The sequence below is a fragment of the Ceratina calcarata genome, unplaced genomic scaffold, assembly GCF_001652005.2.
Source record: "Ceratina calcarata isolate Rehan_Ccalc_2016 unplaced genomic scaffold, ASM165200v1 scaffold53, whole genome shotgun sequence".
In the NCBI taxonomy this organism is placed as follows: domain Eukaryota; kingdom Metazoa; phylum Arthropoda; class Insecta; order Hymenoptera; family Apidae; genus Ceratina; species Ceratina calcarata.
In genome coordinates this window covers 66016-138104 of record NW_017176451.1, presented here as the reverse complement: position 1 = coordinate 138104, position 72089 = coordinate 66016, and the positions used below count along the sequence as shown (strand labels likewise).

Here is a 72089-nt window from a genome sequence, read left to right as displayed (position 1 = left end):
AATAAAATTTAATTTTACCAAACGTATGCCTATGTAATTGAAATTCACCTTCTTTTATTCAAAACATTTCTATCCTTGATTTTCTTGTTTAAAATGAAAGTACACAAGTTATTTAACGGGTAAGTCTTTATTGAGATGTCTTCGATACAAGATTCAATACCAAAATCATTTAAAATTTAAACGAAGTAGCATGTTGCTATACCGATTTTAATAAAACACCTACAAGTACTACAATATAATTGAGTTGTCATTCTTGATTTACCAATTGCGTCATGATTGAACTACTTACGATTAGACGTTAGGTAGAAGATAATCAGTAAAGGCAGAAATTGTATCGTAAAAAGATAATCTCGTATGTGAGCAATTTTTTTTAATGCAGTATTCAATTGCGCATTTTATATACAGATTAAGCTCAGCTTTCTACTACTTAATTCCTCTTTAATTTCAATTTCAAATCGACTACACCGATACTTCCTTTTCCGTTCGCTGAAGATTACCATTTTTTGGTTGAAATTAGTCGCTTCATCTCATGGCATCCACGTGTCTATCGAAACTACGCACTTCGAAAAAAAAGTAGCTGTCGAGAATCGCTCAATATGGAGATTAATTCAAGGATAAGACTATGACGATCAATCACGTTCAATCGCCTTGTTTGATTGCGCGACGCCCAAGTGGGATGTTAATGACAGATTACTGTTTCTCATTCAAGAGACAATTTGATGACACACGCTTGCAAATCATTTGTCCGTCAGTTTGGTCCAGTCTAAAGGCAAGACTACTATGGCGAGTCTCGTGCATTGTGGTTCGTAGAAGTATTTCAGAAATAAAGTTGCCAGTCAACAGTCAATCAAAGAGTAGACAAATTTATATCGTACATTCCGTTCGACTTTTCCGGCCTGAGTCACTGTAATTAGGTAGGGCCTAGTTGTAGATTCAGTCTTCGTAAAATAGAAGTCTATTTTTACGGATTGATGTATTGCGGCATGGCAGGACTGCTCTTTCTTCTAATCTTCTCGTTCTGTTGCAATCCGTTCAATTGGCTAACAGGCTTTCTGTTCGCGTCGTTATTTTTGCTAAATTTCTCCATCGCTCTACTGTATGATCCGGTACAGACTCTACCCCAAAGCCTTTTGTCTTCTGTATATTGTTTGTGTCTTCCCTCGCTCGAAGTTCGTTGAACTTCGTTTTTTCTTCGAGTTTTGCTTGAGTCTTCTTTCTCCAAAGACGCGCTCGAGGTAGTGTTCTGTACATCCTCCCAGGAAGTATTCGCGTCCGAATGCACACTGGATGGTGTGGGGCAGCTGCTTTCACTAGACAAGGAGGAAGACCTCACGAAAGAAGGTGGAACTATTAATTTCATTTTATGATCTTCTTCCTCTTTGGGATTGATCGCGAGTGTAGAAGGTGGCTCGCTTCGGGCCCGTTCGTTCTTCTCATGATTATCGTATGGCAAACTGTCGTTTAAAATTATTTTGGTAATGGATGTCCTCTTCCTCAAATTTTCCAAGTTTTCCTTTGGAGTGTTCTGAAAACTGTCTACCCTTTGCAAAATATCCTTTAAATTTACATTGGCACATTCTGTATTATACGTTGGCTTGGGTCGATCTGTCTTCTGCATTTTCGAGTTCGCTTTACCATTCACAATCATAGAAGCGGTTTTCTTAATTGAGTCTTGAGAGTCGTCTTTAATATGGCACGCAGGTTCAGAATATATATAGTTTGGCAGTCTTTCTTTCTGGCGAGTAGAAGTCATCATTGTGTTCGATATCGTTTTTGCAAGCTCGTCATTCGTTGCCTCCACTGCATTCATCTTAGCTTCTTTGACGCATCGCTTATATTTTTCATCTATTGTCGTATCAATATTATTTTGAACCACGTTTTCCTCAAAAACAGGATCTCCATTAATTTCGATGGGTGGTAAACTCGACCACTGATCAGAAGATTGCTGTACCTGCTGTTCCTCCTTTTCTTCCTTCGCAATTTCACTGTTTTTCTCTTCGTCATTCGCAGTGACGTCGTTAAACTCATCCTCATCTTCGTTACCGGAGTCGACAAAGTTTTTCAAGATCCCTTCATTTTTCTCATTTTTCTTTCTCAATTTTTCCCAGTTCTTTCGCGGCTTGTAGCTTGTCTTCCGCCTGACGATTTTGCTCTCAGTGATGTTAATATCCGGTATGAAGAGCCGCAAAGCCTTCGTTCCCGTCGGGAAAGTGACTTCATTGACTCTCTTCTCGGTCATAATCGCCTCCAAACTGGTCTTAGAGGCGACCTCCTGGTGCTTATTAAACGCGGACACAAGCTGTGCGACTGTATATTTTGGCTCCTCGTTTTCGGATTCCGTTGATCGGTCCTCTTTGTCATCAGACGTCCCTGAGTTATTTGAATGGCTTGAAGCATCGGAGTGCTGTCGTTCGCAGGGTCGTTTCCCAGATATGAGATTCAGTTCCGTCTCACGATTTATCGGTGTTTCATCTGAGTCCTCAGTCAACGTGTCCGATTCGATTGATTTTAGTGAATCTAAATTCTCTTCTGATTCGGAAGCTCGTGTCCTCGACACTTCCAAATTGTTTGTAATTTCGTTCCTCAACTGTACATCGAATGTTTGATTATTAACTTCGTTCGCGTTTATCTCCAACTGTGGCACTTTTGCCTCGGTGTTGCATTTATCTTCTTCGACGTTCCTTTTAGTTTCGATTGAACTTGTAATATCATCGTAAGATACGCGATCATTGATATCACACGTGACTGCAACCGATGCATTCGGTTCGCTCGACGCATCGATTTCAGCACCTAATCGCTTGAAAATGGGTAGCATATCCTCGGTTTTTGCTCGTTGGTAGCTGTTCTTTCTACGTCTAAGGCACTCGAGGCTTCTGTATATGTTCAAAACCCCTTGGGACTTTGACAACGATCTCAGCCCGTACAGTTTCTCGCGCGACTTGCTAATTACAGGATTTATTGTCATACGCGGTTGCAACGAAATCGAGGTTGCCGAGGAGTTTCCGTTGAGCAAACAAGCCTGTGACTGAATTCGATTCAGGCTTCGTATTCTAGACAGGAGTCCTCGGCTGAGGCCATGATTCAAATTTGCCTGCGATCTACTCTGTGCCCGACTCAGCAAGCCCTGCGTCTGTTCTTTGTTCAGCAAACAACTCTGACTCGCGCAGCTCAAGTTGGTCCTGGACGAGTTCAAGCTCGTCCGAGAATTGGCCGGACTTGGAAAGTCTTCGCTACCCTCGAGGCTGGATCGGCTTCTAGTGAGACGGTGACTCAGGCACATCTCGCTTTGACTCAGCGAACAATCTTGCAAGCTGTGATCGCTATGATTCGATTCGTGTACGTCGCTCGAGAGATTCGCTTGGCTGCTAGCCTGACTTAAAAGCGCCGCTCTTCTTAGATTCTCCCGGCTGACAACCCTCTCAAGTAGTACTTCCCTCGATTTCGATAGGTATCTTCTGAGATGCGGCGACGCTTGTGTAGGTGCGCCGCGTAGCCAATCGTGACGCAGGCATTGTTTCGCGGTCATTCGTGCACTGGAACATAAATGCGGCCTTTCTTGTATCGAACATATTTAACGAAAACCAACATTTCATCATTATACGAATGCTTTTGTAGCGCACCTTGGGTCCAGCACCAAAAGCTTGGCAACGAAATCCTTTGCCTGCGCCGAAATATCGCCGAATAATTCCTCGGGAAAATCTACTTCGCCTAAGGATATGTTCTGAAAGGTTTCTTGATCGGTTTCGCCACCGAAAGGAGAGAATCCCGTTAAAAGAACATACGTGGTTACGCCCAGAGACCTATAACGATTAAATCACTCTTACCTCGAATCGTTTACTTCAAACAAGTTCATAACTTTCTTCTTTACGTACCACATATCAGCGGCCAATGTGATAGGATCATAGTGGAGAATTTCTGGTGCTGAAACAAACAAAAATCATCGAATTCGCGGATGTTATTTGACTGAATGTTTTCATTTTAATTCGTGATGTCATCTAGCAGTATCGTTTACTACGTGTATAAACGAAAATTAGTTGCGGCACCGTGCCGTGGGCGTTGATGATGAAAGGTGTGTCTACGTTCTAAACTCTAAACGATAATCAAATTACCAGTAGCCAGAGATTTTGCTGTACGACGTCATTAAAAATTTTTATCACGATTATTACAGTCATTTTTTAAGGTACCGCGAGGTTTGCGAAGTTCCCGTAGAGAGATTTTATTAGCCGACTTCTCTCCCGCGGGTAATGCGCCGAGATACGATCACGGCGGACCGTCCCTGTTCATTTCAAGAAACGTCAAGCTCGATTAAGATATTCAAAACGATACGGGCTAGTTTTATTATTCGACGAATCGATACGATCAACGGGATTAATAGCGCACATCAATTATGTCGTTAACTATGCAGCCTACGACCGAGAGCGTCTCGTTGAATAAATTCCATGCGCTCTATTCTGCGACATAACATTGTACTCGAGCGAAGCTTATGCATAGAGCGGCGCGACGGTGAGAACAAAGAGACCGAGTTATGCTTCGGTTCTAATTAAAAATGCATGTGCATTTTAATAATTCATGACGGTCCAAGACGAAGCTCGATTCAAATGTGACCAACTGTAAATTGCATGAGCAATTAAAATTTATGATAATAATCTCTAACGTCCATTCGTTCGTAAGGGTTCCTATAAAAGTTCACGCCGATGCAGACCGCGTCGTGCCGACTGATGAAATAGGATTCGAATAACTGTTCTTTCTCGATCTCACGCAGAAACGTCAATGCCGATCATCAATGCCTGAAAATAACCAGGCTCGAAGCACCGACCGCAATTAGCCGTAGCGTTTCCGCGCGTCCCACACCGATCGTCGTTGATACGCGTTTATTAAAAAAAAAACAACACCGACAACCTCGATCGCTAACGTGTCAATTAATAACGATTATATTTGCGATCTTACTCCGATCGTCAATTAGCATGAGGCCAGGATATTGATTGGCAGCAATTAACCAGTAACCGAGAGCAAAGTGCCGACGCATCTGTTTACCTGTGCAGGCTCGCGGCGAACTTGCGACATAAAGTAACAAGCGTGATGCATTATGCAGAAACTGATAAACACGGTCATTTATACTTTCCAACAGGTTGAAAATTCGGTAAGATGCGAAAAATGAATGGGACCTCGTTTATCCGTAAGTATCCTAATGTTTTCTTATTGGCATACCGAGAGATCGTCCGCGATAAAACCATATAAACGGGAGGAAGCCGTTCGAAGAAAAACGATTGCTTACCCACGTAATCCGGTGTCCCGAGAATCTCACGAACCTCCGTCCCTTCTAAGATCACTCTCGAGATCTCGAAGTCGCACAGTTTCACGTCGCACTGTGGGAAACTGCCCATCATTACCAAATTCTGGGGCTGTAACATAAAGCATCAATAACGAATGTATCATTCAGATTCACTCGTATACCTAAAGGGTATCAATTAGTGATCATTAATTGAGTCGTTAATCTCGACCAAGGCTCTTCTTTCCGCGTTTAATTGAATTTCGGTCGTAAATTATTCGTAAATGACGCAAACACGGCGGATCGGTGTACTTGTAAATGTCGGCAGCGAACGAAAGATAGGCTCGTTAATACTTTTTTATGTTACCGGTTGTCGCGTAATGACATTCAATTATAAACAAGTTTGAGCATTGTTCCACCGATGTTTGACATGTTATCGACGCGTCTGACCTCATTCGGATCGGGAAAACTGCATGTATTATATGTATGTTCATTTTGTGCATACTAATGGCAACATGCGGCACAGCTTTATTTAAGTTCATCGATTAAAGATGAGCGATTGTTTATTCTGGTTTCAAATTGCCCTATGAATTCATTAGGAAAATGGTTTGCTCATTGGCGTATCTATCAGCTATGCCCATTCCCGTATTTCCGCCACGGATTTTGCAAATTCTCGATGATTTACGTGATTGATAAAGGCTCTCGAGAGACTTTGGTTCATGCAAATGAGATTGCTTTAAAAATCACCGCCAATTAATCTTGAGATGATCGTGTTGTCGAATATCGTTTCAATCCATGTTATGTGTTGTCGTGTTCAATCCTGTTCCGGCAATGACTTCCTTTTGGCAGAACATTTCATGTTTGCATTCCGTTACAATGAATAAAAAAACGGCTGTCATATCGATACTATTTTATTTTAATCATTCCTTCCTCGCTTACTTATGAAAGGTCTCTTCGCTCCACATGAATCGTAGAAGTCTAGAAAAGGAAAGGAAGAAACCGCGGTAGAGAAAGCCACGTGCGACTACATACAGTGTGGCTCGTGAGTCGCGCTTCATCGAGGAGAACATCGTGATCATTTACATAAACATGGTAGATGCTGTTACGATAAATTCAAGAGCGCACACGGGGAATAGAATGGAATATTAAGTTTCCCGGTGAACAAGCGCGATCTAGAGTGCGATCTTCGCTGCGTAGCCTGCAACGCGGACGTGATTTTTTTCAAACCGGCGAGGAGCGGAGAGGAGGGGCTTTTGTACGCGTTTTATTTTCGCGCTGCGAGAACCACGTAAGAACGCAGCAGCCCATATTCGATCGAGAGTCATCCCGTGGAGCCCAGATTTCTTAACGGCTGGTTCTTCGCGTTTCCTTATACATGTGTGTCACCTGTTGCGAATTTCCAGTCTAACAAGTACATGATCGTTACGCTGCTCACGCCCGATGATCGATCCACACTCGAATCTCTCTGTTCGTTGTGCGATCTACAAAATATGGATTACGTAAGCGGTTCTCACAGGGACACCGCTGTAGAATCTTCCTGGCTTAAACGTCTAGGTCCTTGGAAACGTGATCGCGTGGGCGAATTTGAATATTCAAAGTTCCTCTCGGTAGTCCCGATACATGCGGCTGATAAATAATGACAAAAGACGTAAAATTATCTTCGAACTGTATTATACGCAATTGTGAGAACATTAGCTAGTTTATATTTTGTGCTTTAGGTGTAATGTAGAAGGAGCAATTTTGTTTTTAATCAATTTTACCTAATCTCTTTTCTTTCTCCTTAGCTCTACCTCAATATGAAAAATTGGAAAAAATTTTATGAGACATCTTTAGTAGAGACTGTAGCATTTACACAAATGATCAGTACAATAACATTAATCTGAAGGCTCCTGTAGACTGAAGATTATAAAAAGTTGTTTGTAATGTACGTTATGTTCCGAAATTCAAGGGGATCAAGACGTTACTAGTCAGACACGACTCGCGAGTGAAATCATCCAGTAGCAATAAATCTAATCATGTCCTCGAAACCTTTGAGCCAACCTCTCGTTGATCGACCTCTCTCTTATTTTGGACGACAAAATCGGACGAAGCACGTTTCAGATGGATGTCACCAAATCCTACGTGAATCTCTCATGATTCGTCTTTTACCGATTCAAGTAATTTCGACGTGGGATGATATTATGCGTGTAGAGAACAGTTTGGATTTTGGCCCCCATATAAACATAGACAAATACATATAAGATGAGCGATGTGCACGTGAATCCACAATCCAATGAGTTAAACGTAGGCACACAAGATATTGGTCATGGTAAATAAATATTTATTCAATGCCGATTTGTTCGAAGAGTTTCACTTTACGCTGTTAATTCGGTTTTTCTCTCTGGTCTTGAGCTCTGTTAATTAAATTAGAAACGTGAATGATGCGTGGCCTAATTAAACATCCAGGATTGCCCTTTTCAGCGTGATCGAAACGAGCCAAGGCGTTTGATTAAATTTTCTCTCCTCCTCCGTTCTTTCTTGCAAGTGTCGCGAGACACCCAGAGGTGCTCTAGTTACGGTGAACAGGTTACCAGCACGCTCGTATCTACGCGTGAACAGAGCCAGTGATTCATCGAGTGCAAACTACTCTGAGCTAACCAGAATGCGATTATTCATTTAAGCTGGGAACGTGGGAGCTGGGAACGCGATTCATTGCTTGTCCGCGGTTTCTCTCGAAAATCGACTGACTCGCTCTAACTTTCCTGATCGTAGACAAGTTATCTTTCTGGGTAAACGAGATCCAGGAAACTCTGCCGCCTGCTGTAACGCAACTGTCCCCTATCCAGCGTCACGCGATTCCTTCCTTTCTCTTTCACGAGAATTTCGCGAGTTATCAGCAGTTACTCCAGTTATGGCGCCCAGACATAGATATCGAGCGAAATAGGAACCAGGTGTGATTCACCGACGCAGCCAGGGCGTGGTCGCTGCTCCGCGAAGAGCGTGGGGTCTTACTGCGCTCTGTTTTTCCTCCTGAATTGTATCACGACAAGATTCACATTGTATAAGTTACAGGCTTCTTCCTTGCAGATTGGGTCGGATGCTGATTATGAAATTGATTTCGAATCAATTTTTTTCGTTTCGAGGTCTCCGGTCGATGAAGAGAAAAGCGATCGAGACCGATCGCTTTTTGCCAGACGGTGTATCGCCTACGGTGCAGTCTGCGTCGGGAGACAATGTAATTGCATCGATTCGGCGGTGCACACACAGAGGTGCACACTGCACAGCTGGTACGTACATACATGCACGCACATACACGTACAATTGCCGGCACGGCAACGGCAATGCAATACATCGGGCGTCCCGCGTCTCCTCTCCCTTTGATACGCGCCCTGCTATATCCAAATACGGTAGTCGGGTGTTTATGGAGCGCGGGAATAATGTAAGTATCGTGCGGCGCACGCAACAATACTTTCGGTTCGGCTCGCAAACTCGTGAATCGTGTATCACGGATCGCGCGAGATCACCAACGTGTTCGAGAATTTCCACTGGTCAAGGTTGTCCATCGCCGCGCCCTCCGTTTCTCCCATCGTGTCGTGATCATTATAATCTAAAGTTTCTCCGTTGGAAACGAATTTAATCGCGAAAATGCACCGCATTCGTTGAAGGACTCGAATTTTTAACTCTCTCGCTCTTGTCATACGGCACACGAACGAGATATTGCATTCTTGAAATTATTATGCAATCTATAATGCACTGCGACGTATATTTGTATTTTTGAGTATCTGGCGAACATCTTTTTCTCAAGTACAAAAGTTATTTTAACACGATCTGTTTGTTTTACCTTTAATAATAGAATTCGTTACTAAAAAATAATTCAGGAATAAAAGGGTTTAGTTGTGCGAATAGTTCCGACTATTTGTTACATTTCGTAATTTCATTATTCGTCACATAAATTTCAGAACATTAATTTAAATGGCGCAGAATGTTTTTAAAATTGTGTTACACCGTGTTCCCTCGAACCTGCAGGCCCGAGTATTGTATTTTGTCACGCGTAGGGCGTAAAAGTGCGAATCGCGTGATAATCGAATCGCGAAGGTTAACTGAATACATAACCAGCGTGATTCGAGGCGAAAGATCAGGATTTACGTCGCCGATAAAATTCGACACACGCTACGTCCGAATCCATACGTAAAACATCCAAGCCGGTACGGCACAGCGATGCGTCGCGCGACGCCTTGGTGGAGGATGTTGTTCCGTAGTAAAGGCTCGACGACCTTTCGCGAATTTCTCGCGAGGATAACGAGAAGAGATCCTTTTATCCATGGTGACCCCGTCGCGGATCGAGTCGTATTTTATTGCAACTACCGCCCCCCCCCTTCACCGTCCTCTCGCACTTTGTTCGTTGAAACAAAAGCTTGCGCGTTACACGGAGGGTGTTTCGCGGATGCAAGCCGACGAGCTTGCTGAGCGAATTTAGCATCGAACTCTTAATTACGCTGACGCGATTCTTTACGAGCTTTGTTGATTCGCGTAAAAATCATTGGAGCGAAGTTCGCGGAGGTATACAACGAGACCGGGTCGTTAAGAAAGACGATCGCCTCGGCCAGTGATTCCCGCGACAAGCTGAAAATACACGGCGCACGGGCTTTATTCGACGACATGCGGCGCGCTCTCGCCGTGTACAGAACATTTTTTCCGTACACGCCGGCTAAAAGGCGCTTACGTTTCCGCGATTGCTGAAATAAAACGTGCCCGTATGTATCGAGAGGACGCAATAAATTGCTCGGGAACGAGCCGGGAACAGGGCCGGCATTCGGGCTTTCGTTTTGCAGTCGTGTCCGAGTCCCAACGACTTTTTTCGTCTCGGGAGGAGCCTAACCAGCCCAGCGTGTGTGACTCTCCTTTGTTCATTGCGAACACATAAAAAGCAATTGCAATTTGTTTGCCGGCCGTTTATCACGGAATCGCCTTGCTCCCATCGCGACGCGACTCCGATCGCAATTAGAGCTGCCTTTCTGGTGGCCAAAGAACGATGCAAAAAATTCCCTTTTTCGCCGTGTCACGACGTCTAAATTGCATGTCCACCTGCGTGGATGTGGAAAACGTCCGGACACGTTGAAAATCGAGCAAATTGGATCTTGGCAAACGTTTCAGTCATTCGTCGGAAATTCTTTCGCGACACATCACGCTGTGGACTTTGATAAGCATGGAACGATTTTGGTTTTGACACGCGGCGCGAGCAATAGGAAATAGTCGGAACTATCCGGTGACGCGACGTCGACGCGACGGCGGCGCGAGCGAACTCGGTTCCGGGATCCGGATACACGAGAAGCGTGACAAGTTTGCTTCGACCTTTTATGGGTCGAACTTACCTTGATGTCCAAATGGGCGATATTTCTCTCGTGGAGGTAGGCAAGTCCTTCTACTAGCTGCCGCACAAAGTGTACCACGTCACCTTCGAGGGGCACCAAATCACCGTCAATAAGCGTTTGCAGATCTCCACCAGGAGCACTGAAAAGTTTCAAAGTTTATTGCTGCGACGACACCCATCACGAATGCGGTCGACGTTACTCACTATTCCATCACGAGAATAATTTCCTTCGGCGTCTCGTACACGTCGTGCAACCGAACGACCCGGTGCGATTGCGAGCAGAGGGACAGCAGAGCGATCTCGTGTCTCAGTTCAGCGCTACAGTCCGCGTTAAATCGGTTTCTCGAGGAGTACTTTGCGGCATAGAGGATGCCGGTCGACCGAGATCGGCACCGATACACTTTCGCCCATTGTCCGCTGTCGAAACAATGTCGGTTAATACCTAATCCTTTTTCTTTCATAATTTAACAATAAATCAGTAGTTCGGTGTGAGACGAAGGGAGCTGGACCGGAGATTCCAGCGTGCGTCGCTTATAGAGTTCACCAGTCATGTAAAATGCGAAAGCAGACGCGAAAATTTCGTTTGGCCATCAGGCGGATTTTTACGATCGTCGTGGAGGATTCCGAGCGTCTCTCTGTTCGACAAGGTCGACGCCGCGGCGCCTTGCAAGGCTGCGCGCGTATAGCTCGATGCAACGCGATGCTGCGAACCCGCGCGCTTTTACGCGTCTTTATATCGCGCGCGGTAAACTTATTGCGCAAACGTCCCACGCGAGTGGACCAACGTCTCCGTCGCCACTCGAAACTTTCCCACTGACCAATGTTCTCGAACAATCGAGTCAGGAAGGGGACACGACCTGCCATGATCGATTACCGCGCTAGGCAAAAGTTTTCACCGGCCGTCCCGGAAGCGTGCAACGCGACTCGTAAATTCGCGGGGGGAAAGTAGATGCCCTTGCGCGGCAATCGCCGAATCCTCGTTCCTCCGCCGGTCCCCAATTTCACCGCGACGTCCTTTAATCGGGACAGATAAGAGCGACAGTCGTAACGAGCATCTGATAGTGGGTGCAATTAACTTTAATCGTTTCCAATTTGAACGCGCCGTACTGGCAAGCCTCGATTTTCCAGGCCCCTCACCCTTGGTCCCGGTGCAATTTTTGCTCGCCGCTCGCCATGGTTTCAAGGCTCGTTTCTAAAAGTAATTACATACCAGGTGTGCGCAGCTTCTCGCGCTCTTTCGCGATACTGAATCGCAATCATGCTCACTGAATCACCGGGATACGAACGGATCGGGGCAGGATCGTGCTATATACGGTAGAAGCAGTCCGCGTTATTCCGACAGACGGGACGATCAAAGTGTCCACGATGATTAAAGACCGGAGTCTCGATAATCGTAGGAAGATTGGATTTTAGCACCATTCGACGTGACGTGAGGCGACTCGACGCGACGTCCCGTACGCGTGATGAGAACTCGATGGAGGAAGCTGTCGTCGCTGCTGATCGAACCGTTGAAATTCCGGCCTCGTCTCCGTCCGCGAGTTAATTTATGAAAATTTATTGCCGCCATTCTCCTGACCATTTTTTATTTCAACAGCAATTAACGTCGACGTCGAGTTGTCGTGGATTAACATTCGTTGTTTCGCGCGCCACACCATCCCGTAACCGAGTACTTGTTCTTTTTTGCAAGAGACATCCGCTTGCCTTTCGCGTCGCGATTGATTTAGCCGATGGACGTATTTAATTTCTAACGAGACTACCGAGAAGGAACTCGAGTATTTTATTATTTAAAAATTACGAATTCGAAACGAGATCGAGTCCGAGAATGCAACATTTCATCGAGTATACGCTCGGTATTGCGAAATCTGTTGCAGCCGTTGAGAGCGATCCGCTTCATTAAGAATGCAGAGTCACGGGGAGCGATTACTGCCGATATCGAGTAATCGAATGGATTATCGATGAACGTTGACAGTAGGTTACGTCGGTCGTTTAAGCTTTCATTAACATATCCGACAAATAAAGAACGTGGTAAAGTTCACCGCTCGTTTCTCGTGTCTCTTCAACGAAAACTAATACAAATTTGAATTAACGATCGGTAGGTGTCGATTGCGATGGAAAATTACGATCGTTGTTAACGATCCGGCCGACGCAATCTTATTTTTATGACGATTGCATCTGGAGCGAGTCGTTACGTCTCCAACGGAATTAACATATTATCGCTTTCGGTTGCTCCATTTCAAGCGCACACCATTTTGTCTCGAGCCGAGAGCTCGAGTATCACTGGCTACCGAATGATCTCCAGTTCAATTTGGTGACGATTACTCAGAAATTCTCTTATTATACGACCAGACGTTATTTAAAAAGGATCATTGAAAAGCCACGTATTTCCTGTTACTTTTGTTGTCAAGTCGCATTACTTGTTTTTCTACACTTACGATACAATCGTAGAATTAATTCAAGATCAGTGTATGCAATATCTGTATGAGTAGACAAACATTGTACGCGCGTAATAAGCTACGGATCCGTCACTGTCAAACGGTTAATTTATTCGTTTACGGAGATGTTACAGATAAGTACCATGAAGAAAGTCTTACTTGGCAAACGGCTTTGGATCGATCTCGTAATGTTCCGTGATGGGTCCTGTCTTAACCACTCTGGCCAGCTGTGTCTCTTGAACGAGAACCAACCCTTCCTTCACGTGTTTCTCGCTCCACTGCACTCTGCACCTTCCCCTGCATCGTTCCTCGTTCCCAGTCCTGTCGCCTCCTCGTTTCGCTTTCGCATTCGCGCATTTCCCCGACGATGCCTGCAAGCTTCGTCGTTGAGGCCGCGGTGACGTCTTCCTCGTGGACGACATCGTCGGTGACTGATGGTTTGGTTGATAGATCATACTGTTAGCGAAGCTGCACTTCGTATTCTCGAGACGTTGTTCAATGAACGCGATCGAGCATAACGATAGAACCCGTTCGTGGACTTATCAAAGATACTCTTCAGTTCGAGGGCATCGAGCAGAACTGGAACAGACCGGGTTCGCTAAAAACAAAATGGTCCAACGCACTGGTCGGAAATCTGATCAGATCGACCTTCCTGTACTCGACGTACCTGCGCTCAATTTCCCAATCACCGAAAACAGTCTCCGAACGATCCAACTTTTATGCTTTCAGTGTCACTGACAATTAAATGAGGAACAAGAACTCGCGGAAGTATACACACTGGCAGCGGGGCGTCAAAAGCTCAGCGAGCAGACGAGAGCATCGCTGGTCGAGAAGTTCGAATTCGATTCGACGGAAGACAACTGCGGCGATGTTCGCATCTCGAAGAAAGCGACAGTGTCGGCCGTTCCAACGAGAGATCGCGAGCTTGACGGTCGAGCGCCGCGGCTGAAACTGGCCACGAGTTGCCGAGAGACCACAAGCTTCGTTTCAGCTCATTTCTTTTTTACCGCGGACTCGCTGGACCATAGACTAACCGTTCCTCTCTTTCCCACGAACCGTCCTTCCTCCTTTGCTCGCTCGTCTCCAGCCTCTTCGTGCCGCCCGCTCCGATCCGATCCGACGAACAAACTTCGTCTCGCGGATCTTTTCTCTCCTGTCCCACTCCTTCCTCGAGTGGACACCAGCGTAGTTGTCGTTGCTACTGCTCCTGCTGCTTTTAGTGCTGTTTACGCTATGATGCCGCTGCTCCGGTATACGCCAGGTCTCCGACGGAGGTGGAATCCGGTACTGATGGTAGACATAACCAGCTGGTACATTATGTCTGGACCTAAGTTGTACTTCTTGAGAGCGAGAGAAAATTCTTTCTGAACATCTTCCCAAAATCCTTTCCTTCTCGGATATCTGACTGTAGCTTTTGTACACAATTATTCTTAGAAGTTAGAAGGTCGTTTTGTTTACGTTGATTATAAAATCCTTCTATTATTTCTGATTATCTTACATAATACTCGACGGCAAATGAAGATGCTAATTCATTTATTCATGACAAGAGATATACGTCGAACGATGAAAAGAGGAAGCTCGTTTTGCTCGCAGGTCGTTGAATCCTTTTACAAGATTGAACATTTGGCTGTTTACACAAGGGTCCGGTACAAAGCACGGTAGTGAAACGCGGTATAAGCATGATCGTAATAGCGTTAATATGTTAATGAACGCGTGGGGGTTTCGCCTTCGAGATTTCCATGTCCGATTATATCGCTTCTTGGAAACGAGTCGAGGTGTCGATCTCGATTCCAATAGAGTACAAAGCTCCATCATATTTCTCTTTACTTTAACGTCGTCGTACAATTAAACTTTCTGGTATTTGTCTGAGTAAGAACCAGAATTTTTTAATAACTGTTCGTAACAGGAGTTCCTTGTCGAGGCTTCTTGTTCATGGTAGAGGAAAGATTCAGCGTTTGATAGCTGCCGCTATTGAAAAAAAAAAGACAAGGATTCATGATCCCACACCGAAAGGGTGTACGCAAAGGTCTTTCCTGGTCGAGTCTTCGCTAAGGAGAAATCGATTAACGAGCCGGTCCAAGGAGTCTAATCAATCTATACTGTATACTGTCACGTTAGATATCTCAACCGAATAGTATTTCTCACTTTGTTCTTTGTTTGTTCTCCGTCAATTTTCCGTCACGTTTCTATTACGCAGCGGGACACGCGCTCGTCACGTCTACGTGGAACTTAATTCTACCTGCGAGTACTCCACAAGGAAAACGTACGTGCGAGTATCCACGAAAGTGGTGACAAGCAATTAGTACCGACAATTAGCAACGACGTGTTCGGTCGCGATCGTGTCAAGGATAATTGCTCGCTTATCCGTCGCTCGTCTACTTTCAATGACGAATTCGCATGCATTTTTTTTTTGCGGGCTCCCTCGGTGGCGTTCGCCTTCGACGCGAGAAAGAAAATGTTTTTTCACGCGCATCTGGATTCTCGCAGGATCTTCCTTCGAGCCTACCAAATATCTGATTGTGAATCAATAACGTAAATGAGAGAAGTAAAGCACATAGAATTAGGATCTCCAAATATTATAGTGTGAATATTTTTGCATATCACGTGCATTTTGTACTTTTTTGATTGTTTAATAAATGATCGTTAGACGAAATTCATTTTAATTGACGTGAATCCTGTTTCGTATCGCACAGGTGATCATTGCTCTCCTGTCAGCGTTGCAATAATATCGTCAGCGGTAGAGAGAATCGGCTCGCATGTTCGTGGCGTTACCCCTTGGCGAGTTGATAGGTCGCATCAATAGAATTATACATATTTCCAATTCGATAGCCGGCTTTCGATCGGCGATCTCGCTGAGAAGCTCCATTTATGGGCTAAGCCAGCAGGCGAGAGCGCGAACCCGAGGTCGTGTCTCTTCACGTTCGGATCGAACGAAATCAATTATCCGACGACGCGATTCGACGTGACGTTTGCCGGGGCTCAGCTTAATGATTTCTGTTTATAGGTTTACCGGCAGGTGCAATAAATTCAACCGACGCGTCATTGTCAGTAGCCTGATGGCTCGTTTATTCGCGGCAACGTCCTCGATTGCGCTGCATTTCGCGACAATCAAATCGGTACGTCTCACTCTTATACATACAGCGGAAAGATTAAAGGCAGCTTCTTCCATATCCCCTTCGAGAGAATGTTTCGTTCAATTGTATGCGCCTTCCCCGAATAGGGCGTCGAAATAATCTCGTCAATTAAAACTGTTATTTGTTATATTCAATGTGATTAATGCTCAATAATAACTTATTTAGCATTCGCATAAGAGGTGTAATTATTTTCAAAACCAGGTATACTTTTATTCAGTACAATATTCGAACTGATTGAAGCGTACAGTTTTTTCATATAGGACGATGTATCCTCCATTTACTATACCTACTATCTATTACGCAATACTTGGATTCTTATTAAAAAAATTATACTAGAGAAGCATTCGTTTTTAATCGATGCGTGAGAACAATGGTATGGTCGGCGCGGAGACAGAGTGTAGGACCGAGTCAAACTCGTTAGACTCCGCGAACGAAGCGGCCGCGAGTATTATTTACACAACGAAGGAGACATGCACCAGTATCCGCGGAGAATGCAAATTACCGACTACCATAAAGGACGGTATGATGCGTGCGCTGGTTGCTCGTAATGCACGACGTGCCCAGCATGCACGTGCAACTTCTCTACGATTTACGATCCAAGTATTAGACACAATAGGAATGACCGGCTCGTGTCTAATAACCGAGTTACGACCATACTCGGGACCCGATTAATGTCCTATGTCTTGGATACACCACCAGAATTTGCAAGTTCCCCGTTCGAAAAGGTCTGCGACATTTATCTCGTCGTATCGTCAAATCTTTTCCCCCCTGATGGTGAGTGTCTCGTTAGACTTTATTGTGTATATGTATCTACGCTGCTGTCCATAAATATAAGAACGGTTAATAGGAAGTGCCTATACTCAAATCCAAATGAGATCTAGTAAAAGTGTTGCTGAATCCAATCGAATTTCATAGCCATCTCATAGAAAGCTCTTCTGTCCAGTTTCAATTTTTTTTTCATTTAATGTATTTATAGGTATGCATTGATAAGTAGAAGATTCAATAAACACTTCACGAGAGTGAAGGATAATGGTACTGTGCATTCGCTTATTTGCGATCTTCAGCCAGCCGTGTGTTTGAAACGTTCCCGATGCGGTGGAATTAAGAAATTTTTACGAAGACATCGATTTATTAATCCTTTTTCATGAGATACAATCCATCTGACCTTGTTGGTAAATTTCATCGTGACTTCGGGCCGCTTCCGCTAATGGAAACTGCCTCGGGGGGTTGGAACGATTGCCCGCCGTCTCGTGGCGCCTAGGAATTGCTAAATCAACGCCCGATAAATGTTTACGACACTTGCCGAGGTCGAGTGAAGCTACGCGGTTCGCGCTTTCCAACGATGATTCGTTAATTAGGCGTGTAGGTCAGTTCGCGAATCATCAAGTCTTCAAGCGGTGGACAAAAAAGCGCGGCGGCGTCCGACAAAAGCGGCAAGCTACCGCTAATTACAAGCCGCTGCGACTCTTTTCGTCCACGCTATTTTTGAGGATTTATTGGTGCCAATTGTTCTTTAGCCTTGACCGACCAAAAGTCCAAACTGGTGCGCATTTTTGCGTGGAACGGAACGACATTCCAGATCTCCAAATGCAGGCCTCATTCGTTGCGCGATTTTGTACCAGCGTTGCGTATCTCAATCAATGATATGATACAATGTAACAGTTTATAATTTTTTTTACCCGTATCTCCGTATGAGAACAGGAGATACGTAGGCGACACACGGAAAAGACCTGTTTCTCGTATGACTGTATACAATGAGTTCATCGCTTCAAATTAGATAGTATTGTTTATTCTTATACTAGAAGCAGTTTCATTTTTAATTATTCTCATCTTTATAAAATTTATCAAAGAATCCGAGAGGAAAAGTATGTAGACAGACCTTGTATGTGACGAGAATCATTTTTCTTAAAACAGTCTTTGTACCACGTGTCTTGATTGCATTTTCATATTTAATTTTTATTTATATGTAACGCTGGCCAGTATACAGCGATATAACCGGTGAATACGCAACAAGTGGACAACCGACTTCACTTTTTCTCCAACAAAAAATATCTTGAAACGCCCGTAACCACAACCGTTCGCGAGGAAACTTTCTAAAAGAATCAATCATTCTGTCTGTATGGAGCCTCCGGATGTTGATCGAATTTTACAATTAGTCGCCATTCATTTTCGAAATTCTCGAGTGTGCGTAGACCACACGTAGGTGTAGTTTCAAGGCAACATTGTCGTGAGCACTTAATTCGTAAAAGTCTCTACAACTTTTACAGTTATGTAACGTATTATATCCGATCAATCGAATTTTTAAATCCTCTCATCTGCTATACATATTAAAAATTTTCAAATGATTGATATTCATGTTCAGGTTTAATCATAACTTTATCTAGTACAATAGTACAACAAGAATGTAGTACAAATAATCAGATTACGCTTGTCTCCGTTTACGAGACCGAATAACGAGAGCGTGTAAACGCAAAATTCCTCGACATCGGATTAGAATAGGATTAGCAGGGGCTTTTGTCCCGTCAAGAAATCTTACTAGTGAATCACTGCGTCACCTGGCTGCTATTAATGCTCGCCTATTTATAGCATTAAAAGAAAACCGACGTTCTTGAAGAAGTCGAATCCCCTTATGGAAAAATTCTGACTTGGTGAGCGTACTTTATCGATGATTTTCCGCGTGGTGTTTTCATCGTTCGCAGACTGTGAACGTTCAAATATACCGAAGAATGCAACGTACGACACATAACAGGTACGTGTATGTAACTTAAGAAATATGCTTTCAATATTTTTCATGAAACTACGCGTTTCCATAAACGCTATTGGGAGTCTAATATTACAGGTAAATCAGGCGATTACAATCTCGAATGATTTGCGGTATTTATTTCGCAAGTTATTAAAATTAATACAATGACAGAATTATTTACAGAAGGTCTTATAATGTCTACGTTTGCGATGCTTTCCATCGTAATTAACCTCGATATTATTAATAACATTATAGTAATAACATAATAATAATAATAATAATAATAATAATAATAATATAATAATAATAATAGTAATAATAATAATAATAATGATAACTGATTAGATCGGAGAACAGAACGTGCCCGAGTAAAAGTATACACGATGTGCTTTTTTCTACGAGGCCTAATGATGATTGAAAGCCATGGAAATTAAAACGCGACCTAAAATAATTAAATATCCGAGACCAAAAGTAAACGCGGGCAATAAATAACAACGAATCGACCTCGGGAAATATGCGCGCAGGCTTACTCGGACACACGCTCTACTCTCCCACGGTAGCAAAACTATATTCTCTATGATTTTCTTTGATTTTAAGAGGCAAATCATGAAATCACACATCACACTCATAAACGTTCACTCGTTTACTCTCGTTCGCTCGTTGTTTATATCCAACGACAGGATAATCGTATAAGGGGGTTGTCCATTTAGCACCACTGCGGACGAACGGTATTAAATCAACACCAACATGCTCATATTACTAGGTATATTAAATATGAAATTAATATAATTTTGATAAACGTATATTGAATATAATGTTGAAAAACAAAAATTTAATTCTTATTCTCATCAAATTAAATTACATTTAAGTGCTGCGAGAACCAAAAATAATAATGCTTTACACATAATTTTTTTAAAACGTTTATAAAAGTATGTGTTGCGTCACTGTAAAATATTAGAAAAGACGTAGAACCGCGGCTTAGAAAAATATTCAACGTGAGTCTGCCGATGCTAACTCAATATCGCTGACGTGTGCAGTGTTGTTGAATGGGTGAACCTTAAACGTTCGTGCGTCGACGTGTCTCCGTGTGCGTTTTGGAATTTCAGCGGACGAACGCTCTCGACAGTAATCGTTCGTGGAGTCAGAAAAATTCGATAGCAATTCCTCGATCTACGAGGTTCGATTCTACGAAATGACGACGCATAGTTATCCGTTATTCGATCAACGCTTACCATTTCCTCTTTCTTTTCCACTAATTCGCTGCATAAGTTTATTTTTCACATCGTCAACGTACGGTATCATTCCGTTTCCGCACTCGTCCCTCCTCCTCGAATCTTCGCGTTTCATTCCACCATTTCCACTTTAATAATTTGTAAAGGCACATTTTGCTGGGTTTTGCTGTTGAGTAAAACAGCAAAAACGAAACGAACGAGTTCGAACAAGAGGACGAGCGATTTGTATGACTAGTATTTACGGAGCGCTCCATTCCCACTGTGGAAGTCAACGCTCCACGAGATTTTCAGCGTTCGTCCTTTGATTCTAGCTAACAATAAGTAAAACTGTACGTATATGTATATTCGTATGATAATTCGCACGGAGCTAAGAAGATCGTGATTTTATTCGATGAGTGAGCAACTCTTGATCATTCCATTCGTGACGAACGAAACTCGTCCCCGGATATACATGTAGATATGCTCTTTCACGCTTAAAGCATCGATTTAGTACTAACGGCAGTTGCTCCGCGATTAATTGAGATGCGATAAATCTTAGACGGTACAGGGTGGGCGCAGAAAGGAAGGAGGATGAGGAGGAAGAAGGGTAAAACTTTTCTTTCGGTGGTGTAACGCGATATTCGCGGTGTTCTAATGTCAATTGATCTAAGGCAACGAACCGACCCTGGAGAGACGCTATCGATTCAACGAGAAGAATTGGAGACGCCTAAAGCTAGTCTAGGCTCTCAATTTCGATCGATCGACGGTGCGATTGGTAAAAATCGTCCGTACGACTATTGTTATAAAATATTGTAAGGCACTATTGCGATTCCAAAAGGTTTCTTGTTTGCTCGGTCACCAGACTCTTCTTAGAAGCATCGATCCATTCTCTCACCACGCTTCCTCGCAAACGCACGCGATCATTTTTCTCGGGCACCATGGCGATGCGTACTTCCGCGGCGAGATACGAACGGGACAAACAAAAGTAGGCACTACTGCGGGTGTGCGATCGTCGCGCGTGCACGCGTATGCGCATAAATATCAATACGCGACAGTCTCCCCCGTATCGCACACATTTATTTACGTGAACGCGTTCACGCTCGCAGCCTCGCATATGGCATGCGAGTTATCCTGGATGAGCACACGAGTCTCTTAAACGAACACGGTAAAGGCCTCAAAGTTATCTGGATTCAGATTTTAGCGAGATCCATCGAACAGAGCCCATTGGTAATATTAATTACCGTTATCACGACGATTCAGGGCCGATCTAACATTATGGCTAGGTTCAGCAAGTCGAACTATCTGCTCGGCTTCGAGTCACTCGATCCTCTATTTACCTATTGTATCCTTTACTATCACTTCAGAATTCCGATCTAAGTCTGACATATCCCTGACATTTGTCATTTACGTAACAGACGCCGCATAGACAAAGTCATCCTCTATGATACCGTTGATTTTCGTGCTCTCGGACAACGCGCCTCTAACTCCCATTTCAAACCTCGCTTGCATCTAATCGTTGCTATATACAATCGATCGATTGTTACCTTTAAACTTTAAACTCCCTTTGAAACTTTCCGATTGCGATGCGCAAGCAGTCAATTCGACTCGATCGATCGTTCTTTACGCTCCTGAAATCTCGCTTGTTCGAGTGTTCTATTTACAACGCGTGTCACGAAAGATCAGTACCCTAGTGCTCTTCTTTAGCCTTCCTCAAGGTATTTACAGCCATCACCCATTCCCCCTTATTCGTCTGGCATTTCAATCAACCGGGTACCGATTTCTCGTAACACATACGATACGGAACTATAGACATATGTACAACGAACTCTGCGACTCTATAAGATAATCGCGGGTCCGGGATTTTGAAGCTGCTCAAACTCTACGCAGACGAATCACGCGTCTACGATGCTCCGTGAATTTGAAATCGTCGAATCCGGGCTTGGACCGATTCGCACTGTACTTCGCTGTATCTGGTGTATCTGCCAGCCCTGACTGGCTCGCGTATCACCACCAGATTGCCGCCTCTCTCGCGAAGCGCTTCCAGACCAGTTTTCCCGTGGACCGTCGGCGGCGTCGACATTTTCCCGAATTTCGCGTTCGACGTTTCCGATGTGAAACGACTGAGAGCTTTGCTCACCACACCGGTGCACTCTCTGGGCCAAACTCTCGAGTGGTGCCTCTGTTCCCATCTATCGGAGGCGGTCTCCGCAGCCGAGAACGGGAAACTGGCTCTGCTTTGATTTTTCCCATAGAGAATAAAATCCAACGAATCGTCCGAATAGATACTGCTTCGGTCGCTCGAGCTGTCCGTCGACATCTCAGATACGGAATCACTTCCGCTGTCGCTGCAGTGTTGATCCTCTCCCAGGATGAACACAGGCGTACATTTGAACACCTCGCCGGCAGGCATAGTGTGCGTGGCAGTTGCTCTCCTCTGCGTACTGCTCGTCACGTTCGAGGAAACTGTGCCTATCCCCGACGATGTAACCGGCTCGATTATCACGACCTCCCCAGAGAACTTCTGCGCTAAGGAATCCATGTTCCTTTTGAACGTGTCTCTCAGTCCGATCCTGACAGGAGTGGACGACAATTTTGATTTCGAGTAAAGATTTTCCGTGTGCGAAGAAACCGCTCTGTTCGCCGCAGGTTTCGTTTCGACGCCTTGACAAACGCTCGACGATCTTTGTTTCTCAGAATCGCTCTTTGGAGTCGAAGACATTGTAGTTTGCTGTTCCGGCTTTGTACTAGATTTCGTGGATAAGTTTATTTCCGGTGACGATGCGTCTTTGACAGGGGACTGATCCAACGCTGGACAGGTGGGCGTAGACAACGGTGACTGGGGATCGTTGAACAGGGTAAACCACGGGTGTTGCAAGCATTCAGTGACTGTCAGGCGTTCACTGGAAAACAAACAAAGGTACGATTACGTAAAGGGTTCGATAAAATATACGTGGCTACAATTTTTCAACCAGCAAAAGCAAAATGGTTGGAACATGTCCCCGAGCGAATCTGCCTCGACCTGTACGACTTTCTGCGTTCTGTCTCGCGACTTCCCGATCCATCGACGTCGCGACTTCCGGCAAGAGCCGCGGGACTTCTTGTCTCCAGTGTTAACCGAGCCAGCTGGTGGCGTAACGCGCGGGCAGGGAAAAAAAAGAAAGGAAACGCGGACACGGACAACGCGGTGCGACGAGGAGACAAGGGAACGAATACGTCGCGCGTAAGTATTCTCGGTGATAAAGCACGCACTGGCAGTGAGATAAGCGGGTTTTCGCGCTGGAAGGGCGAGGATATTCCGGATGGGGACTTCCTCCCAGCTGTCCGACTGGTCGACGATAAGGAAATCTACAAGTTTTTCAGCGGAACTCGTTCGATGTGTAGTCGTCCTCCTTCCCGTTTCGAAGAAAGTAGCCGCGGTGGAATGCCGTTCATCATTTTGCTTCTATGCAGACTCGATTCAGGAAGCAGAACGATCGTGTTTCGACAGCGAGGATCGCATTAACGAACGAAACGGAATTTTCGCATCCGACCTCGGTGGCTTATCGGCCGCGAAGCAGCGGCCGCGCCACGTACCGATAGAAGACTAACGAGGATAAGCATTATCGGAGAACTCGCTACTGAGAATTCCGGCACTGGTGAAAATAATGCCTTCGAGGAAGCATACTGGTCGACCTACCGGGAACGTTTACAGCTTACCGTTTACTCCGAAGCGAAAGAAGATAGACCTGCGCCCGGAGGATCTCCGGAACATTGTTAGTTAGGTCACGCGCATTGGCATTATTTAGCTTCTAGGAACGAAAGTAATCGCGTTACGCGGTACCTATACTACACCACGGATCGTTAGATCGCGACATTCCACTGTCGACGCTCGCCGTTGTACTCTCACGATCAGCCATTACTTTCGGCGAGTAATGCGTGGAAAGGAAAAATTGAGTACAGTGACGCGTATTACTTACTTTGGATCCTTGACCATCAGTTTGCGCATGAGATCGCGAGCCTCCTCGGATACGTCCTCGAACAGGTCGTCGGGAAAATCTAGGCGACATCGGCTAATGTTGCAGAACGTTTCCTGCTTCGTGTCACCGCCGAACGGGGAGCATCCCGTTAGCAGTACGTACAACAGAACCCCGATGGACCACATGTCCGTTGCCAAGCTGATAGGCTCATAGTTCAAAACCTCCGGAGCTGAAACAATCATTAAATTTGATTTAAAGATGGAATCAACATAGAAAATGAAATATTATTGAATATTGATAGAAACTGATTTCAAAACAAAGTTAAATGATCCTAAATGCTTTTCACTATTCAGTGTTGAAATATGTATGACTCTTTTTCCGACCTATTTTATTCAATTATGTTTCTCTAATATAATGGAATTAGGGAAGATTGACGCTAATTGTTACAAGGTAGCTAATAGTTACATTGAACCGTTTCGTTGATTCAGAAAGAAACAGTGAAAAATTCACCGTTACTTCCTCCATGCGAGAATACTCACCAACATAATCGGGCGTGCCCAGAATCTCCCGTATGTCTGCGCCATGGCTGATGTACCGCGAGATACCAAAGTCGCAAAGTTTCACATCGCAGTCCGGGAACTCGCCGGTCAAGACCAGATTTTGTGGCTGAAAGAAACAAAAATTCGTATATTCTTCTAAAGGAATCGAGGATTAAGAAGAAATATAAATTCGCGACGATAATAAGCTCCAGCAGAGAAAGCGAAGGTTTTATTCAAATCAAGTCGACGAATTTCCTTCGTTAGGTCGAAACACGGACAAAAGGGCTTGTTATTTTCTTTCCCTGTTCCGTATAATTGCTTGCAGCTTGCGGGCGCAACAGATACGATCATATTTTAGCCCGACGGAATCAAACCGTCGCGATTAAACGTACGATGCGATCTTCGCTCTAGTCTCCAAGCGCCAACATTGTTTCATATTTTATCCGAGACGTTTACAGCGAGAATAAATTATTTCGAGCGATCTTGTCGTCGCAATTATCAAGTGACCAGAGCATCAGCGGCAGCAGCAACAGCGCTTGATAGCAAGGGCTTGGGGCGCAAGGGAAACGTGTTCGCGGGCAAAAGCGATCGGACGGAACACAGTGGCAGCCGTAGCGGAGCAACATGTATCGGGCTAGTTTTTTCCACGGTCCCTGGTACCACGGTTTGAGCGATCATTACATGCCTCGTGCCTACGCGATGCCACTTAATTAAACGTATTTAATAAATGACCGTTCACCGGTGCGTTCGTCACGTAATCAGGGTAATTAATCGTCCCGAGAGCCCGTGTACTCGCAATTTTTCCCTCTTCCTGTCGACTACTCGCTTTTTCAGGCCCGAGGAATTCGCGAAGTATAAGAGAAACCCATGTGCGTACATCCAAAACATTCTAGCAATTGGATTTGATGAAAACGAATGGTGAATTTAAAGAAGAATTGATTTTTTATCGATCAACCCCATACATAAAAACATATACTTTTCATCTTATTTATATTTTTTTAATATATCGAATAATCGATGATATATTATTATTCTTCATCCATTGCAACAATAATGCATTTACAAGAAGCGTAGAGAATGGGCTGGTAACATCTCGTTACGTTACAGCAATCGGCAAGGTGGGTTTTTCTCGATAGGTCGGCGTTACAAGAGCGTAGTTAACGATCGTTAAGCGTCCCAATGGGTACATGCAGTGGCACTTAATTAAAAGTACTGAATAAAGACCGATTCCGTTCGCCAGGTAGTAATCGGTGCAATTAATCGCGACACTCGAGTGTTCTGCTCTCGTTGGGTATTTAATAAATCGCTCGATAATGACGCCCTTTCGGACCCCATTCGGACGTTCACCACCAATGGTTTCTGAAAACATAATCGTCTCTCTACCTAGGAGGTCGTAAACCGGTCGTGTTAAGTTGACAATAGGCCAGCAACGAACTTTCGTCCCTTCCCCTACTTCTCCTCTCTCTTCCTTTCTTTACGTCTCACTTTTTACCTGGGACACGTTCTCTCGGCATGCAGGGGGCCGGGGGGTGGCGAGCATTGTTCGATTGTTCCGGGAGAAAAGAGTTCTCGGGAAGAGTTCGGCTAAAAACCGATCGAGAAAGAAGCATGAATCGCGAGCAGTTAGGCCGCTCCACGACCTTTCTTATCGGTGATCGCGTTTGCATCCGCGTATACGCTGTATAGAACGCCTCTCTAGTATACATAACCGTTCGAACGAGACGCCTACGTATCCTCTCTCTCACCTCTATTCACTCGCCTACGTTTTCGATCTCGCGAAAACAACGTTGAAGAAATTCGTTCACCGTTTTATGGACTCGGGAAGTTTCTCAGCTGCGTGACTTCGCGTTTTCAGGATAAACATCAAATCAACCGCCGCACGACGACGCATCGTGCGCCATCGTCGGTGATAGCAAATTGACACCTGCGGTAAAACTCTCGTGTCACGTGGCGTGACAGAGGCATTTAAGGAAAAGCCTTTCTTTCTCTATTTGACTGGTTCACGCTACTTCATCGTCCGGAATCATCGTTGCGTTCATAGGTTTCGTGAAACGGTGTTTTTCGCGAGATACCATGAGCAAATCGAGTCGATATTGTAAAAGCTACCTCATTTAGAAATCTTAATCGAAAAATGCGGTAGAGTAGAAACAGTGGCATGCACGGCTCGTTCCATACCGCGTTAGGGGATTAATTTTATGCGTTACATTCTGCTGTGTATATGTACACCGAGTCGAACGTGACCTGACTGCACCACAAGCAAATGCTTCTGATTCAAAACTACTTCGGTAAAGTCGAATTCAAAGGACAGTCTGTGTTCATCGATCATTTAACATGTCCTGCGAAACATTTTTTCTGTTTTTTCTTACGTGTTTCACACGGTCGGACGAACATCGCCAGTCTGAAGCGTCCGAGATCCGGAAGCCGTTCAATAAGGAACAAAGCCATTTCCATAATTAGTCATTTGCGAAGTTCCTGCGTCAGTCGACTTTTGCACGACGTAGGCGTTGCAATCGATTACCGCGAATATTATCACGCTGGCAATTGTCCTCGCCGGATAAAATGATCATTTTCGTGTCAGACTCGTAACCAAGGCGATCAAGAATCGAGTTGGATCAGTTCAATTAGACTCGGCGACGCTCTGTTCGTGCAACGCATCGATCGAGCGTGTCTAGGAAAATGTAACAGGTGAGCTAGTTCCTGGTCTGTCGGAAGTCGTCGTTTAACGTAACGCAGAGAGCGATCGCAAAAACTGCAGGAAGGACGAAAGCCATTACACCGCGAGGGTTATCCACCTCGGTAAGATAAAAACGCTCGAGGTAATTCTCACGATGTCGCGTATCCAGTCGACGCCGAGTATTCGTCGTGATAAACGGAGATAGGATTTTCTCGAATCGAACCTTTGTGCACCCGATGTGCAGAATGCGAGGCACGTGCAAAAATGTCTGCGGCCGGTTGAAAGACGTAACGCTTTTTAGCCAACGGACAACCAATTTATGAGGATCCGTCTCTCGCGTTCATTGAAACTTCCGGCGGTTGAGAAAAGGGGGGAAGCGACCCTACGCTGCGCTGCCAGACGCGAATAAAGTAAGTCCGTGCACGCATACGCGCGCGTCGTAACTGTGTGCACGGTATGCGTGCACACGAGCGAGCGAACCATGAATGTAACGTGGCAGGGTTCGGAGGGGGCCAGAAAGAGCCGTTTCGACTGACCGCTGGGCGAGAGGAGCTCGATTCACACGATGCGTAAGCGTGCCTCGATCAATTTATTCGCGACCAACCGTCAACAAACCGCTATAGGCGACATTTTATAAAATGATTGGATCTATTATTTATCAGAACTTAAAAACGACATTTCCAATTGCTTTCGCGAAGAATAGTACAACATATCGAACAGGTATAGTCACATAATTTAATAAAAACTCGTCTTTTTTATTTAATACGAAAATGTTATTCTTCTCGAATTTCATGACACTATAGAAGAAGAGATAATGTTGAAACGATTGCTAATAAGAGGGGGAGAGAGAAAGGAGGAGATAGGCCAGTCACTTTTCCCGCGACGTATGAAATATCGATTCCTTCTTTCCTTGGCCCGGTATCGCGCTCCGAGCGAGCGCGATTCCGCGGGACGGGGGTGGGGCTCGGTTATCCCATTAAGAGGCCGATGAATCGATTTCATCGAACGCGCCTAATGAACGAACTTCTCAGCACTTGGCGTGCATCGATCCGGGGGAACCGGCATGGCGTGACGAGCCACTGACCACGACCAGAAGTGGAATTCTTGGTACGAGTTTGTTCCTCCGACTATCAAGGCTAGGCTAAGAGTTCATTGATGAATCTCTCCCTTTCTCTACCGAGAAAGAGGTCAATCGCCTCTGTTCTATAGAAAATCCGTTGAAAAACTGCTACTCCGCCCGTCTGAAAGCCAAGAATAATATTCCTTCTGGCCGACGTAAGACGCACGCTAATTTCAAACAACGCGATTATCGCGGTTCGCCGAGGGCAAATAGAAAAGTAGACGGGATCATTGGCGCCAGCTTATATACGCACAGCGTTTATTATTGTACGTGTATCGAGCCGACCGATCGTTCAACCGGACGTTTCTACAAGCTCTTACCTATGAGACATATTACATATTGTGTAGATAATGTGAGTAAGAAACGCGCTCGATCGACGAAGCGATGAAAATTCATATTTTCGGTGTACGGTATAGAAAATTCATGTAGAATCGAGAACAGGAATTAATCTGTATAGTGATGCAACGTTTTATCTCCCTCGACTCATTCCGAGTTATCAATTACAAGAAATGCAATGGGTGCGGGAGCGCGATTTTGTAGCTACACGAAACTGGCATCGACGTCGCGCCGCGGCGCCTATAGAACCCCGTGGACGTCGGCCAACGGAGCCTCTTGGAACGGGGCCAAAGAATTCGTGTGCATTTTTCCATTCATAACTGCGGGATCTATATTTGGGTTAGGCATATCGCGTGAATTCGTGGCACGGTGGTATTTTAAGACGAACTGGAGAGGAGAGTGCACGCAGCGTGCATGCGTGCGTACATACTCTACGGTGCATCGCGGCGAGAGCCGCGAGTTACTATCGAACCGAACCGAGAGTGATGATTTCTCGAAAAGCGAAACGCAGCGAAATGGAAAGTTTTAAAACTGGAGTACCGTTTTTCCTCTCGGTACGATCGTTGATCGTTTCACGTCCGGCCACGCTCTCGCGATCGTGAATGACGGCGTCTCGCGGGTCGACGATTTAAAAACATGTTACCAGCCCCCGAGCGAAAAAATATTTTGATAGCCACGTCTTACGATGACGTTAAACAGTTTACTTTCATCGTTCGCGGGAGAGGGAATCAAGGAGGCTGATTTAAATGTTTATAGTGGCATGAAACTTTCGCCAATCGATAGGAAAGCGCATCTGTAATTCATTCGTTGGAACGCGAGCACGAATCGATTATTCTTCACGATGGAAGAAATAACATGATAAGAAATAAAGCATCAAAAGAATCCCTCAACTTTCCTTTCGTCAAGTAGACGTATATCGCGAAGTCAAGTATCAGTGGGTTAACTGCTGGATAAGTTAGCGTGTACCCAGAACGCACCGAATTATCTTATCTCTCGGAAAATATCATGATAATACCGGTGGATGCGTAATCGTGAGTTATCAAGTTTGAAGAACCGATAAGAGAATGCAAAGGACGTTCCAACATATGCGACGTTTTAACTTGCAAAAATATCGACGTTACTTCACTGCGAGCGCGATCGTAATATTCCACGGTAATTTAATTTGCCGCGTGGTCAATTTGCGTATAATCCGTCATAGAAGCGAATTTAACAGGCTCCCTCTCGCCGGCGCCGCAATTTAGTTGCGTATTTTATAGGTTGTGTCTCCGCAAATTGCTATCAATTTGCGAAAGCCTGGTAATTGGGTTGCATAACTATGATTATAATCCAAGCTGCGTTAAAAGGAATAAAGGGGAAAAAAATAAAAAAAGAAGACGGCTATGATACGCGACCCATCGCCTGTGTCGTCGATGGAATATTATTAATACGACTTGCTCTCCTTGGCTCACCCATATCGATCACGTCGATAATCGATAAACACGTGTGTACTCGTATACCTACGCCTCGTGTGTCGCGACAAGACGCGTTATTGGGTTCCGCACGTCGCAAATTGCGAATCATCGTTTATCGCGCGAAGAGAAAAATCTCTTGTCGCGCGTACACTGCGGAGCGCGACGCGCATGCAAAGTAACGCGTGTCTATCCAAGACGTATCGCCGTGGCCTGACGCTTAGCGCAATTCAAAGCGATTTATTGACAAAATTGAGAGATTTATCGGCCGATAAAACCGGGGCAACTATGCAAATAACCTCGATTCATTTTCACCGCACCATGGGACGGAGAGATTTCGTCTCGGCGCGACGAGACGCTCGTACCTGCGCGAGGCTGGAGTAAAAAAACCCAGCAGAAGGGACGCACGGAGTTATTTTCGAGGCAAAGTTTCGCAGCGAGACGCGACTCCCTCGACGTCGCTACAAAAATAATTTCGAGTAGGCAGAAACACCCTATCCAGGCCGGATTCGTCGGAATTCCAACGCGATGATTCCATTTCGCTCGTGCACGTGCTATCCGTTTTGTTATTCTTCTTTTAACAAACGACACTTTGTTATGATAACGAGGCTTTCAAAGAAAAACGCCATCCCCACCTATCGTATCGCATTCCAATGAGAACGTCTCTCCACTTTCTAACAAATATTTGAATTTGCGAGAAAGTCACTTTCCGTCGCAACAATGTGAATTGCGTTTCGCGGGGGAAACGCTTCACGAATTAATGCGATCCTCGTAATTCCTGGCCTACTCGCGGTAAGAAAAATCGATCGACAATCCGACGGGTGTGTTAATCGCGGTTTCGCCGATCCGCTGACAGCGCAACGGTTTTCACACCCGCTTTTCGATGTTTGGCAAAGATCGTCCTATTACACGGATACTTTTACATAACAATTTAGGTCGTTCGCACCATCCGCGACGCGGAACACGTTGCGTCGCTGAGAAACTGCCAGCACCGTCTGAAATGTCGCTGTTTCGTTGCCAACCAGTTTCTTTTTTACACCCAAGCTTGATCCCTGAGATTGGGCGCGAGAGTCTTCGACTATCTACGACCGTTCTATATTGTACGGGTGAGAATCTGTCGCAGTAAACGGGTCACTTATTCGAAAAACAATAATCTATCGAAAGAAGACTTTTGAAAATTTGTTAAATCGTTGTGATTTTATAATAATTAAGATACTTTATTAAAAGTAAAATTAGAAATATCATAATTTGTCCATTTCTATTCGATATTAACTATTTCCGAACAAATTATGCGCCCGTCAAATCCCCGGGAGGTATTTTCACACCGAGGTAAAAAATATAGATAAGAAATATTTGCTAAAATACTTCACCGGTTCTTATCGAGCCACTCTGTTTTTAACGCGCCGTAGATAAAACTCGTGATTTGACCGAAATACTTCGCTTTGTCATGTGTTAACAAGCATCGTGCAAAATTTCCTTGAAAACGTTGAATAAATTTGGTGGCTTACCTTGATGTCAAGATGAGCGACGTTCAAAGAATGCAGAAAGGCTATTCCGTCTAAAATCTGCTTCAGTAATCTGGCGACCTGTCGCTCTTCCGGAACCTCGTCTCTGTCCAATATCATTTGCAACTCACCACCGGGAGCCCTGCGAACAAAAGGAGTGCCCCGAATCCATATAAGCATCTACATTGTAAATCCATGCAATCAAATTCAGTTTCATCAGAATTATGCAATAGAGTTTCAAACTAGAGAATATTGCTTGAAAGAATGGAATTTCATTCACAAAAATCCTTTGCGAGTAACAAGCTTATAACCGATTAACAAATCCTCCCTATCGTTCATGATACAATACAATTTAATATCTTTAGTTAAGCTTTCGACTTACATTTCTAAAACCAGGACCATCTCGGTATTGGTCTCGAACACTTGGTGCAATGATACCAGCCGGGAACAATTCACCGCGGCATCCAGCACCGCTACTTCGTGAAGCGCTTCCGCTTTCAATTCCTGTGCTCGTCTCCTCTTCCTCAGGAACTTCGCGGCCCACTGCCTCCCACTGGACCTCTCCCGACATCTTCTCACTGTAGCGTATTTACCCCTGTAAAAAATCGAGAAACAGATCGTTAAAACACGTGAAAGAAAAATAAATAACGAATAGATAAATAAATTATGAATTATAGAACGCGATAAGCGTTTCTCTCGGACGAGCGTGACGAAGACGTCACGAGTGAAGTAACGTTGCGCGAGGCAGTTGTAAACGCAAACGCTTTACTTTCGCTCTTTCCATTAACGGTCGGACAGCAGACCCATTTCGTTCACGGTTTTCTAATTACGCTTAATATATGGAAACGTTCACATTCAAATGTCTCGCTCTGTAAATAACGAATGGTCTAGAGATCGCAGGCTCTGCTTGTCGATCGCGTTAGAACAGATCGCAGTATATAATCCGATGATCTAAACAGCCTCTAGAAAGCGAAGTCAACGCTCCTGTCGAGCGACTCTTTCGATTCTCGGCTCCCTCCTAGTCTATAGAACAACGGTGAAAGCCGTTAATCGCACCGTGGTGTACCACTTTTTTTTAAATAATTATTGCCGAGGCATTTTTCCATGTCATAAGTAATCCGTTTAAAAACGCTTCTTAAATGAAAGTTAAGTTAACTCATTCGCAGTCGCTGACGTAGTTCTATACCATTCTGTAGCTGATTAAAAACTGACGGCCTGGTTATAGATTTTTCTATCACACGGATTTTACATCAAAGCCACTGGTCAGTGGTCGCTGGGTACAAAAGAATAAAATGGAACGAGTGTCGCGAGTTCAACTGGAAAAACTTGATAGTTGCAAGGGGCCAGATGTAGCGAGGGGATCGATGAACCGACGTCAATGTAAGCATCATTAGGGAGCATTGTTCGGTATCCCGCAGAGTAGATCAGAGAACGAGACGAAGCCCCGCTTGGCTCGCCGGCGATCAGGTATTCCTGTTCGTTTACTCCCGAGCGGAAAGCACGTCGCTTTAATTACTATTGGCGACTATGAAACTGCGAATGATCGCGTTGATTTTACAGTCGTGGAAATTTACAACCGATGGGTCATTCATACAAGAACTTTTTGATCTAGATCTACACATTAGGAAATAAGCAATATTTTCAGTGATCAAGTTCACATTTGCTTTGACTTAATACTTATAAGAACTTCGCTTTAGAAGTTTTATTTCTGTTTCAAAAATCGATATTTGTCTTTCTAGTGATATAGTGCAGTTTTATATTTGTGAATGAATGCGAAAATGTGTACAGTTCGATCACCTTCGTGATGTCCCAAGATTTTTCGTTCGATAGGCTGGTTACGGTTAGTTTCGGATAAGATCTCGTACGAGCGAGAACTATCGTTTGTCTAGGTATGTAGGTTGGCAAATGCCAATACCGACCGACAACTGTGGGCAGACTCTATCGAATGGACTCATTATCTTGGTTCTAATTGCAGACGACTGGTACACTGCCAGTCGTATCTGACGTTTCTTTGTACGAACCACGGATAAGGGGAGCTACGCTTCAACCCTTTATTCGATGGGCAGACTGTTCCGATATCGACCCTCGACGTTTGATGATATTAACGATTCATTCTCCGAGTAGAAGGGTTCCAACGATGAGTGGCAGCGCGAATGAAGGATTAAAGAGTGAGGATTACCTACGTGGAAAGAAAATCGTTTCGTCGAAGGCGTAACCAGATTGCGGGCTTAAGAAGGGAAAGGCAATCGGTTTTAGAGAACCGGGGATCACGATAATTGAAGGCTATTTGAACATTCATTTACTTGAAAGTTCTAATTTTCGAACAAGATGCAGCAACGGCATCGCAATTATTACCATCGTAACATCGGATTTAAAGTTGCGGCACAAGATAGGGTCTTGGTTTCAAAACTACTTGTTTCATAGGCTTAATTATTAGTTGTATACCTTTCAGCACGATTAACTGATCTCTGTTTCATTTTATTATTTTTATTACAGTAATATTATCACAAATTTCACTTTTTCCACTTAAAGATGCACAATCTGTAGAATGTGATCCTACAATCTTTAATCTTTCTGGTCTTTGTTTGTAAAACATATCCGAGTATATATCGCTGCAGGGTGAAACGTAATCGCAGAGACAAGGAACCTAACTTAGGTTTACGTAATCACGTAAACGCTAGGAAACAAGTCCAGAAGTCGAGGAAGTGAGTGCAGCAGGCCGTGGTGCGCGCGTCGCCGTTGCTGCACTGCTTGCAATGCACGTGATCTCGATTTCCCCGATCAAGCCCAGGTCGAACTCCCACGCTTTGTTGTTACCGCGCACGTATGCACGATTCTCGTAAAGATCGCGCCTTCCATGAAACAAATAGCATGCACATTCGAGTTTAATTTGTCTTGGCTACGAGCGAGTGTCTTCAGTAAGTCTATACGTATTACTATATTGCACATTCAGTTCGTGCTCGATCTGCTCGACGATCTTTCGCGAAACGAGCAGCTTGTTTCGTCTCAATTTCAACTTCCATCAAAGCGGTATCTACCGTTTGAACTTTTGCGCAACGTTCGTCGAAACCATATTAACAAAGTACGACGTTCTACTGTAGCGTGGGGATGACGAACAGATTCCAGCGAATACCACCGAGTGTAGACTAAGGAATCGAAATTGTATTTTTTGTCCCCTCAAAGTAGCACCTGCGCGTTCGTAACGCTGCTGAACAAACTCCTGGTAATAGCGAGTAGGCAGCTGCGAGTATCAACCAACAGGTGGTACGATAAATCGAGGCCGAAATTTTATGCGCGACTGTTACTAAGCAAAAAGAGGTTGCATTCTCCTATAGTTAAATTCCGACAACACAAAATGCATTATATGTGTCGTCAAATAATAAAAGATTCTTCACTTGAAACACATGAAGATTTCTATAATTTTTTCTAACAAATATCAGAATGCTTGCTATTTAATCCATCAACACCTTTCCTACGTAGCAGAACGATTCGGAAAGGTGACATCAAAAGGAACTTTCCCGCTTTACCCGCGAGATTACTGTGACATTAATAGGGCCAGTATACGAATCGCCCAAGCAAGATTAATGTCCGAGCTCCTTGCGCATCCATAAGTCTTCTGAACCCACTGAATTTTAAGTAGATCGATTCCGTGTTCGATCAGACCCGACGCGCTGCAACGACGACGACGGCTCAAACGAGAAATCTTCAGATCTCCCTGTTCGCGCTCGGATTTCTCTGCAAAAAGACAAAGTGCCGCCTGGCAACTTGTTAGAGGTTAATTACATGGGTGCATTAAGTCCTGACCTTGAATGGTATAGCGACGGAAACTCGACTTTCGTCTAAGCGCGGGTTCGAGCGAGCGTGACTGTCTTCGAGTAACCGAACTCGACACACTTGCCGGACCCTGTCATACTACATACTACGTAATTAACGTAGTTCGAATCTAAGGCTAATTTTATTCTTAACAGTGGGGGGACTAAGCTAGACGAGAAACTAAACTCATGTAACGACAGATAGAATTTCTTATTCGACGAAAGGAGAGATTCGTTTCTGATGGCTATAGAAGAAAACGAGCTTGATCAACGGGTTCTAACAAGAAATCATGGAACCAGACGTAACCGAGCATGGCGTTTCGGATTTCTCCAGGAAAATGTAAAATAGTTACTGAAAGGAGCGATGCCGAACCAATAAAGATCTCCTTTTGGATAATAATCATTTATTTACATATTGTGATAGGAGAAAAACCAGTTGCCAGACTGACAGACCACCAAATGGCTCCCGCGGACAACATCAACCGCGCAAGAAGGCGATACGCAATTATTGGATTTCGCGTGGTTTCCAGCAATTTTTATTCGAAAACTGGTAGCCACGATGAGAATAGAAGGCGAACCTTCCCGGGGTGCGATGCTTTTTGCGGCGTTAAAGTCGTTAGAAGGTAAACGAGGCATTTGCTGCTATAGCCTGCAAGAAGCTTGCCACCACGGTGGTCTAATCGCGGGACGCGCGTTAAAGCGAGTCGCTCGCAATCCTATGGCCACCTTCGAAGAAGGAAACGAAAGAACGGAACATCTCGAAAGTGGCAACGGCCACCGCGTAGCGGGACACTGACTGATGTATTCGCAAGTTCGTTTGACACCGAGAAGCGGAAGACCGACACCGATCGAAGGAACTGTCGCGTCGTTTCTTTGTTGTTCAGGAGGCAACGACATCGTCGGACAACGGCTCGAATTTACGAGCTCCTTGAACCGCGAACGCTCAAACAGGAAACTGGACCGTTTCACTGTCGCGTTTCTTTGGTTACCCTCTTGAGTCTGAGTTTTTGATTACAATTTTTATTTTAGATAATTTGAAAATATTATATAATGAAAAATGTGAAATCTGACAAGAATTCGTTGAAAAATGGAGATTTCATAGTCATTATAATGTATTTTGAAGCGCGTTTACAGACAAGAATAGATAAAGAAAAAAGTATACAATTGTAAGTAATTGCTGCCTGTTACTGATACTTGGCTCATTTCTTGAAAAGACATAAAATAAATTAGTTTTCAGTACTATGCAATACCTTGAAGAATGGCTGAATTTTAGTATCAATAGCATTTCCAAAGTACCGTAAGGATTTAAAGGATTGAATAAACTCGCGGTGGCTTTCTGCTTTTCGATCTACGCGATCGACACACGTTCTGTATACAGCACGAATCTCTAAACCGTCTTTGATTTTAATGAGAAACTCGAGAAATGGCGTACGCTTTTATAACGTCTACTATCGGGTCTATTAAGATGCAGGTAGTAAGGCAAGTGTTGTTCAATCGCGTCGAGGATAGAAATAAACTGCAGCCTGTTTCATGGTTCAAACGAAGTGGCTAGAGCGATCGTTGAAAATGTCGTGGGATCGTTCCCGGTCGGTTTCGCGAACGACTGCGTTCAATATTTAACGACGCAACAATACTTTCACTGTGTTTGTTTCTCTTAAGCAGTCATCACGTCATTATTTCTCCAGTGAGCCCCTCGAATTCGTGCGATTAAAGCGTACTTAGGACTTCGATCGACTGGTTGACACGCACGAATGCGCTCGAACTAAAGATCGGAGATCGTTTCCTTGCCTTGAGACAAAAAGATTTTCAACTTTGCAAATGATTCAATTACCATAGATTGGATAGAGATCATTTTTTCGCTAGGGAATGAAGTTCTAACCGGCGCTGAACGCGGTAGTATCTCGAACGCCATAGAAAGTATACACTTTCACCTTAGTATCTCTGGAGCTGAGTACGACGCGCATCAAGGCGTCTCGTCGGAGCTTTTGCGCGGCCGAGTTCGCAACCATGCCCTCCTTGCTGTGCGATTCGCGTGGACGTCCCCCGGGTGAACGTTTTGGTGGTCTCCTAAATGGCGAGATCGTCCGTTTCTTCCCACGACCGGGGGGATCAACTCCAAAGCTCGGAATGGTGTGTTACTTAAAACAACCGAGCGTGGACCCATTAAAACTGTATACGTAGCCTGGTGTAAGATCAACGACCCAGGGTCAACCAGGAGAGAGGCAGAGAACTGGGTAGAACGTTAAGTGCTCGTTGCCCTCTGGTGCAGCGTGGTAGATCAGGAAATCGGTGCTAACACCGGGATCAGAGTCTACGGCGTGCAACACAACCTTGTGCATCAGTCGTCCTTTAAGGCATCCATTAGCTACCTAACTACTAAACACACCGGCCGGTCCGACAAACCCGCTGTCGTCTACGGTGGTAGCTTCCTCCGTCTCCTCCCAGGAGCTTGTCTTTTTTTATTTTTCTTACTGCTTTCCGTCTTCTTCCGCCGTTCCTGCTGCATATCGTCCTTTTTCCTCTTCTCTCTAACTCCTCGTTCCCTCTCTTTCTTCTTGCCCCGATACCGACGTTCGAGGGTCATCGACATCCGTGGCTGGAGACATTGTACGCGAGTCGTTGCTCGGTTATCGCGGTTACGAGCCTGACCACCGCATATACGTTAATGTCCGAGACTCGTCGTTGAATCTTCCTCCTCGGCTTCACCGAAGTCGCTTATTCCCGATGACTGTTAGTGCGGATAATTTGTAGGGTTGGTCTCTAAAACGTGTTCGACTGCCCCTGAGAGTAGGAGGTTGCGCAACGTTGTGTAATCGGCTAACGAGCTGTGAACGCAACTGGAACGAATTTCACCGCGTTGGTAACTTTGTAACGGTTGCAGTTGTTGCACAATGGATTTGCATTCGAGGGTGCACCGAACGACCAAGCTGGACGGACGCGACGCGGCGGCGGTCGCTATGCCTTTCTTTAATTGCCAACGGAATTACCGTTTGGGTTTCCGCGTTGCGGACCCGCTAATGAGATGAACTTAACCGCAACATGTTCTTCTATTCGGACTTAAACGGTTCTCGCAGTAATGTAACTTTCGAATTTTCATTTCTCCAAATCATTTGCGTCCGACCAAGTAGAATCTTTTTCTACGTTTTTATTTGATTTCGGTTTCACAAGTCTTAAGTACTGTGTAGGCGGATAAAGAAATCATCGCAATTATCCAAAGTTTACTCGACTGCTCAACGGGTAGCTCGATAAAGGTTTCGTAAAACGCGGTTCGTAGAAACGGCTTTCAAAGAGGCGACAGCGATGCAAGAGCTAAGAAGAAGCCGTAGTGTATCGAGGAAGCGAAAATTCAACTCGACGAGAACATGAACGTGGCCAACAGAAAGGCGTTATTGCGCGAGTCAAACGGACACACGTTCGTAGCCTTTCCGTCGATTGTCGCTCGTTAACGCCATTGTACTGGAGGACTCGCGGCGTGTACACACGTTACGCAATGCACGCACTTGATACGGCTTGCGGCTGTCCAGGATGGATCGAGAAAAATACGGTGAATATCGTTTCTCCCGCTGCCATTTAAAGTGTCGTCGTCCAATCAGCTAGACTTTACTAAGAAAAAAGATGTCCAACGTGGCCGTTGATGTCGAGACCGAGCGAAGCAAAATGAGTTTGCGTCTAGACTTCATTGCTTGCCTTGAACTATACGCGAAAATTTGCATAAAAAGGAGATTGTCGGTAGAACAACGATTTCTTCTCAGTCCAACTTGTTTTCCGCGTGGCACACTCTCTGACCGTTGGCCTCGGACTTCCTTCAGTTTCCGACTCCTCGCGAACGTGGCGGGAGAACAAAGGAAACAGGACGAGCTCTTAAGCAGGCATTTGGATTCTATGCTTCGTTCAGGGTCGCACGAAGAGGAATTCACCTAAGATAATGTCGCCGGGTTTCGGAATGTCGCTAGCAAAAATGTATCTTCTTGCTGGTTTCTTAGAGCCAATCCATTGCCGGCGTACTTTTATCATTTTTACGGGTTCAACTACATTCCCGCAAACCACTTTGAATCGTTTCATTCGAAACCTTCTGCGGTTGAACGCCGCAGACATTTTTATCCCACCGGTAAGATTATTATTATTACGACACTGCATGTTACAATCCACAATTCACTTGGCTTGGCATTACTTTATACCCATTTAACTACATACGCACATTTACATCTACATTGTATATAATATTATTTATATTCATAATTAATAGTTAAACCAGTTTTTAACTGAATTATCTCTCTCGTTTAATAGAATTGATTGACCATCTTGAACATTTTGATGATACATCATAGAACTGGGAACTTTACCAGTTTTCATAGTTAAGCGTGGGTCCATAGGTCAGCGAGATTTCTCGTAATTATAATATACTATATAATCGTCGACAGTCAAGGCTGACCAAATACATACCGCGATCGACTGCCGCATGTTCCCCGAGAGAGTTCTCCCAGGGAAATTTTTATTGTGCGCAGTGAAACTTTCACGCGAATTATTCAACGGCTTGTATCGTTGCCCGCTGGGGAACGAACGGAATGGAATGATATTTAACCTCCTCCGAGAACGGTTACAAAACAACGCGTTCCCGTTTCCTCCAGCTTCGTTTTCCTCCTTTTTCACGTCTCCCGTTTACTCTTACATCCAACGGGCAAACGACTCAGCGGGTTTTCGCGTGATTCGAACGCGACTTCGCTCTTATGGAAACGCGAACGATCCTACGCCAAGCGAGTGGCTGGCTGTACAATTTGCAAGCCAAATGAGAGATACCGAGGTCAAGAAGCGAACGTTTCGTCCTCAGACGAAAAGCTATCGATTACGTCCAGCGTGTTTCTCGGGGTAAAAGTTTTCGACGCACGTTTCACGGATTTCGAGGAACCGGACACCCTCGATAAATTTGTTTCTCGAATTTTAACGTGACGACAGTGCCGAGAATTTTCATTGTTTGATGCGTCGATAGCATTGTAACAATAGGTGTTTATCGAGTTATAATTTCATATCATTTTAATAGATAGATAATCTGTAGTACTGATGTAATCGAATTTCCGTCGAAAATATAAAACGATTTTTGTAAGATTGATTTTCTACACCCTGAGAATCTGAAGTCCGTTGATTTATTATTCATGATGTAATACATTATTAAAAAGCAAGAAAACGGTACTAGACGTACGCGTCGTAAAAAGCAGACGATCCACCTGACAAATGTTCGTTTCGACCGTGCACCGACTTCCTCTTGTTAATCTTTAAAATATGCCTGATGCGGACCAACCAGTTCGATTCCCTTTGAAACATCTGATCCGACGATCGCAAGTAAATCAGAACAGAATCCGCTTTGATGTCTCGCGGAAATATATTCGACTGTTCGTTCATCGCGGTCCGAAAACGTAACAAAGCGTAGGTATAACTACCGTGTACCATAAATCTGGTCCCGAAATCGAGGAGATTTCGTTGAGAGAAGAAAGAAACCAGGGTGAGATGAGACGATCGTTGCGTCGTGGTACAAAGAAATTACGAAAGAAGTTGGTTGCTCGAGGGTATCGGTTTAATACCGTTTCGAATTCACCGACCGTTGCTTCTTGGATCCCGATTTAGCCACGGAACGCAGCAAAACGCCAATAAGAGGATACTTTGGTCGTTGTCAAGATTAATGCTCGTCACGGACGAACGAAGGGACGGCCGTCGACTCCCAAATTTCGCGGGGAGCAGAAAAAAACTAGTCGGAGGAACCAGCCGCTGTGGACGAAACGAAGGAAGTACTGGCCAGGGAGGAAGGCAATAACACCCTTGGCGTCCTTCATCGGTCGCCACAGTTTGCTGACCCGGTTCGAAAAGAGCAAAAATCGATGTCGATCCGAAGTGGCCGAGAAGAGGGGCCCCCTCTGATCGGACCAAAATTGTCCAACCGGTTGACGACTGGTATCGCGCACCAAACTCTTCGTAGTTAAATTCGTTATTATTAACCTTCCCACCTGACGTCATAGAACAATTTCACATAAAAAAGCGTGTACTGTACAATTAAAAAACAGGTTATCGTATAATTTGAAACGTGACGGGAAAGAGTGAATTAACAGCTGTTGATTGTTATTTCTCTTTTCCTCTGTTTGATTGAAAGTCAAGGATCTTGGACTGTTTCTTCGCTCGGTAAGACAAGCATTTGCTGGCACGCGCGGTCGATGCATCTAATAGGATGCTTAGGCGCCTATCAGTTAGGCGTCTACGTTAGTTACAGCTGGGGGGAGAAATTTCCATAAACGTCGTATCTATCGATGGCTACTGTCGATGAATCATAATTAGCCGAGGAAGATGTTGCGTTAAATCAAGGTGTGCCGTGTGTCCCTCCCTCATGAAAACCAAATCAAGTCGCGTGAGTCACGCGCGTGTACCACGCATCGCGGACTCCACTTTACAACGCAAAATGACCGCCGCAAAGGCGTGGGCGAGAAGAAGAAGCGTTCTCTCCAGAGACCACTATCCACGCTTCTTTACACTTTGCTGTATCGCCTCTTACCGGTTCGGACGACAAAGTTAATTCGGAGTATTTTTTCGCGGCAACGGGTTCTCCTCTTCGTTTTCGTTCGGTTCAACGTCAAAAGAACCGATCGAAAAGCGGGTTTCACGTTGCGCAAATACAGACAGATCTTTGAAAGTCCTGTGAAATGTTTTTAAAAGGCAGAGAACGTGGAGAATGAATACGAAGGAGTTTTGTCGATTCAGCGGCCTTGCAGGATACCGTTGCCAGAAATCAGTGACTAATAATATAAATTGACACCCACCGAAATTGCGCCAGAGGAGAACAAAACTGAGGTGGGAAAGGAGAAAACTCGTTTGTAACCTTTCGCTCGTTGCCACGCATATAGAAACCGATAATCGTGAAGCAATCTTCGAACGCCTTCTGCACGACGATAACGAATTATCAGTCTCGACTAATCGTAGATGTTCTCTCGCAATGAGAAAGCCCGACGCGACACGGTATCTCTGGTAAATAAGTCCAAGCGATACTGCAACGAACACGAAAATCTTCTCTTCTTTATTTTCCTTGTGTGTGGCAAAAAGAAAAATTTACGCGTACGATCGGTCAAAAGCCCCTTCTCGCGTTTTCTCCTTCGCGCGATAAAGCATCCGCGAAAGGGTTAACGTTTGGTGCATCGAACTCGGTTAAACGAGTCACATGCAAATTAGCCCGAGCGTCGTCTCTCGGCTCTTCGGTTCGGAAGCGATCACGGAAAGGAAACACGGTCGAGCATTCTCGTGCACGCGCGCCGGGGAATACACGTTCACGCGAGAAGAGAACGCGCCGGTTATCCTCGACACGTTACATACGCTCCGTATAGGAAGGAGCTATCGAAAATCTCAAATCCCACTAACCTCGTTGGCGAGCTACCAACCGAACCAACCGACGGTGCACGCCTTCGGTACGGATTTCTTTACGAGCCGCTGGAAATTTATTTATTTCTTATTTACGAACGATGGATATGCCTATGTATGTATCCACGATAACGACCGTTGCAGGTACTCGTTGCTGTATAGAAACGAGAAGCGATGAGAAACAAGCTTCTGGCTATCTTTCAAATTGAAACGCTCCAGCAACCGTCGCGCTGATTCTTTCCACGATGATACATTTCTTTCTCTATCGAATTAATTACGCGTTTTTTCCTTTTTATTTCACCACGCCGTGACTAATGAATTACACGCGTGTTTCTATTAGCGCGGAGGGAAAATGAAAGCGCGCCATCATTGGTGTGACCAGCGGACGTACGATACGAATCGTATAAGTGAATCGTTTTTAATTTACTATTTTACAGGAAACAACTAGCTGTATCGATTAATATGTTGAACATTAAATGTTTTGTTGTTGATATTAATGTTTAAACTTCAGATGTTTTCTCCGCTTTCATCCGGCAAAAAACCATTCGCATAAAAATATGTGCTCCTCGGAACCATCCGATTTATACGTATTTTGCCGACTTAAACCTGATTGTCAGTGCTGAAGCTCTGATCGTATAAATTTTTATAGTTCCGAGAAAGAAAAATTGAAACCGGTCTGACGAAGAGTATTTAAAAACAAGTGGATCAATTGCGGGTCCAAAAATTGCCTCTGGACAAAACGAAACGGTCGCCGGTGACATCCATCCATTTAACAATTCTGCTTATTACCCGTGGCACCAAAACGGGCAACGAACGAACGAAATTGACTCGATTCCGTGTCGGCGAACGTAGCCTCGCATCGAGAAAGGGGCATCGATCGCAGAATGGTCGGAGCAAGCAATCGTTCGCGTTAAACGGATGCTAGAAACTCGGCCGTGTGACGTAACGCCGCCGTCGCTTTGCCCGAGACTAACGATTATTACCTTCCCCTCTTATAGCCGCCGGTCTTCGTCGTCGTTGCCAGCGAAAGCCGACGAGCACGTGAAATTGTGACAAGCACTAAACCGTGTCGCAATTACTACTTGAACGACGCTCCACCGCGGAACGCTACCCGCCTTTATCGTGAACGCTTTACGATTTTCTTTATTGTTCTAAACACGAATGCGGCCATATTCGAGGCACGTACGTTACCGGAGCGGAGCACGTCGTCGTAAGTAAATACATACGTAACCACCCGTTCTCTTTCCGATCGTCCCTCGAGCATTCTGTACATCTCTTGTTTCGTCATGACAAGAAAAGCATATTACAGTAGATACTGACAGTACAGTACATACATATTATATATTTATTACTTTAAAGACGTATACTTAATATTTATTTATTTACGATGTACAATTTTTGAGAATACTCAGAACGCTACGGATCAACCGAATTCATTAAGAAGGAGCGCGTTAATCGATACGGAGGAGCAGTATTACTTATATACAAGTTTCGAACGGACGCTAGTGGTTAAAAACCGGTTATCATTTACCGGCGATTCGAGGTCGCGCGCAAGACAATCGGCAAAAATATAGACGGCCAGAGCCGATGTGTGGTCACGCGTCGAAACGCAACTTAATCGTGACAGATTCCCAGTTGTATTTACAATAGAACGTGTACGCAGACATTACATCTATTTACGTTTGTACCTTGGACAAACCGATGAAACAACGTGTTCGACATCCAATTTACCGGCAAATTCGCTAAGATCGTTTATTCCGCGAGACGCTGCCAAGGATCCAAATAGGTTATCGGGAATTGCTCAACCGCATTTGCGGTGTTATCCGAGTAACGATTCGCTCGCAGGGAGCGTGCAATTTCGCCGCTTTCGATACGATACCACCACACGACACAAGAGTCGGAGGAACCCGTTTAAGCGCCGCCAGCGTTCATACCGCAAGCGTATCGCGGCTCCGCAAAAATATCATCGCGATAATGGGTGCGCTAGCCACGTTGGAGTAGCGCGCGCGCGGCCGTTCGTTATCGTTTTTTGATGCCACGAATCGTGACGTGAGAAACAGCTTTTTCACACGTCCTCGTTGGCCGGTCGGCACGGTGCGGCGTGGCGGTCGATGGGAAACCAGGATGAAAAGCAGAGGATAGCATTCCGAGTGGGGCTAGCCTCCTTAAGGACGCTCTATTCTTGGAAGCTGCATCCGATGCCCGTTAGTCGTGATAGCTTCTTTCCTGATGAATGTTTAGCGCGCTGAACTGTATATGATGGTTCAACGCGCGACTCGTTCTCGGATTTATTGCCTCAACGTGACTCTAACTGCTTTCTGATATTTCTCGCATGTTCTTTACGCTACTCGTTAATATTATTAATTCACCGCTTCCCGTATTTTCTAACGATCTTTCACTCTGTGATTAAATATTGTTTCATAAATCGTATGTACCGATGGATACGGAAATATTATTACGAATGTGACGTTTTCTGATATGTACTCGCGAAAGCATACGAATCCAAGAAACTAGATCGCGTGACGCGCAATTCTAACGGACAGTCGGAGAAAAAGCTTAGAACCGGTTCATGGATCGATGCTTAGCGTACGGGAGCGATGATCTGGAAGAGTTATAGTTACTAGAGAAGATTTAACCCTAATGCACTGTTCAATATAATTGATAAAGTAAAGCAATTCAGGTCAAATTGATAGAGAATGAAAAAGTTTTATAACACTGATTGTGAATTCAATTTGTTTCATTTAAAATATCTATGTATAGTTTACAAATTACATAATGTGTGTTTATATAAATTTCAACTACATACAGCGCTGTGTAAAAGTTTTAGACGATCTATTATGATCTTATACAGCCTTGATCTCCAATTATAAGACTTCTCGTGACCATCGAATAACCGTGAAAACTGCTAACGAACGACTTTCGTGAACCGACTTGCTAAAGTAGTTAGGAACAATTTTACAACAGGGCAAAGGTGTCATTAAGCTAATGCTCAATCAATTACGATAGGTTCAATTTCAAAGTAATTTAATTTCGTCCCAGGCGAAGGGTAACGGTTATGAGAGGCAATCCATCCTGATGCAAATATACGAGTCGTACTTTCAAGAAGGGCAAACAATAAACGGGTAAGGTTATTAACGTCAGCCAAGGCTAGAGGTTCACGGGAGACTTAATGAGTTTTCCGAATGTACGGTTAACTAGAGGGAACGACGTTCTCGTGATTTATAGCCGGTATTAAAAAATTCAGAAAGACATCGTCGACCGTGTGCGCGCAAAGGGCCGCGTAGGCGTTCGTGTCTCGATTTACGAAGAAGCGAACGACCGAAAAAACGAAACCGAACGAACGAAAACTCGATCGGGTATCTCGTTCCGCTCGAATTTATGGTGTTCCTTTTAATTGCCCGATGGAGAATCGGTGTCCTCGAGAGCTGGAGAGAAAAAAATCGGCGAGTGTTCGATAGAACGAGACGCATCGAAAAGAGACGCGAGACCGTCGCGTCGCGTCGATGCGGCAAAGGGACCGCATCCGGCGCAAGGCGGGACCTGCATCCGGCCTGAAAACGGATGAGACCTGGCATTCAAGTGCAAATCGTTTCGCAGCATTATGCTAGAGACCTCGAGACCGTGGTAATAGGAAAGTCGCTCCTGCCGTTACCACCAACCGCAAGGGCTTCCAAGGGACTAAACGAGAAGGCACCCTATGAGAAACCGTTCGACACAATTTTAATGGCTATTTTTTTCCAATGGAAATAAAAACTGGTCAACCGAAGGAAGACAGTCAATAAATTGTGTAACTACTTCAGTAGGACATGATAGTACCACGTAATATGCAACAAGTGCGCATATTGCAATAGCCAAACGTGTTTCCACTTAATGAATATATTGAGTTATGATTAAAATGAGCTCCTCGAATGTTTTGTATGGTTTACGTAATGAATTCTTTTTGCGATGACCAAGCATCGCTTCATTTGCAAAATCGTGTCTTTACTATTACCTAAGATATGTGAAGCTTAATTGGAATACTTATGCTCCATTATTGCATCGAGATCCTGATAAGATTTAACTATATGTCAGTTTATTACATCTCTCTCTTTACTATTTAGAGAAAGGTACATTAAACGTGTTTAGCATTAACTGTAGAAGAATACGTATTTTCGTTCCATACTATTTCTCTGTTAGCTCTGGATCTTCGTAATACGGTCGAAAGCGGATTGCAATAGCGGAAGTGAACTATGCGAATCGATCAAATTTTTTTCCCGTTGTTACCGGTAATGACGCTGATAACCGGAGACTGTAGCGCATTAAATCGAGGATACAGATAACGATGGAATTTCATGCAGCCTCTCTGAGACGAGACCGAGCCCGCTAACGAATGCTGCTTAACCGCTAGGATCGATCAACGTCTCGTGGCGCGGATTACGCACACTATCGATACATTCAAATCAATTTGCAGTAATTCAATTGACGCGGGCGGAGCGGCGCGGCGTGGCGGCGGAAACCGAGACTCGTTCGCTTGGAAACAGCAAAAGGAAACGAGGAAAAAGAAAAAGAAAAATAGCGAGGTTAAGGGCCCGAACCTGCAGAGGAATACCTTCACGCATGCTTCCCACGTGACTCAGCTGTAGATACGCATCGTTCGTGAACCCTCCGCGTGCAACCTGCACTGCACGCACAATGCGTGGTGAACGCGAACCTCGACGTTTCAACAGTTCGTGTTCATGACTCACAATCAGCCGAGCCAGAAACTCGCCCCCTCCGTTTTTTAATTTTTCCTCCTCCCTCGACCTTTAAACTCCAACCGTCGACATATGGCATTGTGTCTTAATTCACGAAACATTTTATTATCTTCCCTCTTTATTAATCCATAGCAGATAGAAACACGTTTCACTGTACGAATAATTTAGCAATGAAATAGCAAATTATTATTTGTATTCTTATTTGATCTGTCAAAAGATTCATGATTGAGCATGAAATAATTTGAAGCAGAAGAATTTGGTTAAGCTGTTCTGTTTCTTCATTTTACTTCTGCTGAACCCTCGGTTCTTGAAATTTCACAATGAGCTCATCACATTTCCAGGAAGTATCATCGATGACAGAAAACGCAGACACCGTGACGTAATTTGGATCGTTTCATCACACCCGTTTAACGATACGTGGTTACGAAACAAAAGTCGCGTTCCTTTCCCCGGTGTGCGCGGAGCAAGTATGTATTTTGACAGGAGCCTAAGCGCGAAGAGCGTGACTCACGTCGCGATCGGAATAACGTATACGAACACATGCGTCGAGGTAAGTTATGATTGCGTCGTTCGAGTGATTCAACGTCGGCTGGGCCCGGTCGAAATTCCTCGGCTGGGTCCGGCGTGCCTTCGGTTTTGCTTCTGCATACAAAGGGGATAAGCGTGAGAACCGGATAATCCATAAACCGAGCGGTCCCTCGAGGAAGCCATCGATTTTCGTTTAGGGCGCAGGTAATTCGTCCATAGTGCTGTTATTGTCTGTCGCAGGGATACCAGCCATTGTTTCCCTTACCAAGTAATCTATACTGGCAATAAACCCGAGGAAAAACTATAGAATTACTGAACGCAAACCCAACCGGCCACTTGCCAATCGTGAAGGCAAAGAATGATTTACGAGCTGCCATTCAGTATTTCGCAAAAGTATCGCGACGGAAAGTGTCGCAAGTCATGTGTGGCGAAATAGGATCGCTCGCGAATACTATACTGCTGTGTCCTAACACGTGCGAGATCCACGTTAGGAGTAATGGTATCAGATATATTCTCCGTTAATCGGAAACGAAACCGAACGATAAATCCAGTGGCTTTCAAAGTTGATTACACGCCGTGGACATGCTCTCATTAATACCACGCTTCGGTCATGATAATTGGACAGTCCTTAGCGGTATGATCGACAGCTTTCGGTCCCGTATCGCGGAACCCACGCACGAGTTCGCGTATATCCTGAATCGTGACACGAAGTTGTCGTGGAGCACTGTCGCTCGGTAACGATATTGTGCCTCTAACCGTGCACTCGTGACGAAACCAGGAAAGGCGGTTGTCGCACCGCCAAGTCGCTCTCCTTTGAGATCGGTGGCTGTCACTTGATACGACTGCGAAATAATATTAACTCGAATTTTTGCCGAAATTAGAATTTACGGAGTCAAAATTAATGAAACTTTCTACGGATTAATCAAAATTATTTTCGTTTACTTGATTGGTAATGGTAATACATGAAATCGTATGACACACGTAGAAATCACGTTCGTTAATCAGAGATTTAGGAAAACGACAAATGGATAACTTGAATGACTTCTTAAACGCGATCTATGTATTCCGTTTTGATGATCGCGACCATTGATCATTTTAATTGTTCCAATTGCCATATACCGTTTAAACGTTTACGTAATCATTTCTAAATCGCCCATTAAAAAGCGATTAGCAATGCAGTAGTAAATGGCTCATTCTGGATGTAGCATTTCCGCGAACGAGATATCAGTTGGCAAACGGGAGTCGACGCAATGAAACATCCGCTCTGAATGATTTATCGTGGCCGGACAAAGCGGAATTCGCGTGATCCGTTTTCCCGGAAACGTTTTGAGAGTAAATGACCGCAGAATTTTCATTGATCGGATGAAAAAATATGAAACGATCCTCTCTCAACCACGTCTATATAGAAGAAATCTATCACATTTTGCCATCTGACCAGAGACTCATCATTCAACGTCGCTTGATGGCGGAGGCGAGCAGGCTGTTTCGCGGGAACTCGTAAATGATTCGCAGGAAGAGAGGCACACGCCTTCTGAACTTTGCCCCTTGATCCCATTAGCAAGAACCGATGCACGGCTCAGGTATTCCGTCCGTCGTGGAAAGGAACGCCTTTTACAAGCTGGCTTCGTGTTTTGCCAGGCAAGACACAGAGGATGGAAGAAGAGATGGCTTCTCGCTGCCACGACGCTCGTTCGTGAAGAGGCCTACTTTGCACGTGGCCTACTTGCGGAAGACCGACGGTCACGCGAGGAGGCATTGAGTCGACACGTGTCTGGACGAATCGGCTTTGACCTCGAACCGCATCGGAAGTATGTTCGATTTTTATCTGGCTGGATCTTCACAATTGCACGACTGATCTCATAACTTTTAACCGAGGGGAAAAATGATTCCTATAGTGATCGACGGTGACGGAACGTAGATCGAAAGGCTCAAAGAGGGCGGAGAAGGAGGCTGACTCGTCTTACGCGAAACATCGTGTTCTCATCTCTGTGTCGCGACGATCAGGGACCCAGAGACCTGAATATCCGTAGCCGGCGGGCCCGACAGGGCAGAGTAACGGTCCACAGATGAAGGTTACTCGCATTATCCACAGACCAGTGTTTCTCTGACCAAGATCGACTCCGATCGAATGATATAAGGAGTGCTCGAACGATGAAATTCGTCTCGGAACTCGTCCGAAGACGGAAATTTAAACAGCCCATCAAAGATACTGCACTTCAATCTACCATCACTAGAATTGAACAGCGAAGATTCGCGGCCAAAAAGTTTTGGAGCACCGTAAACTCTGCTTGTCGAGATAGATATTGCGAGACTTTGAAGACGGATAAAAGGGAGGGTTTTCTTTTCTGGCGGCGTTCCAGCAAACGCGTGGAGGGCTAATGGAAGGACGGAAACACGGAGAAGGGGGGCTTTGGTCGGAGACGAGAGCAGAGCAGCCGTTGTCAGAAGGATGCTGGTCTGTTTCAGAGGAAAGGCGCTTTTCGAGCGAAATTCCAAAGGGATTACTCATACTCGGCACGACAGCCGGACTGTGCGCGAGTAGAACGTCCAGACTGCGGTTCTTTCAGGTAGAGAGCGTCGAAAACAACGTTTCATCGGCGAGATTCTCGCCGACAAAAGGCAGTGAAACCTTCCACACTGGCGAATTTGTTCGAATGCCTTCCGTGAACAGGGAAAGGGCTCACCCAGCACTTTTACCATGTCCGTTAGAGTCTTATTGCCTTTTTGTTTTGTCTTCGCCTTCCTTTCAATCCGTAGTTCGCAATGCGAGAATTAATACGTGACACAGGAAGTTCAACTGCGCCAGTAACATTCAGACACGTGCACACATCCACATTAACATTTTCAAATAATGAAGGAAACTGTTTATTATGAGAAAACTTCGTCTTGAACTGTTCAATCAATATTCCCTTTCAGCTTGTATCTGGTCATTCATAAGAATTACCTCGAGACAATTTCTGGGTACAAATCTTATTCTCTTCATTGTAGTTCGTTTATATGCGACACACTCTTCAGTCTATCCAATCCTTTAATGCAGCGTTGTGTTCTAACGGTTTCTCGATTGTCGGCGACATTTCAAGAGAGCATTCGCTCGCGCTGACTAACGGCCAAGTAATTTTTCGTACATTGCTTAGACGAACTGTCTATTGCGGTATCGATTGTTAAGTAGCTGGGAACAGTCATCGACTGGTCGTTAATTCGACAAGCTTACACATCATGGGTCAAGGTCCATAGGAAAAAGAGACTCTGTTTTACAGATTTAACGCGTGATAAGATAACAATGTAAAAGACTTTTCTCACATTTTGAAGGAATTAATTATGTTTTAACTACGTTCTACTAGTTGTGGAATAAATTCATTATTTAAGATTGCGACATTGATAGACTGGAGGTTTGGAACGGCAGATCAATGTCTCAATCTCGTCACGAGAGACAGCAAGAATATTAAAGAGGAGGGTCTGTTTAAAAGGAACGGAAACGTGCTCGCGGAAAGACAAGCCGATAAAACCGCAAAAACTGTTTTTCCATTTAACCAGGGTGCCTCTCTGAGTTCCCTCGAGCTGAAAAACCACTGGCGCCAGCATTAACGCAGCGCTCACTCCTCAGGAATGCACCGCTGTCACAGAGTCAAGGGAATGCCAGTCTACACGCGGCTGCAATATATTTGTACACTGGTGCATTCGCCTGGCGATCGACGACGAATCTGGGAGCGAGCTGAGTTAGACTCTCGACCAAAGGCCGCCTTTCGATCTTTAAATTTTAGATTCGTAGCCGCGACTACCTTTCTTCATTTGTCTACGCTCTCTACTGAATATTTCAGCAACGCGAAAATTCGCTTTTTCCCTATGATTAAACCGTTAATATCGAATTTTATTTTTGCAATGTAATGACAAAATAAATTTTTTTAAATGTAACATAACACGTCTGAGCAAGTTCTTGTTAAACATCAGAACGTCACAAAAATTGTCTGAAAAGTAATCCTCTGAATTTTTCTTATAATGAATCTATAGACAGTTATTTTCACGGAACCATTACATCCTAACCCTTTTTCCAAAGACGATGAGTCGTCTGGACCGTCAGAATTTCCGGTGACTGTGCACGTTAGCATCCTTACCCGCAAATCGTGCGAACAAAGAAAGATCCACGGAGTGTTTAACGTTTGCTCATCAAACAGGATATTCGATTAAAATACCAGAGACGAGAATAAGCAAACTATCCTAAAAATAGTATGGCACCAGTTCTGTTTGCGCGCGCTGAACCCGCAACGTATCCGGGGCGGTTTTTGCCCATCGTGAGATGTGAGAACGCGTGTTCTCTCGAAAGCAACATGTTTCATTACACAAGTAGCACGAGACGCGAAGCTTATGAATCAGAACTGCGATTTTTAGCTGCGATTACGGTGAATCGGGAAAACGCGGTTCGAGTCTCGATGCAGTAGTGAGTAGAAGATACGGAGACAGCGCGGTGACACGTTCGATCGAGAAGGCATGCAAACGGTGAAAGGCGGTAAAATTTCACTCCTCTATACGTTTGAGAATTCGTTCCCTCTTCCTCTCCCTAGTAGCAGCCGTTTATATGCCGATTTCGCGGCGTTCAGACCGAACCGAGAAAAGTTTCACGTCAACAACAGGGAGGACTGGTTTGGCTTCGCTTTTTAATCCGCTCGATCTTCTCGTCGGAAGGAATCTAGGTTTGTAGAGCTGCGACGAACACGGCTGCGACAGGGTTGCGACGGAACTCGCAGCCCTGTCCACTTTCGTTTCTACGATCAACGAGAAAAGTCCGATGCGACAGTCGTTAACATTAGAGGAATTCATCTGTATTACATGAAGTTCTCGATTTTTCAAAAGATATTTAATTCATATTTTTCAAAATGCAATTAAAAGCCAGAACGAATAGATGTTTCTTTCACCGCTTTCCTTCCAATTCAATTTAAACCGTGCGAAAGATGTTTCACACGCTACAAAACGAGAGGCCGCGTTTCTTCGACACGCAGCTTGAAAAAAAAAAGAAAACGTGACCGGTAACCCGCACCAAAAGGGCAAAGATAAACGCGCGAATAATAGGTCTCGACGGGTTAGAGAACAAAGGGAATCGAGTGGCGCGGATAGGTGCCATTTCACCTACGTGACACGTGTGGAGCAAGCCGCGCATATACACAGCCCAATTAAAACCTACGCGCGATTAGTAACACAGCGTACACCTAACCGAAATCATCGTGAAATTTTCTCACGCGAATAAATCACGTGTACTTATACCACGATACATATAAAATATGCGTGTGCCGCGCGATGCGGCGCGCCGCGTCGCGATCGAAGGTGAGCGCCCACGTGGCGCTTTCGAGGCTGCCTTTTAACGGCGTTTCCTCTCTGACACCCGCTCTCGTCTCTCGCCGCGAGAAGCAGTCCGTCGTACCCATTACTCGCGATGACACAATAACAACAACGACAAAGGCCGTCGCCGAGTTGCTTACGCAAGGCCGCGTGGAAGGTAAGAGGCGTCTCGATTGAGCGGATATTAGTCGAGTCGCGATTCGTTCCCGCTCGTGTACCTTCAGCTTTTGAAAGCATGTTTAGATCAGCCGACCTAACGCTCCTCCACTTAAGCAAAAGTGAGGTGTAATCGAGCGTCAGTTTACAGTTTGATGAACTCTATAGATGCGGATTGAACGTCGACGTAATAAATAACTATCATTAGTACGATTGCAAACCATAATGCTCTGTTTTTAAATAAATGAATTTAGGATTACAGCGGCTATGAAATTGCTTTCTCCCACATAATGATCATTTACGTTGAACGATAATGAGTTAATGCGCTTGCAATTTGCTCTATATTCGCGTTTTATTTAAGTGCACTTTAACTGCAACCCTCCTCTTAGATCAATCTAGCTACAGTAGCTACTCGATGGAACAAACATCTAATTTGCACGACATGCATTTTGCAATGGACCGCATAAGATAGAGTGGCGCGTAGCGTTTAGACCAAGCGGAACGGAGCGTTTGAATCGGCGCCACGTCTACGGCCTCGGCGACGTTCACCGCCTCGTGGAGAAAACTGCGCTGATCTAAAATGTAATCCCGTGTGCTCGCCGCGCCGTCAGCTATTTTCCTTCCGCGTTTCGCAACCCGTTCGCGAATTTTTCACGCGCTTCGCTCAATGAGACGTTTTGAATTGCAGAAACGCGCCATAGCGCCGCTCAAGTCATGTTGCCTTTTTTTACAATCTTATTGCTTCGAAAGAATCGATTGCATGTTAAGTAGATTATTTTTAAAACTACTATGAATGAATATTATTATGTACTCTTTATATAAAAATTGTCCGTTTATGTTACGTGGCTACTAACTCATAATTGTGGGAATGAAAATTCGTTAGAGATAAGTTTAATTGTTTTCAATGGTCTCGTCTTGTTAAACTAACTGAGAAGGTGAAAAGACAACAAAACGAAGGTGCACTCGTAGATAATCTTTCCGACTTCTATTATGAGCGAAAGTTATAGCTTACCGGAAACGTGGCAAAGAGATGTTTAAAATACAGGTACGGTAGAGATATCTCTGGGCTTACCTGCAACAAAAGAAACAGATAATAAGCACGCGAAATCGTAATGAAGCGGACGTGCAGAAGTGAAAACTACGGGCAGGTGCGTAAAAGGTAAAAAGATTGCAGGTTTCGCGAGTGGAGAACACCGCATCGGTAGCGCCAGAGGATGACATTGCGGGACGGGGAAGGCAATAATTATACGGAACCGCAATTATCCAAATGCGTAGAATCGGAGGAAAGGCCGAAGAGCGACGTCCGGCCGTCCCACACGACGATTTCACGGCATTCGGGTCACAGACTAACCATCCCACGTGAAAATATTCCGTGTACGCGTGGAAGTTTAACGAGTCTACACGGGACACCCACGTAATCGGGAACTCGTTATTAATCGGTGTACACTGTTCGGAAAACCACGTCGCAACGAAAACACGATTGTACGTAGGAATCGTAGACCAAAAGAAAAATGACCCCTCTTTGGATACGTATTCAAGCTGCGTCTTAATACGATTTCTCGCGAAAAGGAGGTTGCACATTAACGTATGCAAAAGCGTTCGTCGAGCTATCGGAAGAGGAAACGGAAAGATCGTTCGATTCCAAGGAAAGAGTTGCGAAGAAACGGGGACACGTCGTGTCTCAACCTCAACGCAAACGAGAATGTTAAAGCATACGGTTTACGGACGAGGACAGTTAGGAAGTTCGAATCGGCTTGAGTTCGGTAGTACGCAGACCACTCGTTTTAACGGGTCGAGTGTCCGTTTCCGATCTACTTTCGTGACTCGCCTAGCTTTTATTTTCGATTTTCTCTTCTTCCGATCATTCTCCTCTTCAGAGTTCAACGTTCATGCGTACGTTGATTATGTGTCACGAGTAATAATCAACGGCACGATATTATAAAATAAAGAAATAAATAATTATTACAATTAATTTGATTATCGTAATTTCGATATTATTGAACGGCAAACATGCGTATGCTAAATAAGCATCTTTTATATTGCTTTGAATCAATAACTGAGAATTGGATATTTCTATCTCATTTAAAATTTATATTTTTTACTCTATCAATTCTCAGAAATGATTATGTAGCAAGCCTTGAAGTATATGCAAATTGTTCGTATTTCACTTGCTACTTCGATACCTTATTTTACTTTATGATCCTTGGTGAGAACATCTTTTTGTAAAACCGCACGGGTATCGATCGTCCGGCAAACTTTGTTTGCCCAACGATCGGAGCCGCGAGAGAAATTGATTTCGAAATCGAGTAACGCCGCAGAGACAACCGCAGAAAATCGCGATCGCATATATAGGTATAGAGAGATCGGGTCGGTTTTCTCGTGCAGCCGATACCGAAATATCCACGATAATTTCGATAGGGTCGAATGAAAAGATTCGTTCACGTGGGACGAGAAGTTGCTGTTACGGCACTGTCAATATATTTCGCTACGCAGCGTGGCAATAAACGAAGAGGGCAATAAATCGAGTGGAATAACTGGCCACACCTGTGCACGGTATAGACGTTAGGTAGGCACACGTAAAAGTGTTTCTGTCACGATCACGCTGGCTAGTTCAGTCTCCTCCACAAAACTATACCTATACCTGGTCAATTCGCGCAGGCCTGTCCCAGGCTCAAAAACGAAAAATGGATGAAAGAAATATGGATGAAATCCACCCTCTCGCGATAGTTTCCGCCCGCCTACTCATACGATATCGAGATCATTTATTTCCATCTGGTTTGACGTTCTTTCTCTCGGAATGCGGTGTACTTACGGCGGAATGTCATATCTTAGTGTCTCCGCCACGGACACCGCAGGTGTGACTGAAATTTTTAAATTATACTTTACACTCTCGTATGGAAAACTGTGCAGACGCTGTGGGAACATTTGCAAATTGGATGCTATTACGCGATTTTTTACTAAGAATTATAACATACTAATTCATCAATTTACGATCATCAAACTGTCATTGAATATAAAAGAATAATTTTTTTTAAATGATTGAATACAGCCAATTACTACTTTATTTTTGTATCGATTACTTTTATATATTAAATGCGGCGGCCGCAGTTATCTAAGGGGGAATTGAAACTAACGCCTATGCTATGAAACGGCATTCCGGATTATTAAATTCAGTTGTAGGGCGAAGAAAATCGTGCGGACCGATGATTGCGTGCGAGAAACGCAGCCAGACTGGCTCGTCAGCTGTCAGTCCCTGGAACGAAGAATGTGCGTGTCGAGGGGAACGAATTCTCGTGTTTCAGCTGACGACCGGTGTTTCTGTTGCTAACAATAAAGCTTGGAAAGACTGGACTGGACCTCGAACAACCAGTAAACTTTTCACGGCGCACCTTTCCAATCGTGGTCGCGTGCACCGGCCACGTATACGTGCACTGAAAGATATTGCGAAAATCTCTGCAACCACTTCCAAATATGTATATAGCGTTACGCGTGCTTTGTGTCCCGGCGATTTCGCTTAAGAGTCAATGAAACTCGCGTTCACGGCGCTGCGCATTAAGTAATCGTTGAATATATTTTAATCGTCTAGCCGTGAATGAATTTTCATTTTCTTCCGCCTTTCCTCCGGAAGTTTCAATTTCGTATCACCCGTTAGTCTTTTCGTACGTTTTACAATTAGTGTAGGCAATAATTAAATGTACCTCGAGCGAGTTACGCGCGAAACTTTCACATTATTGACGTCATTAGTGTAACGCCGAACCGAAAATCCTTGAACGAGGCACCGGTGCGGCATGGCGATTCCGACAGTTCGTTAAACGTGCTTAAAACTCGCTTGCCACCAGTCTACTCATACCAGAGATGAGTACGTCGTCTCTGTTCGTAGACTTCTCTGAACCTATCTGGCCTACATACTTCGTGAATCACTAATTTGCTGTCGTCACATTCTGAGTATGGTAATGTTGTGGGTCATTCATTTGGCAGACTTTAGATAAAAGTTTAGTTGGCAGCATGCTTTGTTACGTGCATGCGTTAAACTGAATAAGAACAAGGGATGGACTATGGTTTTTTCGAATTAATTAATTAGTATGTCCGAGGACGAGGCGGGCATATGGATGTCTCGCGTGCTCCGCAATAAGACGGCGAGAGCTCTTTTATGGCCAAGAAGTCCCGATCGAACGTTCGCGATTGATTGACTCGCATTACATTACAAGGGCCGTGCACAGCTGGCCCCGGTGTTTACAGGCATGTAGTACCGAGCATCGTATAGCATCGAATCTGGGACAGAGAAAGAGAGAGGACACCGGTAAAGCGATATCGCTGGACTATATCGACCGCGGTTCGTGTAAGTGGCTCGAGAGGCACAAATTTGCCCTTGGGATTCCTGCGAGGCGTGGGTGATCAGCTTTTTCATCCGACGATTGGCGAACAATTCAACGGTATACGTATTCAGTCCCGCGTCGCGTTGTCTCGCCTTGTGCTCTTTCTTTTCACGACAACGATCGAGATTTCACACTGACTCGCGTATTCGATTAAGAGAAAGGATCGAAAGTTCCTAGTAGCAAATTGCAAGGATAAAAAGGAAAAAGATGGGACGAGCGATGCGTTCTATGATTCAACGTGAACCTTAAAAACTGTAGAATAGTAGGTTGGGAAGATGATGGTGCATGGTAGTAATATATATCTTGGTACGATAACTGCTTTTCACCGAATACGTGTGTATTGCGGTGGGAAAGAACAACCCGTCGCGGACCGTTTCGTACTTCTACCCGTTCACGTAACGCTTAAACAGGTGGAACGAAACGCGGTGATGCTAAGCGAATCTATAAAATTGACTCGCGTGATCCTCCGCTTTGTGCTTACTTTACCGGGTCACGCGATACCGGAGCAATAATCCGTAATGGCAGAAGAGAATATTTAGTTTTTGCGACCCACGGGTAAACTGAGCGTGCTGACCGTATAGCTAATTACATCCCTTTTATTCATGGTTGGGCAGTCGCAGGGCGTCTTTATATAGAATCGATTAAATAAGTAAGACTACTTGAAATTGCTCATGATTTATTCAGAATCAGTTGATTATCATATCTGAAGAATATATTTCGATTTTACTTTAATAAATAACCAGATCACTTTCGAATGAATTAATCTCCTTATCCCGGAAAATAAGATACCGTGTTCGCTTACACATTCTAAGGACAACGATCGGCGTGCATGGATCTAGGTGTGTACGCGGATCAGGATAAGGGTGGGTATCTTGCGACACGATAGAAAATGCGGGCAAGGTTATTCCCTTTCCAATCCACGCCACAATGGACACGCGGAACCGCAACGATCAACGATATGGCTCGCGAAGTAGGACACCTTCGAGCAGGATGGTTAGACCAAGGTACTTTCGAACGATTTCTGGATACTGCACGGCGTATATAACTCGGGGCGGTCTAACGCAATTTGTTATTATCAACCATTTTCCGCCGCGAAAGAAAGCGAAATTATTTACAGAAACGTGTATCGAACGCTAGAGAGAGAATCGAATTTGCATTTGACTCTCGATGGAATTTGAGTTCTATCATTATCATTTGACAATGATGTTGCATATACGGGCAAAATTATTTATCTCGAATCAATAGACGACACCGGACGGTATCCGTACTCCAATATTCTCGCTCGATTTCAAGACGGGTTTCACCGAATGCTTTTTTAGCGAGAAAGAAACAAACTGCCGGTGGATTCGCATCGTCGCTCGCTCGAGTTGGCCGACCTTCACCCGGCTACCGTCGCCATTATGCTCGTTACACACTGGTCGCGGTTGTAATTTACGGTTAACCGAACGGAAACCGAAGGGGAGCGACCGCGTTGCATGTAGCAACGAGGTCGTCGTGTATAAGGCCTTAACGAACAAACTGCGGCCGGCTCTCTCTTCTTTTCTTGCTCTTGGATACGTTTCGCCGCGATGCGATACGATATCGCCGCCCGTGCAAATTCGTCTCATTCTCCTTTGCGCAGCTTTTACGCGAGACCGGGATCATCAGCGAGGGCACGAAAACTACTTGATTTATAAAAGTAAATTATGTCTTTATATTTCCAGAAATACACAGCATATGTACGTGTTATGATCATTTGGGACATATAAAAATTGAAATCTTCTTATATAGTATGTGTATGGCGTGAAACGGGTGAGTGGTGAACGCACATTTCTTGTATCGTTAGCTCTAATAGCCATGAATGGAAACGCTGACCAAACTACCTTCATTTCGTTGAAAGAGTTCGCTGCCCACAGAAAGAGAGAAATGTACGTAGGCGTCGGAGTCACGGAAGATCTAGTAATTTCGTCATAAAGAATGATACTCCAAGTAGCGAATTCACGATCATGAAAAAATTTAATACCTTCCACGAGACACGTTGAACATTTCGAGAAAATGAGATGCGAATTCAAATTATGTCATGTTATATTAGACTAACAAATTAATTATGTTAATTATAAACTATGAATTAAAATGATACAGTCCTTACGTGGAGACACTTATGAATATGTTTTATAAATCGAATGATTAAAAAACTGTGATACGCGTTCGAAGCGCGATGATAAGATACACTACGTAGCAATGGCAATAAAAAATACTGGCAAGGGGGAGATCGTGGCTCGTAGATCATCGTGATCACGAACGATCCGATCCAAAGTCACCCTCCTCCGTCGTGCTCGACTCCCTACCCAGTCTATGTCGTAATATCTTGGCAACTACGTACTATGTATACCTCCGGTACTAGTTCTCTGTTCGTGATCGATCTCGATCCATACATCATTCCAACGGGACGTTTTTCGCTCGATTGAGATTTGCTGATTTCCCTTCCCACCATAGAGATCTATGCTGAGACTCGTCTAATGCACGAATCCAAAACAAGATCTCCTTGCGATAAGCTAGCGAACGAATTCGAGGGAAACTTTTTGAACAGACGCGTCTGTATTATTCGGAGGGTTGGTCTCGAAAAAGAATAACAAGTAACACCTGCGTCAACCGGGTGTTTTCTCGTAACGGGCACGAATAACAACCTGTCTAAATACGGCACCGGCGAATAACGACCGCCAGAATTTCTCGTTACTCGGCGAAGTCCTAGTCATAGTCTCCGTTCGGAGTCTAGTTGACTCGCTCCGACTAGTAGATAGCTTCAACGCGATCCACGGCAAGAGAGTTATCGATCGGATGAGCGAGCAGCGCGCCAGCGAACGGACAATGATCACGGCGACCTTGAGAAGAAGGCAACGTTTGTTCGCCGATGCAACGCGCGCACGCTGCATACCATCGTATTTTCTCACCCGTGAAGATCGGAGCCACCGCGCTTTTTTTCTTTAACGGAGAGAGAGAGTTCGCGACGATCCCGGCGGAGATCACCGATGGCGACCGTTCCGATCGAGCGATCTGATAAATATAATTAAGGAGACGGGAAGCTGAAGAGCCCTCGACACGGAATGCCACGGTCGCTTTATCATCCGCTGTATCTGTATCGCCGATAATCGCCATCATCATGCGGAAGGGATGTTAATAAGATGTCGTGCGTGCAGCCTGGACCTCGCCGAGTCACGACACGTCCCTATGCCACGGCGAACTAACGACCGTTTGTCAAAACAGGAAATCTTTATTCCTCGGTATGTCGATTGCACGGACCGAGGAAATGCGAGAAGTAACAGAAAGCAGGAGAATCGGAAGGAAGCAAGCGTTAACGTTCCAACTTAAGACTCGAAATCGCATCCTCTCACATTGTAGGCTGTAGGCGAACGGAGAGTATTGTTATGCTAAGTGAAAAGACGCTCCGAGAAAAGAAACGGAGGAAGTATCCTCGAGAGCAAAGGACACAAAAACGGCTCGAGCCAATGAAATTACAGGGGAACAACACAGCTGTTGGTTGTACGGAGGCAGCTGTGGACCGCGACCCAAAACTCCATCGAGGGTTAGGAAAAATCGTGAAAGAATCAGCCCGTAACACCACCCGAACGGAAATCTGTCGAGGAGAGATCGACGCGTTTAGCTCGAAATTCGTGAGAGTGAAATAAAGAGATTTTTACGATCGACCAGATCTCGGAACGAGACTAACCGGAGCCTGACGCGATCTACCGGCGCACGATTTTCAAGATCCCTATCGTAAAAAGTGAAACGGATCGCGCGCGTGTCGGAACATTATCGTACGCGTTTCCGAAACAAGACGTCCTTAAACGTTCTACGAACAAAGGCCACGGTATTAACGACAAACCGAAACCGGATGTGAGCGGAATCCTTTTGCTAGGAGATCCAGCGCGATGCGCCCAGAGATCTTGTTTTCCCCCCTTCGATGGAAGGTCATCGACGACCGGATCGCGAACAAGTAGGCAGCCAGGCTGTCGCACTAATTGCAGGTGCCGTTACCGTTACTTTCCAGATGGCATGCCCGTTTCTGTCGCGTTACCTCGTCTGCTCCAATCGGAGCGTTCTCTGTGAATGTAATCCGACTATTTGCCGCTCAGATTTTCCTTTGCGATTCGCTTTTTTCAACGTTACCGTTATCGCCATTCAAGTTTCGCGTTCAATTCCATTTTCAGAACTCAAATGCAAAGTGAAAGGAATAAAGGCCGTTCCCTATTAAGTATGCACCCAATTCATTGTACTTCGTCCGCACACGTACATTTCGGGCGATACTTATTTGCCAAATTCAGTAAGAAAAAAGGAATAGTATTTCATAATATTCCGTAGCAATTTTTTTGCATTAAAAACTATTTCGTACTTAACATTTATTAAGAGAAAGTGTAGATTGTTTATTGGAACTTATTGTTTGTTTCTCCCCATCCGAGTTACAGTAATAGTATAATTTATGAACGAACATCGATAAACCCGAAAAGTTTACCCATAGTTTCAAGTAAATTGTTGGTGAGCGCGTTCGGTTGGCAGAGGCGAAGATACATTGTAACGTATCTGCCTATTATAAGGGTATAAATATCGAGTCGCAAGTGCATAGCGGACGGTCTCTGCATTCTCAGTCCGGCCACAAGCTATTTTCAACCCACGCTAAACTCTCTCGCTCTCTCTGCTTTGCACGATCCCCACTTGTCTCCGAGTATTCTAAGACGCGACCCGATACCATAAAAAGCGACTGCCCGCTCCTGCAGATCTACGAAATATCTTTCTATCGATCAGATCCGCTGTGATAGCCAAAACATGAACTGCCATTCCAATGCAGCTAAATATTTTCCCACGTGGAAATTTTTATTACTACTTTTTTCATTCTATGATCGTTTAATCATTCTCCTTACATAATAGATACGTATGAAATGCTGTTTTTTGAATACACGATTTAAGCATACATGTACCAACGCAATAACACTGCGACAATCCAGGAATTCATTGTATCCACCCACAACTTATCGGTGCAGTGTTTTATCTGGTAGTCTTAACAGATAATGATATTTAAAATAAGATATCGTTCAGACCATTTACGGGCATATGAGTGAGATATGCTTGTTAACTGAATCATGTTTCAGGAACGAATTATTTGTTCCTCAAACTACAACGCATTACAAAATTACATCTCCCCCAATCAAGAGAACGAAATATTTATATAGAGAAATACATTACACTCATGATTCATTAAAGCTCCATGCAAATAGTTTACGATTTTAGAAAATTCGAAACATGTTTTAGTTGCGTCAAAATATCCCTGGAATCTCATATAACGTCAGGTAACAACAAAACGCGTATATATATGTTTCTACATATGTATATTGTGTCTATTCAAACGAATTGGTAACAGTTGTAAAGTGAGTCACCACGAGAACGAGAAAAAGTTTGAAGTAATTGACCTTCGCTATGATCTACGTCAATAAACGTGTTCGGAAGCGTGTCGTTAAGAGATAGGAAAAATAATCTTTCTTTGTTTTAAACTTATTTCGCCGGTGTTCAAATTATTCTTTGAGAATAAAAATCTGTAACGTTTTGCAAATGATGCAGAGCAAAATTGATCCAACGTTAAATGCTAACGATTATGATGGATCCAAATAACGATCAAACATCGATGAGGCAAAATGTTGTAGTAGACACTATAAGCGCCAGCATATATCAAGAATAAGCATTTATTACGTGGGCAAGATCTCTTAATTGGTAGTAACGAAACAGTGCGCAATCGCTCCAATTTATTTACATTCACGAGTAATAATCCACGGGCCGATACAGCCATAATATTTATATCGAGAGCCTTTCTTACGAGTGCTTATGGCACGATCGTGGCAACTGAACGTTCCAGACGCGATGGCATAAACTCGATTGGCTCGACCCCTCTTCTCTTTATAATCAATCACTTTTTTCAAACGATAGATTGATTATGCTTAATCCTGCAATGCAGAAAAGATCGTGGAAACCGCGCATAGAAATCGGACATAGCGTACGTAATTCTCTCTTTGGAATATTGCACAATTAAGTCTGTTTCAAAGAATCGCGCCGGTTGTTTGCATTCCTTTCCTTAATGATACATCAGAGTTTATATCGAGGTTGCGGATTAACCGCTGCTGATTAAACAATCTAAAAGTCAATTTTCCTCGAATCGCACATAACTGCGCACAATTAACAATATATTTTTTACAGTTAGGTACCGTGAATAGAATTAATAAAAATAATGAAATACGAACGCAAATTTTGTATTTGATGTATCCTGTTTCAAATTAGTTCTCATTTGAAACAAAATGGCATGGAGCGAGTTATACGTGGCAACGTCAGGTTCTCAGTCTCCGTTCTTTCAATATGAGACGAGAGTGTTGCACGCGGCTTAAATCTTGAACGGGGCAGGTGTTTAGTACGCAGCTGTTATTTCGCATTGGCAGATAACAGCTAACGACCGACGATTTCAATTGACGGCTGCATAAGTCTACGCGATAGTTCACACCTTTGAGAAATATATCGATCATAAGATTTTATCGCGAACTATGGATGAATAAAAATGCTAATATTGATTTGGAGCGCATCTCTACGCGATACCAGTAGTCGATAGAAATATGTATACCTAATTCATTGTCTTTTGACCTCAACAAATATAGGTAAATACTTATCGTCCTTTTTTATGTGTACGTGGGGCCAAAATCTAATGATTTAAGTATATACACTTTTGAAACAAAACCGTGTCAGTAGGTAAATGCAAACTGCATTTTCGCAATTTATCAAGAGTTTATCTTGTCGGAAGAACGGACACATTCTTTCACAATGTCTGCAATCGATATGTGCAGAAGATTAAGGTGCAAACAGCGAGAACCATTTTGATAACGTATAATGACAACAAACAAGGTGGCCTAGATTACCGTTGATCTGCAACGAGAATATCGTTTGCAATAGTCACTACTTCCAGTGATCATCAAACAAAAGGACCGCGAATGGAAACGGCACTGGAGCAAATCGAGGATGAATGCGTGATCGCTCGTAACGATAATCATTGCATCTCGAGACTTTCCGGTAAATTTTATCACAGTAAATGACAGCGCCTCTTGCATCCTCAATATAAAAAATATGTACTACATATCCTTAGCGTGAAAGATTACGTTGTAGTCGCGCATGTAGGTATTTGCGTGCACGCGCGTTGCGACAAGAAACTTTTCCTTTCGCGATGGAATCCGGAGCACGTGTCCTTCGTGATTAATTGCTCCGAAACAACAATTTCAGAACACCGATATGCGCCGCACGCACACGTGCCTCGACGTTGCGCGATTTTGAAAAACCTCCCGGCCTTGGCGACCGTTGAAATATCGCGATAGTAGTTAATCTACGGCTCGCTGTTGCTTAGTAATCTCTTAGTTCTATCGCTACTTTGTAGCCAAATAATATGTACAATACAATATTAACCTTTACGTTATTCTTCCAGTCTATTTTCTTGCTTGTTTGACAACATGATAAAAAGCCAGCAATATGTATGTACATATTGATAAAAAAGAACAAGCGAATTGAAAGTGATTGATTTAAAAGATTGTATACATGTTACATGTACATCTATGGGATACACAGGTAATCATACACTGTGTATGTGATAAAGTATCTTCTGGAACAAGTAATAAAACAATAAGAACTGATATGGAACATAAAAAAAGGATTGCAGTAGTTAATATTTCTGCAGCGATTAATATTAGAAATGAATTGACTGTGTCGCTTGCGTACGAATGGCGGCGCGCGACCCGATTCGAGAATTTCTCTTCGGCTTACGATTTCTTACGATTGAGGAGTCATTCAGGACATTCGGAGAAGCATCTTCGCAGATGGTCCTCGACCTTGCTCACTTTTGGGGGCCGTATCGTGCTGTTCACGGTACACATTCTCTCTTTCATGCTTCGCTTTCTTGTTCTTTGTCAAAGAAGAAACGAAATTCTTGCGGGCGAGAGAAAAAGACGAAGATAGGCTTGTAGACAGAGGTCGTGAAAGAGTATCGCCGCGCGAAGTCTCGACCTCGATCTCTCGCGGTAGGGGCACTTTCTTTCTCCAGAGGGTCCGGAACCGAGTTAAGGGAATCCCTGGGCCCTACCAGGACATTCTTCTACTGGAACATTTTTTGTTTAACGGCTCGAATCTTGTCTAGAACATTTTTACGCTTCGTCTATTCTTCGTTTCGGACCACAGCACGATACGGCGACCGTAAGTAGTAGGAAGAATGAAAGATTACCTACTCTGGAAGAAAGCGATTCGACACGGTAGGCAATCGAGACGTAAAGGACGCGAGCGGAAAGAGAGAGAGAGAGAGAAGTAAACCATTTTAATTAACGGAGCACAGAGCGTGTGATGGTTCTGCGACCTCGCGAGGTCGTAGGAAGAACGCGCAGCGCTATCCCGAGTCGAAAGCATACAGACGCGGTAACCTCGTTACTTCGTTACACACAGACTTTAATCGAAAGAGACGCGGACGTGTATGTTGAATGTTCATGTAGCTAGTAGGTAATGGACGAAAGTCGTTTAAAAAATTATCAGGTATTTTAACGTGAGAGTAAAAGCAAGATCAAGAGAATTTGTATACTTTACGATACCTGCGGATCCCATCTGTCTTAAGACTCATTAAATTTAATAGTTAAAGATAACATGAAAGTATATATGTACTATTATGGGACTAATATATTCGAATTTTAATATGTTTAAACTTCATCAGTCAATATTTACGTTAAAATGGGTACAATAGTATATGTATGAACACATTTATAATCATGGTACTTCCTGATGTACATTTCGCTGATTACCGTAAGCGAGACTGCACTCACCGTGCGAAAGGTTGTTCTTCGACCTCGTACAGCTCCTCGAGGGTCTGTTTCGAGAGAAGCTTCTCTAGTCTCTGGGGCGTGGGAGCGAGATGCCCTGGGATGCTGGTAGTCTCGAACAGCCTGTCCGCCGTCATGGCCGCTGCCGGTTAAACAATATGTCAACTGAACGAAAGTAACGTAAAGTTGCTCCGATAATCTGGAACTCCAGTGGTCCGATCGTGGATATGGTCAAATCACACAAGTCTCGTACAAATCGCACAGAGAATGAAAGACTACGGAACAATTTCACTTCCGCAGCTTGATCACAGCTACCGATGCTCGTGTTTAATATCCGTGTACACAAACGAACGTTAGAAAGGAAGCGGCGAGACAGAGAGAGAAAAAAAGGGAAGGTGTTTTCCGCTTCGGTCACTGCGTTTACACGGCCTACGTCTACTCACGCCGACAACGCAACGGCGAACGAATCACCACGTCACTGTCGCGATTAGAGGCACGCATTTCCGATAACGAGAATCCAGCTTCGCACGTCTTAGCACACGGCGATACAACCGTACCTCGGTGTCATCAATATCCGACTGGACACCGATCGCGAAACGAAGGCACGCGCTGGTATCGTGCGAGCCTTATCACGCGCTACCACTCCACGCGACGGTTGACCAACAATTGAACCTTCCGCCGTAGCTTTGCGCGATCCCCACTCTCGTCATTCCCAAGCGCCTTCGCTATCTCCAACATGGTGGGGAAAGTATATCCCCGCTTGGAAACTCGGTGACAGTGCCGAGCCAAACCGAGCAAGCGCGAAACCGGCCGAACCGAACTATACAACCTCTCCCAGTCTCGCATTGGGCCTGAATGCAACAAAGACAGCATGCAGCAGGCAGGCATGCACCTACGCTACACCGACCAACCGACCACTTCCTCTTCTCTCTCTCGCTCTCGGTCCTTTCATTCCCCTGTATTTCGTCTGATCCTCTTCCCCTTTTTCTACGTTTCACCATGCTTCAAGCTCTGCAAAATGATTCCATGATTAACAAATTGGAATGCGAACATGAGGCTCGGTAACGAAATCCCGAGCGCAGAGAGTATCTCTATTTTTGCGATCACGAATCCGGAGATTTCAATGCTGCGCTTTTCGAACAAGCAATGTGCAGAGATGAATAAGCATCCACTCAAACGCGTAGCGTAATCTACTTGTAACGATCATTATAGGATATCGTCTTAAGATTTTAAGGAACTCTCAACCAAACTCTACCCTATGGAACCATAACCGAATTCTTCGACTATACTTTTGGAATGTTCTACTACTTTCTAGACTGTAGACTGTATTATGTAATATTTGATTGGAAAGTGTCGCATATTAAAGGAACACGAATTTAATTGTTTCTCTATTTTCCATCAGTAAACCATTTTTATCTTACAACAGTGAAAAGACATTTATTTTCAGGATTGATAAAAGAATAATGTCCTAAGCTTTTCTGCACTTTGAAATTAACTAAAGGAGGTATTATAATGTAACGTAGATCGCGTTAATATTATTATAATAAATGTAAAAAATATAAAGAACATTAGCAACGAATAACTCGAAACTTGCCCAGTAAACGGAACTTACCTTGGACTAGGAAAGAAACGCGGAGAGCCTGGAGGTTTGTAAAGCGTGCCAGGATCTTGTCAACCACCGTGCACGATTATGGCGACCGGCATGAATAATTGAATGCATAATTTATCGATTTCGCGGCGAAAGAGTAGCAGCGTACTGCATTGCCGGAGAAAGAGAGGGGCCGCGCTCGGTGCACCGCGGCGCGGCTCGTAGCTATGCGCGCCTCTGCATTATAGATCTCCTAATAAGTCGGTGCAGCTTCCAATGCCGAGATAAATCAGCTAATCTCGATAAGGATAACCGTTGTCTCGACGACGGTAACTATGACGTGGTTATCCCCGTTTGAGCGCGCGGCCGAGACTCGCAGACATCGCGGAATTGGAAACAGAACGGAGATTGAATTAATGAAACCTCGTTGCTCGTCTCCTTTCTAAGATGACGGAACCGAGCGTGCCAAATGAAGCGGAGGTTCGTGCTTCGAATAATTTCTATTCTGTCCGCTTGACATCTACGTATCCATCTACATAGACGTTATTAAGAAATTTGACCGGTCGGACGAGAAATTCCTCGGACGCGTTTCTTAACAGGATCTTGCGAAAGGCCGCGGACGAGTTTCTTAATCGAGTTATCCGTCGCTTCCGATGAGCCCGTCTGACGCAATTAATGCATACCGTTGAGATAATATATCCGTCTGAATTAAATTGATTTGTAAAATACGTCCGAACGATGCGTCCACTGCATCTGGTAATACCTGATTCAAGTAGGTTACAGATAGCGGAGGAGCGAGTTTGCGCTGCTTAATAGACTTTCGGTGGCAAAAGCTGGTTTCCTTCGACTTATCTAAGGCCTTATAATTGTAAGCGTTGACCACCCATCCCGAACGAGATCGCTGGTTTTTCTTGGAAATATTCAGTTTCAATTAAACGTGAATTATGTACACTCTATAAATACTCAGCCAGTTAATGAACCTTGTCAGCCCTCTACCTCTACTGTTTTAGTGCAGTTATAAACTGAATATTACAATTTCAGGTAGTCAATTTCTTCTCTTCCACCAGATAACAAATATGTAAAAAATCAAACGTTCCAAGCAAATCTCTCTGATTCATTTAAAAAAGATAGAGGATAGGTAACAAGAGTAGAAGATTGTAAGGCAAAAGTTACACGAGGTCGAATTTATCTCGAAAGCGACGAAGCATTACGAGCCAACCGGACATGCGGCGCGTATCGCGTGGAGGAGCACGCACGAAGGGTTTTCGAGAAAGTTACGCCGACGATAGTAAATACGTACACGGTGGGAATCATTCTGACAAGGCAAGACCCTCCGAACGAACAAAAGTCCATCGACAAGCCGATGCTTCAAAGGCCGGACGATTTACACGTTTGTACAGTGTACGCTTCGATGATGATGCGCGGGCTGATTCATCACGCGGCGAGTAATCTACGCATACAACCAGTTTTCTAGGATACCAATTGTAATCGATGATCCTGTGCGGAACGCTGCAGCGCGGCGTGCACTGTATCATCGGCTCGAGCGATTGAAACGCGCCGCGCCGCGCCGTTTCCTTCCCGACCATCGATTTCACGGGCATTCGAATCCATTAATACCTCTAAGTAACAACCGGTGACGTCTGTTCGTAACGACGATTAGCTTTACTACCTGAAATCATCGAGGTAATCGAGGCAGTGAGACTATCTTTAGCTCGATGCATTTTTACATACGTGATATATAATATATTATATTTTTTTGTTCTCATCAGAGGAAACTAGCTAATTGAAATTGAATAATCTAATCACCTATCAATTATCTTATCATAGTTTTTTTTTCTTCCTAAATTCATATTCGTCTGGTAATACATTTTTCGCTCTCATCCAACGATAAAAGTTCGCCACGCGATTAGATACAAAGACACAATCAAGAGACTCATTCGGTATCTTCGTAATTTATTGTTGCACCGCTTTTTTCAAAATTCAACGCTATCCTTTTTTGTATTAGCTTTTTACAAATTATATAGTATATATAGTCGCGTATTCTATAATTCGTAGTGAACGCAAAATAGTATAAGTATTTTTTCTTCGACTCTTTTTTGTGAACAGACGTTGATCGTTTGAGTAATTTCCCTTTAAAATGCGGACACGGGTATATTGAGGGGATCCTGGTAACTTTCCCTCCTACGCTTCGACAACGCACTCAGGAAACGAGAGGAGAGACAGAAAGAGATAGGAGCAGGCAGTGGCATGCAAGAGAACCTTTCTAATTCGTCTAAGGAGTTGATGTTTTCGTGTCAGCTAGTAGATGGTAATGGAGTGCTGCCTAGCAGAAGGGGCAAGGACGACCGAGGCCGATCCCGTGCCGAGCAACATGGCAGGAAGTCGACTCTGAAGAAAGAAAGAGAAGAAGCCGATCAACAGGCTGACACTGACGACTGCTCGACCACCTTTCTCGCGTACGCATTTCCGCTAACTCAATCTTGCGTCTAATACACATGAAATAAGTTTGAAAACTCTCAAAGAAATGCAGATAATGCTGTCGGTCGATGTGAACGCAATTTAATTGACATTGACTTGTAAATACAGCAAAAAATGATCTTTTCACTATATTTACGCTCACTAAATTTAAAAAAGGACAATGCACTCTTTTGATCGTAAGATAGAAAATCTAAAGCAGTGAAAGAGATACGTCAGAATGGTTTGTATATCCTTTCTCACGTACCTGTTTCTTGGAAAGAGTTCACGGAACATTGCAAGTAAACGAGGATATTATAATTTGGCGCAAAGAATAGGAACGGACTCCGGTATCTCCTTGTCGAATGGCCCACATACATGGCAAACATTATTATGGACCATTTATTACCAACTAGAGTCTTTTAAGTATAAATCTCGGACAAATCAGATGTACTGAATTTCTCTGATTCACATTTTTTAGTATAAAACTTTGTGCCATCACATTTAATGAAAATATGAATCGCCTCTGGTTCGCTTCGATACAGGCGAAAATTCCATGCTGATACGAAGCGAATCATAATTTATGTTTACAAATGTATGACAGAAACTCGGTATATTCCGGGCTTTCACAGCCGTTTGAAAAGCTGGCTTCTTTATGCGAAGCGGGTATCATTATGCGGTCTTCCAAGAGGCGTCGAGAATCTGTTCCGGATCCTTTGTTCAGCGTTCCCTGCAAGCAGCTTTCTTTTTGAATTTGCGGACGATGATAAGGATCCAGATGCCGGAACATTGTTCGTTGGATAGTCCTTTTAAAAGCCCGTGTTTGCCGAGCCAACGATCTTCGCTATAGATCAGAATGGTACGTTTCCGTGGAAAGTAGCAAGCGATTTGTCTTTGTCTAGGAAAATAATGTGACGCTGATGAGCGTCATCGAGAATTCCTTCCATTGGCTTCTTCAATCCTTTCTCACTTCAATGTTAATGATGATAAAAAAAATACCCGCTTCCAATCAATTAAGCACATAGGCGTGCGGTTTTCATTTCAATTTACGTAACGTTTCCACAAAGCATGTATCTATACGACGTATTCAGTTATTCAGATAAAGTATACAAAAGAGAAATAATGTAATTCATTTTCTGTTCCTTTT

At 44.2% G+C, this 72089-nt stretch overlaps 3 protein-coding genes across 4 annotated transcripts in view; 1 reads left to right on the top strand and 2 right to left on the bottom strand.

Moving 5' to 3' along the window:
• The window catches only part of LOC108628557 (ATP-dependent RNA helicase DDX42), a 3985-nt gene extending 3963 nt beyond the window's left edge, over positions 1-22 (top strand). Inside the window, exon 10 of the mRNA XM_018030552.2 lies at positions 1-22. This exon is cut by the window's left edge and continues 276 nt beyond it. The gene's annotated coding sequence lies outside the window, so the exon portion shown is untranslated.
• An 86-nt stretch (positions 23-108) lies between these two features.
• Positions 109-14243, bottom strand: LOC108628624 (putative serine/threonine-protein kinase MARK-A). Of its 2 annotated transcripts, none has more exons than XM_018030690.2 (8): positions 13719-14243; positions 13211-13649; positions 10824-11036; positions 10621-10759; positions 5276-5402; positions 3873-3921; positions 3621-3800; positions 109-3533 (listed from the first exon to the last, which is right to left on the bottom strand). In XM_018030690.2, exons 2-8 carry the CDS (start codon positions 13504-13506, stop codon positions 962-964), a joined length of 3576 nt encoding a protein of 1191 aa, XP_017886179.1. In that variant the 5' UTR covers positions 13507-13649; positions 13719-14243; the 3' UTR covers positions 109-961. The 2 variants fall into 2 exon arrangements, with proteins under 2 accessions (XP_017886179.1, XP_017886177.1); XM_018030688.2 differs by having other exon boundaries at positions 13211-13630.
• Positions 14244-19849: 5606 nt separating this feature from the next.
• Positions 19850-67589, bottom strand: LOC108628627 (serine/threonine-protein kinase 17B). Its single transcript, XM_018030697.2, has 6 exons — positions 66904-67589; positions 32100-32312; positions 31721-31859; positions 24635-24761; positions 24096-24324; positions 19850-23039 (listed from the first exon to the last, which is right to left on the bottom strand). Exons 1-6 carry the CDS (start codon positions 67035-67037, stop codon positions 22040-22042), a joined length of 1842 nt encoding a protein of 613 aa, XP_017886186.1. The 5' UTR covers positions 67038-67589; the 3' UTR covers positions 19850-22039.
• Between the last annotated feature and the right edge of the window lie 4500 nt (positions 67590-72089).

Coding starts and splice junctions, on each gene's coding strand:
- LOC108628624 (XM_018030690.2), bottom strand. CDS start 13,506: ATGATCTATCAACCAAACCATCAGTCACCGACGATGTCGTCCACGAGG. Junction 3,801..3,872: donor ACATTGGCCGCTGATATGTG/GTACGTAAAGAA, acceptor TAATCGTTATAG/GTCTCTGGGCGTAACCACGT. Junction 3,534..3,620: donor CTTTTGGTGCTGGACCCAAG/GTGCGCTACAAA, acceptor TTTATGTTCCAG/TGCACGAATGACCGCGAAAC.
- LOC108628627 (XM_018030697.2), bottom strand. CDS start 67,037: ATGACGGCGGACAGGCTGTTCGAGACTACCAGCATCCCAGGGCATCTC. Junction 31,860..32,099: donor ATGGTCCTGGTTTTAGAAAT/GTAAGTCGAAAG, acceptor TTTTGTTCGCAG/GGCTCCCGGTGGTGAGTTGC. Junction 24,325..24,634: donor GGGCACGCCCGATTATGTTG/GTGAGTATTCTC, acceptor TGATTGTTTCAG/CTCCGGAGGTTTTGAACTAT.